This window comes from Telmatherina bonti (genome assembly GCF_933228915.1).
Source record: "Telmatherina bonti genome assembly, chromosome: 12".
Lineage (NCBI taxonomy): Eukaryota > Metazoa > Chordata > Actinopteri > Atheriniformes > Telmatherinidae > Telmatherina > Telmatherina bonti.
The window spans coordinates 27,771,036-27,843,124 of record NC_136610.1 but is presented as its reverse complement, the minus strand read 5'-3'; the positions used below and the strand labels follow the sequence as shown (position 1 = coordinate 27,843,124).

Here is a 72,089-nt window from a genome sequence, read left to right as displayed (position 1 = left end):
TTAGGGCTGTGAGGATAACCTTTTGTCCTGATTCGATTTGGAGTTTTTAGGTACCAATTAAATTCAAATTGTGGTTGTCACAATTCTTCAATATTGCTGATCTTTGTAGTCTAAAAAAAAATGTATAAAGCTTTTTTTTTTTTTGCTCGTCAATTTTCCTGATTTCACTGAGGAAAAAACAACACAGTAGCCGGACCATAATTCTGCTGCTATAACGCCCAAAAGACAAGTAAAAAGATCAATAAAAAACAATAAAAATGACAAAATTTTTTATCATGGAATATTTTCATTTATTTAAAAAAAAAAAAAAAAATGAACAAAATAAAAAATCTATTTTTTAAAATTTGATGAAAAAAAATCTTGATTTTTCAATTTGATTTTCCCACCACTAAAACTTATCATTGCTAGAGTTAATCTGGCTGGGATTACTTCTCACTTCGTATAATCCTTTTAGTTTTCTTTCTTTCGGGAAAATGTTCAAACAAAATAGCTTAGCTGTCACTGTCAATAACAGCAGCATCAAAGTCAGGGGGACAAACAACTATCAAGTTACGGGAGACACAGAAGGAAGGATACAGTCCTTTCCAGGAAAGAGGACTTTGTGAGAGATCATTTCAGCCATTATGCAGCCGACTGACCACAGGTCCACTGAAGCAGAATAGTGGCACAGTAAAAGCATTCATTCCCAACGTCAATAACCAACACAGGCAAACGTGAAACATAACAGGAGTATGATCAAAGATTTTCCACTGCTTGTTGAAGGCAACAATAAACTAGGGTAAGAGAAGCAGGCCTCTATGTCCATTCTAATACAAAGGATATAACAATAACACTGCTTCTAAATTCAGTAATGAAGATTTAAAAAGCTGTTACAATTCAGGGCCTGCACACTTCGCAGTCTACGTATGCTACGGAGTTTCCCGTGTGTCTGCACACGCCAAAGCTGCTTATCGTTGGTGAAATGAGACATACTCCAGTCTCCAGTTGCCAAGCAACTGCACTAATATCTATCCAATTGAAGCGTTCCCATTCTTCCACGAAACAAACAAAATTACTTTAAAAAAAAAAAAAAAAAAAAAATCAAAAGAATATGGGGCCAGAAACGTTCATTTTATTTCTTTTCATTTACCTGTGGATTGAAACTGAAAACTTGTTGAGGAGGCGGCCCAGACAAGCCCTCCTCAGGCTGATGGTACATCCTGTCAAGCTAACGTTAACTTCAATGAAAAATAAAGATGGTGTGACCCGTGCAATCAAATTAATTTGTTGTCATTAAGTAGGCCACAAGCTAATGCTACTGCTGTCCCAGCTTACCTGCCCATGGTAGCAAATGCAACTGAACTTCATTTAATTATTAAAACTTAATTTACCTCAAAGAAATGACCCAAACATTTGGTGGTAAAAACAGACTTCAGCACTCAAGTGCTGCTCGTTCCCTGGCACTTTTGTGTGAAATAAATTCTGGAAGAAAAGATGCTGTGACCGATCTACCGCTAGCTGACATAGCTACATGCCAAACAAAGTGTGGGTTTGAAGGGTCGACGGGGACAAATGGGACAGTGCTTGGTGGGCCACTATGACGTATTTAGCCAACAAATTTACACTTCAAAGTGCATTGAGCCTGAATTGGGACACAGCTAAAATTTTAACATTAACCCATAACTATTGTTATGTTATTCCAGGCTGATGGAGCAACAAAAAGAGTTCCAGGGAAGTTTCAGCATATAGCAGATTAATATATTATTAGATAGACAAAATACATTAGATAAGACAGGTAAGATAGGTAAGAGACAGACAGACAGATAGATAGACAGATAGACAGATAGACAGATAGACAGATAGATAGATAGATAGATAGATAGATAGATAGATAGATAGATAGATAGATAGATAGATAGATAGATAGATAGATAGATAGATAGACAGACAGACAGACAGACAGACAGATAGATAGATAGATAGATAGATAGATAGATAGATAGATAGATAGATAGATAGATAGATAGATAGATAGATAGATAGATAGATAGATAGATAGATAGATAAAATTATAAGGGAGTGTTTCAAGAAATGTAATTTACTGATTTAAACAATGGCTGTGAGGCTAGTTAGGATGTACTTACCATTCTCCTTATACTTCATACCCAGAATAACCTCAGGAGCGCGGTAGTACCGAGTTACCACATATGGGGTCATCATGAAGTTAGTACAGGCTGTCCTTGCCAGGCCAAAATCCAGGATCTTCAGAGTGCAATCTGATTTTACAACAATGTTGCTCGGCTTTAGATCCTAAAGGGGGATAGAAAATCTATCAATCTACAGAAAAATATGAAGATGCAAACATTACATATTAATGTATGGTTTATACAGCAATAATGAGTGGAAGAAAAACCATATATATTTTATTGTGATCTTTATAGTTTTACAAATGGCTTAAAATTCTCCACTTTCTGCCAAAGTGATTTAAGAATTAAGGGATTGACACATGATGGTGATGGTGGTGGCCACACACAAATGATGGCGAGATACAAAATTCATCGCCAACCAGGTGAAACTGAGCACACTGGATGTGACAAACAGCAATGACAGTGCCAGTGTCCCGTATTACGCACTTGGATCGTTTGTCAAAAAAAAAAGTGATTATTTGTGATATTGGAGAGAATTTTGGCCTTTTCACAGCAGTATGCGACAGATAAAGCGTGAACGATGAAGAGTCGGGAGATTTTGCTCGATCTGACAGAAATCCTGCTGTTAACTCTACTTTACAAAAGAGTGTAGAAAGAGTGTGCTGAGCCCATCAAACATAAAATTCTGACTCTTAAACCCCACAGCACAACCATTGTCTGTATTTACCCTGTGAATGATCCCAGCGGAGTGCAGGTGTCTTATGCCACAAAGGATCTGGTAAAGCAGGTAGGACATTCTTTCATGGTCCAGGTCCATGTGGATCACCTGACATAGGCTGGCATCCATCAACTCCATCACCAGATACCTGAGAGAGAGGAGGGATTAAGGAAGAGGATGAAATAGAGATTGTATCACAGTTGGCATTACTAGAAGAGTTAACAGGAAAACCACAAAGAAAACGAGGAAAAAAAAGACAGCAGATGAAAAAACAGAGATAAAAGCAGAAAATATCCAAGTAAGAAATAAACTTAAAACAGTAAAGGAAGTTGACATATAAGCAGGATGATTGAACTAAAATGGAAAAAAAACACGCGGAACAACATTTTGAAACTAACAAACACTGAAATGTTTTAAGTCCAAAGAAACCCAAAGCAAAGCAATTTGTAAAAGTTTCTAAACACTCCACTGCCACTCACAGATCCTGGAACTCCTCCAGAGACTTCTGAGGCGTGAAAACATTGATCAGACGGATGATCTGCAAGCAGAGAGACAAGACATTAGTCCACTCTGTTACTCTCCTATCTACATCCACTTCACTGAGGAGAGCAGTCCTACTGTGGGCACAGCACTACAGAGGATTTTGTTTGGATTTTGTCACTCTGAGCACGAAACTTTATGACCACAGCAGAGAGTTCAGTATCTCAATCTCTCAAGTTTGTGCATCAGCTTAAAATGAACATCTTCCTTGCAGTTTTCCATTCACTTAAAAATAGAAAATGTAAACATACAACCAAATAATGTTGCGGTCACTTATTTAGGAACAACTGATTTTTTACAATTTTTTGCTCATTTAGCACAAAAAGCACACAAGACAGGTAGGAAGAAGAGGCTTGTATGAAATCTGGGTCTTACATTTTTGTGATTGACACATTTGAGCAGCACCAGCTCCCTGTAGGCACGCTTTGCATGGGTCTGGTTCTGGAAGGGCCGACATAGCTTTTTCACAGCCACAGGTATATGAAGGACTGTGTCTAGAGCAGAGCTGGTTATGCATTGCATGTAGGAGGAAACAGAGACAAAGGTTAGCAAAGACGCCAAAAAAAGAATACTGAGGAATATAATTTATTTGTGTATTTTGATCTCTGATGTATTATATAAACATGTATATTATAAATCTCACTTTTACATCCCACTGAGTTTTTACAGCATCTCATAACACACAATGCTGCTTTAAAGTAGATGTTCTTGGCTCCACAGGGGCCAGGTGAGCTTATTGTGAGTAACTCAGATAGTTTTTAACATAGTTCTGAACAGGCAGGCAGGGATAAAAAGAAGACACACATTTGGCCTGAGGGTAAAAACCTGTGTAGGCGACTTTAGATATGATTAACAGGACATTGTGTGACATTTTCTGTAGTTTACTGGCTAAAATCACAGGTTTTCCCTCTGAGCCACTGCACAGTGATTGCAACGGCAGAGAAGAAGATAAGCAAAAGAGGCTCACTACCCAGGCAACTTGTAAAATCTTCAACTGTGATTTACAAAAATATAGGACCAGCACAGGAGATGTTTACACATCAGCAAAACACTGAAAAAGGACACTGAAAAGGCAGCATGACTGTAGCACCAAAACAATAGAACCAACGTTGGGCTAGCCTTCCCCAGGTGGAAGGAGCTCAAGAAGGAAAAAGAAGAAAATCTTACAAGAGATACTGAAGTTGCCAGCTTTCTCCTTAACAAGCAAGTCAACTACGCAAACTACATTAGCATAAAACTACATTTTTTCAGTTGGTTTGTTTAGATATTCTTGCTTGTTACCACAGAAAACATAAGAGTAAATCTTGCTATAATACACCAGCCTTGGTATGTTTACATGGTTTAAGCAGCTTTCATAGTTGCAGCAAACGGCGGCTTTTCATCACAGGAAATGCCAGCTTATTAAGCCTTCCCATCGGCTTTTAGTCTGGCTTTACTGTGACTGAAACCAGGCGTTTATCGCGACTATGAAAGCTAACAAAACCACATAAACACACAGTTCCACCAGAGGAGTATAACAGGATTTCCCTGTATGTTTAGTGTATGTGTACTTATTGGATAGCAGAGTTTGGTATTATGTTTTCAACAACTCATCTACATGCCATGAACTTGTTCATCAGTATTGTTGAGGCTTTTTGATACACAGTGGCTACCATTGTTGCAACAGGTGTTTGAAAAGGTGAGGCCCTTAAAAAAAAAAAAAGAGGTTGCAATATTTTCTAACCCCATAGTATATATTGCAATTTGAAAAAAATACCGTAATTTTTACACAAATTACCTAAATAGCACTTAAAGTTCTGCTGCACCCCTGTCATCTTGTTGACATTAACCTGCACTGATCTTCCCTCTTTTTGTGAATCTTACAAGTATGGTTTTTGTCTGTATTTGACAGGTATTCTTACTATCTTCTTTTGTACTAGGTACTGTGTAAATGTAAACTGTGTTTTACCATCAAGGTTTGTTTTTCAGGTTTACTTGAAATTGATGAGAACATGATACATTCATAGGCCTCTTTCATTGTAGGCAATATGACTATTTCACACATGTACATGTCACTGACGATGCTTAAGCGATATATTGTGCAGCTTTAACTTAAATACATGATTTAAATATTATCTGGAAGTAATTCTCACACAAAGTCCATTTAAAAGTTTGGATTACATTTGCTTTTGAGTGTAATTGGAATGAGACAGATTAATCAGATTATGCTCTTTGACATGCCCAGCAAGAATATGAATGGCATATTTTATTTGTAAACCATGTGCACATCATATCTGGAATTTTGTCTTGTTCAGATTAAGGTCCCATTGAGCATGAAAACAAATATTTAGTCATAAAAGCACAACTATAACTTCAGCAATGGCTCGACTTGAGTGTTTCAAAAGCCATTATGTTAAATGATTTAATTTACTTGTTAACGGTTCTGTCGTTATTCTGTCCTGTTATTCCCAGCTCATCGTCCTACAGGCACTCCCAATGGTTGTCTACTTTTGTTTTTTTGCAGAGAATTTAGGATGATTTCTGTTAAGCTTTTTATAAACTATAAATAAACTGTTTCAGCTGTATAATTGTTGCCATTGTTTTGTATCTTTTGTATCTTTGTCTCCTATTCCTTCTCTTCACACACACCTCCTTTTTTTCCTCTTGTCCGATCCAGCATAAAGATGTAACACCACAATAGCCAAAATAAAGAACAATAGTCAAGCATCAATAGTAGCTTTAAATACATAAAAATTTCCTTGGCCAGTCAATTTGCCCAACACAAAAGGCCAGACAGACCATTGCTCTGCTCTCTGTGATGCTGGACATGACAGATAAAGGAAAAAGAAAGCAGAGCTACAATTTATTATGTCAACAATGGCTCCATTTAGGTGTCCTATAAGCCATTATACTGTGATAACAAGCTCACATTCACAACCAAAACCAAAAAGCCTTCATTAATTCAGAAATGAAGTTTTTCTTCACATCTGTTTTCTTCCTGAAACTATATATCAAAATGTTAGCAATGACAAAAGGCCTTGTCGGCAGAATGTTTACTTTTATTATATGAAAGCTAAAATGCTTATTTAATTAGGATGATCTTGGGATATCTGCAACACTGCTGGCTGATTACACAATAAGACTCTTAAACAACAAGCCTCTCACCAGACAATGCCTTGGGCCCCCGAGCCTATGGCACGAAGCTGCTGGTAGCGCTTGAGAACAGTGAAGGTGGAGTCTCCCACCTGAACACTGTAGAATTGTCCATCCGCCTCACTCATCCTGCCGAACAGTCAGGACCACCAGCACAGTCTGTAGAGGATGAACAACACACACACATATACATACAGAGAAAGCAAACACAGATTAACACCCAAACAGCATGATGGAACTCATGCCAGGCGGTTCAGCTGGACCAAGTAAACAAGTTTTCACACAATAATAAGCCTCCATCACTAAGATAAAATGATTCCACTGTTAACGGATTACTCATTTCATTTTCAGATCAGTCTAAAGCCACACAATCCATCTCGGCTCCCTGCCAAGTTTGTTCATCTGACAACAGTGACACTGGGCTGGAGCTGACGTTGTAGCTGATTATGTGTTGCATGACTGTAAGTGCATCATAGAGAGCAGAGACTGACAGTGTAGAGTTCCCGGGGCACTTGCTGCCATCTCTTAACTCAAACTGACGCACTCACACTCATTAAACACAAACATAGCACACACAAGCATGTGGGCAGCATTTTAGTTTGTGCATGTTGGTTATTCTGTGCTTCACTGTACAGCAGTGAGCCCCACATGAAGACATGCATGTTAATAAAACACGTCATGTGTTGGCGTGGTGTGGTCATAACAAAAGTGGCAGCTTTAGCACCGAATCTTGAGGCAGGAAGTGGAGGCGAATGATTCTTGGCAGTCGTTCATGTGTGTGAGTGAGAGCAAGGAAACACAATCGTGTAGCTATGCAACGGCGAGTAGTCATGGTTGGTTGGCATTTCCACAGAAAACAGCCACAAGTTAGATGAAGTGAGGTTTTTTTTTATACTGTTCTGTATGATGGAGGGGAGGAAGGGGGGCTGGGGAGACTGGTTTTGATTGTCAGGGAGGTAAAGTGCTGAACAGAAAGAAGCAGCAGGGGAGAGGTTATGATTGCAAGGAGTCTGAATATATTTCATGCTGCTTGAACTGTAAAAACAACTCAGTCTCAGCTTTGACAGAGTAAAGAGCTATGCTGCTATGCAGAGGTGGAGCAACCCTCAGGTAACTAAATCACAAGTTGCTGAGCTGTAATCATAAAGAAACCAAAAAGAGTTTAGTTACTGTTTTGTTTTTGCAAAAACAAATTCAATTTTTGTTGATTTGTTTGAAATATCAAATCAAAATAGATATAGACTACTTAAAATGGATTCAACTTTGATTTATTACAATATATTAATAATAAATATCAGTCTTAATCAATTTGATTTACTTCTATCACTGCTTATAAATAATTATATTATAATCATTATAGTCTTTATTAATCAACACATATTGTATTTGATCATTAAAATCATTATGAAAACAAAAGAAACAATGTAAAGATAGTCAAATATTTATAACTTATATTTCCTAAATAATACAATTAAATATAAATTATCAATCTATTTAACATTGAAACGCTAATATAATAACTGGTTCATTTATGGGAGCTGAAACAAGGACTTGATTAACATTGGCAAAAATATGCAATAAGAATGTAATATTTCTGGATTCAAATCCATTAAGTACCTCTCAAAAGTGATACATAAAATGTTACTTAAAGTGTATCAAATGTGAAGAAAACATCTTTAGGCTGCAAATCATTTAATCACCTATATACAGACAGTACAAATACTTACATTTTACTTTTTTTTTTTTTTTTTTTTTTTTACAAAAAGGAGGTGTTGTACATGGCAGCATAAGGCAAATGTTGCTGCATCCTCTGTACATGCTTACAATTGTTCACCTTAAATGGGTCTTTTTCTCGCAACTGCAAGCTACCTATGTGTTGTACACATATATTTACTTATTACAATGTCTGTTTATATGAGAAAGTTCTTGAGAAAAAATGCTGAAAAACTTGTAAATGTGACCAAATTTTTATCAGTTAACTGTAAAATTAACAGAAAATAACTTTGACAGACAGATAATAGTTAACTGCTGCTCTGCTTTGCACTGTGTACTGATAAGAAACAGAAACGTTTTGCTCTTCTGTGTCTACAGTGGTCAAAATCCCACCCAAAAAAAGTGATTGATCAGACTGTGTTTTTTTTCATGGACCTTCCTCATCATTCTTTGTCGCTTGCATGGTATAGTTTCATCTTGCATTTGTGGATGACGAAACAAACTGCACACACTGACAGCCTGTTATGCACTTTGCTGAGATAACAGTCATATGCACTTGCTTAAAAATGAAATGAACTAATTTTTGCCACCTGTCTTTTCTTCTGTAATGCTTAAAAAACAAACCTTGGGATGAAAATAAAAAAAACACCTTCACATCTCTAGTCAACTGTGATCCTCTACTTCCTGGCTGTTTCTCCTTATTACAGGCATGTCCAGCTGGTGCTCTATTTGTACCCAAAGGGAGAGCTGCAAAAAAAAAAAACCTTCACTCCCTTCACTTCTTTTCTCACTATGCTTTTGGTTCTTTTGGCATCAGTTCATTTTTCTGCTCCTTTCTGATACCCTCCCAAATTCTGCCACTTAGAGCCTGACGGTTGAATACCGTGATTATGGTATGCAAGCACAGCTCTGCTTAATCATTAGTTAATTAATTCATTCATTATTGAAATAGCTGGAGAAACTGAATGGAAATACACAGATTTCCCTCTGTTCAATAAAATGTTCTGTTATGCTATTTATGCTGCAACATTCTCAGTTTGACATTTTTCTCAATTCTTTTTTTTTTTAACCCAAATGTCTGGTGCATTGATGCAGAAAATAAACCAAGCTCTCTATAAGCTGATATGGTAGTCGTATCTACAGGGTAAATGTAAAATATATACACCAACATTAAAACTCCTTGTAAGCTAAGCAAGTTGGATGGACATTAAAGCAGATACCCATTTTCATTTTGGCCTGCTGGCACAAAGGAATTCGTTCTTAAGCAGCAGCAGCAAGCATGATTTGATTAGTGTAGGTTCACGATGATGTCCCCAAGGAAAGCCTGGGTCTGTTGAAGGTACACTGCAAAACGGATGAGTCACAGCAGTAAACATTCACCTGCTATCACATTTCTAGCTCTCAACGATGACAACATCATGACTCAGCTGCTCCTGTGAGTAGGGACAAATACTAATATCTTATTGATTACTTAGGTGGGAAAATGTGAGTAGAATATTTTCTAGGTTTCAAAACTCAGGAAAACCATCAGGTGAGAAAAAAAAACGGCATAAAACATTGGAAAAGAAGGCCGTAGCTAAGAAGCCTATCTGTAGATGCTGTCTACTCTTTCTGAATTGTATTGATCCATTTTGATTTATATTCCACATTAGATAAACACTGAAAACTTAATGGATGGGCAAGCTGCTTTTTTTCTTATAAAAAAAAAAGGAAAGAGAACATTATCATATCTATGAATATAAACTTTTAGTATACTTGCTTTGTGAGTGTGATCACAACAAACTAGCTAAAATTTTTCAAGCAATATTTTTCCTTAAAAACCAAAAACAAAATATTTATCTTGTTAACATTCACACGCAGGGCTGACTATTTTCTCCCAGAGACACAATTCTGGGGTAATATTGGGTTAAAGGGCACTAAACACTGGGATTGAATTACTAATCCAGACCAGAGTCCAGACGAAACATGGAGAAGCAGCATTTAGCTGTTATGTTGCAAACATGTAGAGCAAATTACCAGTGGAGATAAATCGCTCACCAAAGGTAGACACTTTAAATCCAGGTTAAAAACTTTTCTTATCTCATGCATCTATGCTTGAAATCTGCACAGCATTTTTTAATTAATTTTGCTTTTAAATATTTAATATAATTTAGGATTTTATTGCGATTTTGCTATTTGTGTTGTCTTTTATCTTTTTAAACAATTTGTAATGCTTTTAATATTTCATGTAAAGCACTTTGAATGGTCTCGTACGTGAAAGGTGTTATACAAATAAACTTGCCTTGTGTTGCCTAATCAAAGAGAACAAAAATCACCCCTCTGTCCAGATGCTTTTAAGTGACAGTTTTAAAGAAAAAAATGCATGAAACATGCTTCTTTATAGCAGTCTCTTATATGATGGCACTGTACTGATAAAGAATGGCAAAACATGGTGAATTCACCACAGTTGTGATCCATCATCATAGAAGATTTATACAAGAAATGATGGAAGAAAACTAATTGTTTTCTTACTCTCTTATTACTTTCAATGCATTATGCAAAGACAGGCTTTTCATAGTTTTAATGCCAGTAGAACTGATTAGAAAAGTGACCTTCACACAATCATCATCATCCTCATCCCAAACCCATTATGGCTACTGCCCAGTTCAGCCAAGTGCCTTAAGGTCTAACATTGCTCTCATTTGGGAGCTGGATGCCAGTGAGTGAGCTGGCGATGATATCATGTTATCATGGCCATGTAGCAGGGTTACAAAGCACAGCAGAATGCCTAAAACTACACCTACACTGCTGCTGCTTAAGGTGTTGATTTACTGTAAAGGAGCAGCCTCTTTGTGGGGATAAAAGGATGAACAAGACATTTTTTTTATACAGAGGAAAGGCCAGTTAAACATCTGTCCCTCATGAAACCTTCCTAATGCACAGCATCCTTTCACAGAGCACTTGACTGCATATGTATGATGCCAGCAAACTGATGGGTTACACAACTCCTGTCTGTGCTTCATACTGTCAACAGGACAGATTAATACAGCGCACACATGGTGCCTGACTCGCCGACAAGCTTCTGACATACCACATAAACTTGATGACCTTTTAAAAAAATTGCACATGGATTGATCACAGCTGCACTTATGTTCCTGGTGAAGTACAGGTCTGAAAACCTGAGACACGCAACCACTAAAATATCATTCACGGGGTCTAAATGGACACTAGTACTGATGTCAACCTGTGTATCGTTCACAACGCGATGTTATAGCAGAGGTTTTTTATTAAGATTAATTTTGTGCAATATCCACAAGCAACGTGCCTGCTGTTAAAATACACGCAGAGGTATGAAGTCACTCTGGTATGACACACTGTGGCCGTAGCACTGCTGGCACTCGGTGCTTGCTTCCCCCTACCAGTCAGAAATAATGGGTTCACATCGCCAAATTACACCAAAATAACCACCAGCTGAATTCACCACACCTGTCATGGTATAAGGTTAGCGGGGCCTAAACTACCAGCTTGGCTTCAGTCTATCGGCAACAATGCGGTAGTCGGGCCGCCGGGACTGAACTGAAAGCTCTGACCGACCAAGGGACGTTGGAAAGCGGCAGCTGCAGCAGAGAACCTACCTTCTCCCTTCGCCGTTCCCAGGGAGCTCCCATGCATCCAAAACCCAGACCAAACTCTCTTCCCGTTTTTCAGGAACAGCTATGACTTGGAAAAGTTTATGAGAATGAACCTTCCCGACTGTCACGAATGACAGACCTTTCCTCTGGTTCCTAGCTAACGCCAGCGGCTGCACGAGCGAAGGAGGGAAGGCTGCGGAGGAGCCACAAGCCCACAACAAGCAGAGGCAGAGCACTCGGTGACGTCATCACGCATGGTTTACGTTGGCGGAAAGTTTTTTTTTTCTTTTTCTTTTCTTTTCTTTTTTTTTTTTTTTGTTTTTTTTTAATAAAAACTTTGTGAAATGATGAAATGAAAAATACTTTATTAATCCTCAAAGGGAAATTCAATATTGTAGTATATCATAATTTTTTTGAGGAGGTCTTGTTCCAGAGGCTGCTGGCTGCTGGCAGGAATGATCTTCTGTATCTTTCAGTGCTGAAGAAGCCTCTCACTGAACACACTTTGTTGTTTCTTCACTGTGTTGTGGAGAGGGTGTGAAGAATCCTCCATCATCTTCATCAGTTTGTGCAGCATTCTTCTTTGGACAATCAGCTCCAGCGGCTCCAGAGTTACTCCAAGCACAGAACCAGCTTTCTTGATCAGTTTGCTGATTCTCTTCAAGTCTCTGGTTCTGATGCTACTACCCCAGCAGATGGCTGCAAAGCTGACTGCACTCTCCACAACAGATTTATATAAGCAACATATGCAATTCTTAGTTTGTATTTGAGTGACTGATATATCATGGTATGTAAACATTCCAAGATAAATAAACTAATCCTATATTACAAACAATATTTTGTGTTAAACAGAGTTTAGTGCCAACTGTCTAAATTAAAGCCAAACTGTTTGTAGTAGTTTGAGCCTTGTTAGTTTAATTTTTGTCTTTATCTTTATGTATGCAATATCATTACTAATTTTAAAGTCACTATTTTGGGTAGTTTTGAAATGGTCATTTTCAAAATATATTCTTCCTTTCTTTCTTTTTTATTATGTGTACGCCTAGTAATCATATTCTGCAAACTAACTTTAGAGTTAACTCAAGTGATAACTGTCCAGTTCACAAGTACTACAATACAGTAAATAAACTTACAGATGTGGCTCAAATCCACCAATATGGTATATGAGCAGCATACTGTGGAATTGAAGTGGGTTTATTTCTAAAAGGGCTTATTTGTTTTCAGTTAAAGATGCCTTTCAGAATTTCAGTGAGCTCTACTTATATCACTTAAATCATTAAAAGGACTGAATATTATTTATTATATATTATCACAATAAATTATATAATAAATATTATTGATTGTAATAATATATTTATATCTTTAAAAAAATGTATGACTGTATTTACAGCAAAAACTGGGATTTTAGACACCGAAAAAAATAAACAAGCAAAAAAAAAACAAACAAACAAAAAAAACAAACTCTTTAAACTGTTACAGGTATAGCAACATTTAGAATCAAGATATTTAAAGTATGATTTTTGCCAAAACAAAATACCCAAAACAAAACAAAGCACACATTCAAATGAATCTTCCATTGATTTATTGATTTATGGTGCAATTTTATGTCCATAAAAAACAGAGTATAAAATACCATAATAAAGATATAAATCAATCTCTTTTTGCCCTATAAAAACAAAAAATAAATCAGTTAAATACATATTATTATTATTATTATTATTATTATTATTATTATCATATAATCTATACAAATAGTTGAAAAAAAGTATTAAAAATTACAATGCAGGATTTGTTGCTTGATATGATTACTCTTCAAATAAGTCAAATGCTTTTCTCCATGGCAGGAACGGTTTGGGGAAGAGAACTGCCTTTAGACAATGTATTTAAATTAAAATCAAAAAGCAAATACAAAAATAAGATTATGGTTTATAACCCCTTCGCGTACAGTAATTCCATAAATTTAAAAAGAAATATACAATATGAAATCATTATGTTTATTTTCTTAACTCTACTAAATAAGGTAATTTCCTCTTTCTCTCTAATGCAAGGAAACAGCATAAAACACCCCCCCAACACACACACACATACACACACACACACACACACACACACACACATTCATACACAAAACATATATGCTCTGAAAAAGAACAAGACAAATTAATAAAATAAAAATAAAAAAAAATCACTATGTGATTGTGTACATTCATAATGCACGTTTGGTGCCCATATTGCACAATTGTAAACACTTCATTGTACCATTTCAATGTCTTTCTGTTAAGCCTGTGACATGTTTGTCTCAAGTAATAATAATTTAAAAAAAAGGCACAGCAGATTAATGTAGCGACGAGAATGTTGTCTTAATAGGTTGTTCCACAAGGCCTTAATGGTACAATCCATTCTGCAGCAGTGGATTGGTCAGATTTCACATTTTCTACTTGCAAAATTTTTCATATACTTTCTCCTTGCATCTGTCACTTTCTTTCAGTCTCACTCATAGCCTCAGCTCATCCACACAAATTTAGCTCCATACTTCCCTTGTCACACACACATACACACACACACACACACACACACACACACACACACACACACACACACACACACTGAATGTTTGATTGCACAACTGTACTGTACATCTCATATAGCCACTTCTCTTGTCTTCTGGGCTTTCTGAGCTGTAATTATTCCACTGTTACCGATTTGGCCAAGTTTCTGGGACAATCAACCTGAAAAACAACAAAACAACAAAAAAGGAACACTTGAATATATCATAGATATGAATAATGACTGCAGCTTTACTGAACATTTTGCCAGTATGTTGAGATCATGTTGGGATGGATGGACGTAACAATGACGTATCATGATACGGATTTTGTCATCACTGTGAGGCTCATTAAGGGTTTTCATTGTACAGTAACAAAGGAATATCTTTTCTGACAGTGAAAAATGCATTAACAGGCTATGAAAAGATGGAAATGAGACATGGAAAAAGAAATGCACACACGAAGCCCAATATTACATATAAACACCCTTGATAAATCTACTGATTTACACCATTGACATATTACTTTTTTTAAATTTCCCCTACAACATTAAATTAAGGTGAATATTTGGAAGGGTTTTATTGTTTGATTTTATTTTAATCATCAACAGAGAGCCTTACAGTGGGATTTAAGAAAGCAGAAGAAATTCAAATTTGATTTTAAAGTTGACATCGCTTCTTGATATTTTTACATGAACTCATAGGGCATAATAATAATATTAATAGTAATGATATCAATAAAAACCTCAAGATGGATGTTTTTCACAAATACTGCAGGTGAAAAAAAAACTTCAGACACAGCTGCATGTGAAAACAAACCAGGGTCCTCCCACCTTTATAGGATCCACATGATGATTACATATTTTTTACTACATATCTTCTTCCTGAGGCTCTATGTAGAAGTCAAATTAGCAGACAGAATCCTCTTTCATTTTTGGTCAGTAAAATCTTTACTACTTACATCATATCCTCGTAGAACAGCCAAGTGGAAAGACAGTAGCTGCAGGGGGATGACACTGAGGACACCCTGCAGACAGTCCACAGTTTGCGGCAGCTCAATGGTCTGGTAGGCATTCTTGGTCACCTCAGAATCGTCCTGGCAACAGATGATGATGGGCCGACCCTGTACGAGACAAAAGCCAAGATGGGAAGCACATTTATATGAATGCTTGCATTTATAGAGATGCACTTTGAGTTTGTGCTTCATTGTCTGAACAGATGTTTCAGTGTATGTGTGTTCCAGGACCTACCGATCTGGCAGTGACTTGTTGCAGAGCATTCTGACACTTAATATAGCAGGCATCACGCATTATGACCATGATGACGGGCATGTGTTTGTCTATAAGTGCCAGAGGACCGTGCTTCAGCTCTCCTGCCAGGATGCCCTCTGAGTGCATGTATGTGATCTCTTTAATTTTCTGCATCAAAATAAGAGAAAAGTGGCTCAGAACACAGTGACAACCACAGCTTTTGAACTGTTTTTAATGATAAACAAGCAAAAATTAATTGCAGTTTGGAATCGTACTGTGATTTTTTTCAAAATGAAAAACTCACCAGCGCCCCCTCAAGGCAGGTTGCATAGTTGTAACCTCGGCCCATAACCAGAAGGGACCTTTGCTGATACAGTTCATTGGCAATGGCTTTAATCTTTTCATCCAGTGACAGCACCTTTTTTATCAGCTCTACACGGGCAGAAAAAGAATAAGTGATGTTTAAATAAACATATTTCAGTGATTGTATTAAGCATCTCAGCCAGTTATACAAAGCAGCTTCTTAACTATGTGTCTCACTTAGCGGTGTTGCACAGATTCAAGTAGAAGCTTCCCTAAATTCTGTAAAACTGCTACTTCATTAACTGCAGTGTACAAATTGTCAGGTGATTTCCTGATAGACGGTTTATTGCTTTACTTAAATAAGCTTTAAGAAACATCAGGTGAAAAGAAAACATGCAAAACAAAGTTTGCATGATTGCAAACTAACTGAACATTGAATGGAATTATATTATAGATGTTAAGGCATGATCTTTACGTTGCAGTCAAATTTTGACGTGCCGTTTTTTTTACACTATCTACACACCAGTACAGACTGAACTTCACCTCTGTTTTTCAAGTAAAAGTAAGAATGAAGCTCAGTGAACTGAATGAACCATCACACCATGGACTCATGGACATGAATTCCTCCCAGATGACTGACTGGGAAATCGCCTGCATAAAGCTGCAAAACAGCAGGAACAACTCAGCTCTGCAGAAAGTCGATCTAAATGCAAAACGTCAGACAAACCGCACATTGTGGGCCTTTCAAGTCTATCATGCACAATCAACTGCTCATTAAGTATATCATTTCCAACAGAAAGCACTCTTCCCTGGGTGTACTTATTTCTTTTTTTCTTAACTATAAACGTCATCATGTTGAGGTTAAGATCAAATTAGAGATGCCTTTTTCCTGAAGGTTTGGATATACCAGCTTAGTTTTGAAGTATGAGATCAAGGTGAAAAAACATTACAGTAAGTTTGTTTAAAGTAAATCATGAGGACTTAACTTGAGGGTGTTTTCATCCATTTTTTTAAAATAAAAATGAGGAAATGTTTTGAAGAACATTCTAACCACTTAACCATTTCAAATCGCAGTGGGCCATAAGTGGGATATTCTGTGATCCTGCATTATTGCAGGAATGCCAAGTGATTGAAGTCCTTTGTAAAACTGGCTAAAACAGTTCAGAATCTTTTTACACACTTAAAGATGCCAATTTCATCTTGACGACAGAGGTTCTTTGATTTTGTTGGAACACTGACCAGGTAGCACCTTGAGGCTGTTGATTATCTCCAGTCTTCTCTTCTGCAAGGAGAGTCTGTCCTCACTCATCATCAAGCCAAACATGATAAGGGCCACAAACTGACTTGTGTAAGCCTGTATCACACACACACAAGAGTTAATATAACACTCTCAAGTCACACTGAAACAGACAGTATCGAGGTACATTACACCATAAAATGATAAAATATTGATAAGGATTATATATATATATATATATATATATATATATATATATATATATATATATATATATATATATATATATATATATATATATATATATATATATGTATAATATCCATAAATATCCATTATAAAATAAAGACAAATATAGATAACTCAAAAAATGCTTTAATGCACTGAAACAGATTTATAATCATAAAAGTACAAAAGAAAAGGTTTTAAAAGTATTTCATTAAGTCATGAAAGTGATATGTAAACCGTACCTTGGTGCTAGCAACTCCTATCTCTGGCCCAGCATTGATGTGGACTCCACAGTCAGTTTCTCTGCATATGGAGCTTCCCACAGTGTTGGTTATACCAGCTGTCAGAGCGCCACGCTCTTTGCAGTAGCGCAGTGCCATCAGAGTGTCTGCCGTCTCACCTGACGGAGAAAACCAGGATGAAAACTTATGTTCATTATGAATAATTACAACATAACAAGGTCTCTTTGATGAAGTTTGTTGTGACCCTGTGAATAAATTCTTTTAAAGCCTGTTTCAAGGTTATTGTCTCAGCTACAAGAAAAAAAACAACAGACAAAAACATAAAAAAAAGAGTGATGACTATCAGCAGCAGGAGACACTGGAGATAATTGTGTCTTATTGTTACCTGACTGGCTGATGAAGAAGCAAACGTCGTCTCTGAAGACAGGTGTGTTGCGGTCCAGGAAGTCACTTGCCAGCTCCACCATGACAGGCAGCTCAGTCAGCTCCTCCAGGATCTGTCTGGTCTGAAGAGGCGGCAAATCAAAACAGCTTCTTTATTATCATCGCATACCGTTTATTTGCATGTAACTACTTATTACTGCACATCACATGAAACATCATCATTAATCCTGCACAAGCTGTGTGACTCACAGCGACTGCAGCGTGGAAACTGGTGCCACAACCGATCATGATTAGCCGTCGGCAACGTTTAATCTCCTTCAGGTGGTCTTTTAGCCCTCCGAGAACCACTTGGGAAAGACAGAAGACAGTTATATTTATAAAACTTTACATATACAGAACACTGCACAAGTTTTAAACAAATGCAGTCTTTAAAATTTGCACAAATCGCTGATCACCTGTGTTGGTGTCAAAACAAATCCGGCCTCTCATGGTATTGACTACTGACTCCGGCTGCTCAAAGATCTCCTTCTGCATGAAGGCATCAAAGTTTCCTGCAAAGGGAAGATGAAAAGATCTTTTTAGCTGCCTCACAGTCATCAGGATGCATCCTGATTGCTTTATCCCAAAAAGATGAGAGAAAATAGACACTTAAGGAGTGGAGCGAAGGACTTTTGGAAGTTGTTATTACTTATTCAGCCAGCAGGGGGCGAACAAGTATCAGTTTATTAGACCACTAAACTAAATCTCTGATCTGTTTTATTTTTCTGTTGTTGGAGTGAAACCACCTGTCTAAACATGACTAATGACGTGTCCATGTATCGGATATATATGTAAACTATTATTCCATCAATTATCTGACCTTTCATGATCTGCTGCATCTCCATCTGCAGGGTCTGAATGGCTCTCACTGGATCTTCACCAGCCTGCCGGTTTATCCTGTGGATTGAGAGCTTTCCTCCTCTTACAACTGCAATGTCATCATCCTCCAAGTACAGCACTTTGTTGGTGTGCTCGATGATGGCGCTGTGGGAACAGAAACCGCAAGAAAGAGACAAAAAGATGAAATATTGATCACACTGGATCACACAGACGAGAAGGAAAAAGGGGAGTTCAATAACATGGCTCTATTTAAATGACTGCTTCCTCACCTCGCATCAGATGCAAAGTAATACTCCACAGGCCTGTCATCCCCCACAGAGTTAATGGCATTAGGGGAGTCAGTTCGGTTGTAGCTGTTCTTCTCTTGGACTCCCTCCTTGAAGTGAGCTGCTGAGCCAAAGGTCAAGGGTCAGATGTGACACTCATACTTTATAGGGGCTAGAATAACCCCCTCTCATTTTCCAGATGTGAACACAAGTTTATCAAGTGAAAAATACAATAGAGTAAAATAAATAAATCTGTGTTTTATGTTTGCATCAGACATCTTTATTGTTGAAATATTCGGTCATAATTGTACTCATTGAAGATAAACATCCAGACGGTCATAGACAGATTTGCACAAACGTTATTAATGAAGCTGGGTGACTTAAGTTTTTCCTTGGTGTTACATTTTATTTTAAATCTTCATTTTATTTATTTTTTGTGGACTTTAGCAGCATATTTAAGGCATTAGGACAAATACTTAGCAGCTTTACAGCACAAGAAAATATAGTTAAGTAATGCTCTGAAAGCATTTTTCTCTTTGTTAGGAAAAGGCTGAAGGAAAGTAACATCAGAAAGTAAGACGAAGAAGTGCTAAAAGTGATTTATCTTGTGTGGTCTTAATAAGCAATTTTGCAAAGGGACAGTGTCAGCCTAAATTAGAGGGTGACCTATAATGTCGCTCATCAAATAAAACTGTTTCAGTATTTAAATAAGCATAGGAGAACGATACAGACTCATGTCATTAAGTTAATTGCTTTTCACTTTTTACAGTTCACTATAATTGAATTCACAAATCAAATATTTTACTGACATTGTCAGAGTTGTGATTGAGAAGAAGTTTCTTCATTTATGGGTTGTTAATATGAACAGAAGTTAAAGAGAATTTCCTTTGATCTAATAAATCCACGAAGCACCAAGATTTTCTATCTAACCTGAAAGCACCTTACCCTGCCTTGGACTTTGCACCAGTTTTACTCAAGACACAAACAGCCAAAGATTTTGCTGATAAGACAGTGGTGGAACATTACTGAAAACAGGAGAATCAAAGAAACAAACAACAAAACAAGCAGGTTGATGCTTCCTGCAGCCACAAATAAAACAAGAGAACTAAAATGCTGAATATTAGACAGAATTAAACAGAAACTACCCCTCACGATGTGTTTCTGTTTGTAGGAATTTAGTAAACTTTAATCAGACTCTTTGACAGCATCTGACTTTCCAAAAGATTTGTCAACTTTAAGATGACACAAATGCCCCAAGGCAACCTTTCAGGGAAGTAGGTTTCTAGGAAAGTCCTTCAAAAAAAAAAAAAAAAAAAAATTGAACTAACAGATAGCAGACATCCAAGACAGTTAACAGATAGCAGACATCCAAGACAGTTTGTGCAACTTCGACACGTGGCCAGGATAATCCTTCTGGCAGACAGGGTGGAGTTTTAGTCTATAGGTTGCATCTGATCAGAATACAGAACTATTAAATTACATTGTAAATCAGCAGGAAAATTCGCCTTTTCCAAAAAACACTTGTCATTTATGAAGTTTCATATAGCATGCTACACAACTCACAAGGAAGTGATGACTGGAAATGCTCAGATTTTTAAGCATTATGATGAACTACAGGCCACTTCCCTCTGCCAGTAGTATAATTATAGTGCTTCAGTTCATTCACACTTAACCAGGAATCTAAAATAACCACATCAAGACAAAACTATGAATCCTGATTGAGCACAAAAGCTCCAGTGTGGCCCAAAATGATTCAAACAGACCATTTAGTCCTGTACTAAATGGTCTGTACTGAATCCTATTAGTGGTGGTAGCTGCAGCCAAACAAATATTTACTATTTACATCTGCGTGAATTTGCAGAAACTGTAACTGAGTTGCATTCATGAGTCAAATGTTGAATCCAGATGCATTGTGGGTTTTGTTTATTACGTGTGTGTTCAAAAGCAACATTTAAGTGTATGATCAATGTGGCAATGCACAATGTGATGATTCAAGATCCTAGGAGCCGACCTCACTAAAAGATCCAGACATCTCATATGTAAGTCGCTTTGGATAAAATCGTCTGCTAAATGACTGTAGAATAGAATAGAATAGAATAGAATAGAACATCAATGCAGTATTTCATGATTTCCTATGAGGATGATCAGTCAGGATGTAGCAACTCTACGTTTCATTTATCTTTTAAACTTCTTGACAAAACAAACAGCTGCTGAAGCGTCCTCTCTTTCTTTACAAACTTCATTGATTGGTTAAGTTATAATAGTTGACTGATCACTTCTGATAATTTAATTTTATGACAAACATCTTGAAAACAGCAATTCAATCAGTAATTGTTTAACATAATTTTCGCGTCATGATTGTTGCCCAGGCAGTTTGGTCGAATGCCACTGAAGACATGTTAAAAAAAAAAAAGACAGACTGGTATCATCACTTATTATTCTTGATAAAACATGTTTGTATCTAAATGAACTCTTAGTCTTTTAAAAAAATCTCCCATTTAGTGCAGAAAATCACAATTACAAGCATGCAACTGTAGTGAACTTTAGCATTTATAAAGCAGGATCCAATACCATTAAACACTGTTCTGTATAGAGGAATGAAGGAATGGAATTTATTACCAAAGCATTTTAAACTCAGCCCTAACATAAGTCAATTAAAAACATCCATAAAACAGCATCTATCAATCTGTATGTAGTTAGACTTCCATGTATACGACATTATAGACAGCATTATAGTATGGTATAAGCAAATAGATATAGATATGTATGATATTAATGAATCTCTCTCTCTCTCAATATGTATATGTACACACACACACACACACACGTATATATATATATATATATATATATATATATATATATATATATATATATATATATATATATATATATGTATATATATATATATATATATATATATATATATATATATATATATATATATATATATAGATAGATAGATAGATAGATAGATAGATAGATAGATAGATAGATAGATGTATATACACATAGATATATATATAGATATATAGATATATCATCATATTGCAGTGTGCAAGTGTGCAGGCATAAGGTTTACTTCTTTTTCTATTTCTCGATTTTCTTTTCGTACATCCTGTTTTGTTAGACTCCGGACCGAGCAACCCAACACGTTGCAGGTTTTTTATGTTTTATTGTTGTGATGCACTTTGTGACCTTGTGTCTATTAAAAGCACTATATAAATAAAGTTTATGTTATGTTATGTTATGTTATGTTATGTTATGTTATGTTATGTTATGTTATGTTATGTTATGTTATGTTATGTTATCTTATCTTATCTTATCTTATCTTATCTTATCTTATCTTATCTTAACTTATCTTTGCTACAGCTAATGGGGATCTTAATAAACTAACTAATTGTTTAAACGAAAGGCTATTGTTGCAGGTGATTAACTATGATATCTGTATGCTGCTGTGTGTGTTTCTACATCATGGACTAATGCAGATATCTAAGATGTAGAACAGGAGGATAACTGCTAACCAGAAGAGAAATGGGGCTCACCGCTGTTGTACTGGACCGGGATGTGTTCAGCCAGCAGCTCATGCTCACTTCGCACACCGATGAGCAGCGGACTTCCTCTCCTACCGAGACAAAAATGAATCATGTGGACAGGAAGGGATGGAGAGGGGGATAAGGAAATACAGTGAGTTAGTGAGGGAGGGATTAGGCTTTCTACACACAAAACACTGTCAGATTCAGTTGCACATGCTGTTTTCTAACCTGAAATCCAATCCTACTATCTCATTCCAAATTAAACAGGTTTTTCCTCTCTTTACCTCCATCTACTTACCCCTTCATTACCATCATATGCTTCCTTGTTGTTGCTCTAAATCTCTTCTAAATGGGAAGATCTTGAAGATCTTACAAATCAACTGACCCCCCATTGGTCTCTATCACTTTTAGACTCTTTAAAGAGTTCTCCAACCTAATCACTGCATCCTTATTGGACACTGAATACATGTGGACTTTTTTCTGTGGAGGCTAAGTAGGTGCAACTGCATGCCACAGATAAATAAGGAAGTCCAAGGTGAATAATTTAAACATTAACACACTTGAATTGCTGCCAAAATACATGCAGCAAATGAAAACAAATCCTTTGTGAATCAATTTAGTCATGATTACACCCGCTGTTGGGAAACAACAGGCCTCTCCTGGCTTATCTTAATATGTCTGGATCCATTTTCTTTCTCTGCTTAGCTTTTCTCTGGGGCAATACTGACGCAAGGCCTCTGACTGCGTTAGAGGGCGGGGCTTTCACATACACACATGTGGTCGCTATCCAATACAGTTTGTACACTATTCACAGATAGAAGATTAGGGAGGAACGTATGTTTCAGCTCTGATATAAATCACAATCATTTAGATGCATATTGCTTGGTGCAAATTTTAAGAAGACATTTCAGTTTCGTCTTGTTGCTGTCATGTTTCCTGTTTTATTTTGTAGAGTTTTTCTCTCATGTATCCTGTTAGCTCCACTTCCTGTCCATCAGCACATCTGTTTTAATTGGCTAATTTGCTTCACCTCCAATTTGCTAATCCACCTCAGTGTATATATAGATATGCCTTCTGGTTTAAGTTATTTACTGCCAGACTGTTGTATTTTCCAGAGTAATCTCTTTTTTAGTTGGTCTGTGTGGTTTATATATTTAGCTAGTTTCCTGTCATTTTAACGTAAGTTATTTTTATTAAAACTTCCTGCATTCTTGCATCTGTCTGCCTCATCAGTCCTGCATATAGGTCCAAATCCTCTGCCTATTGTGATAGAAACATTGTTTGGCTTTGACAAATTATTCATTTTAAAAGCTTGAATAGTAATCCAAACAGGTTTATAAATACAAGCAGGATTATATGGAATTCTTTTTAAGCCTGAAATAGAAGAGTAGGTGAAAAAAGAGAAAATCTTGGTCATAAAATGAGGGGGGAAAAAAGCCATAAAGACAGTGTTAGATATAAAGAGTGGCCTGAGGCTGATTACAAAAAAGTGGGAGGTGGCTACAGTAATTATTTAATTCCAAACATTTTAACTTTGTTCTATGAAAATACTTAAGAGCCAAACCATAAAACTTCTTGAATTAGGACATGCTCTGTCCATTACACTTTCCACAGAAATTGCCAGCACTCAGCTGATAAGCAAGATTGCAAAGGTTTCTGATGTTGGCAGCAGGTGTGATGTGAAGCAGTCTTGATAAGGGCTCTGCTGCCAGGCAAGGTGTTTGCATAAACCATAAGTTACACTCCCCCCTAACTCCCTCTGCTTATCTCGCTGTCATTTCACTCTTATTAGTTCACTTGTGGTCCAGCAACCTGGCCCTTTATCGCCCTCATCGTTGGCAGGTATCTGAACTAGGAAACATAGAACATCAAATAAAAATGATGAGACGTAATTACCCGGACGCATTTCGCAGAGATTAAACAGGAAACTGGTCTCGGGGTTAATGAGTCACCGAGGAGACAGTGACGGCTCAGGAGCCAGAGGTCCAGAAGGGAACCTTAATGCAACCTCTGTTCTTAAAATGCAGATAGTGCTGACACACTCCACCAGATGGGAATGAACTCATTTCCACATGAACAACATATTTGCCCATTATTGAAAGCAAAGGATGTTCCTTTCATGCCATATTCAGAGTGTAAACTAAGATAAGCCACAAGGCATAAATCAAAGAGGCCTCTTAAAATCATGTTGGATAATGTTTTATAGTAACAGGAATGACTCATGGGCAGAAGGACAGGATGTAAAGTGAAACATAAGGGCAGTGTGTGTCAGTGCGTGCTTACTAACCTGGTAGACACGGCCTCTCCAGGGTAATGACGGCTTTTAAACACCAGGGCAAAGGCTCCCTCCTAACACAGGAGAAATGAAATTCTATCAGTCTCATGAAGAGACGAGAAGAAAGAAAAGTTGTCATGAGCTGTTAGAGCAGGGGAGGAGAAACTATTGTTCATGTAAGGATAGTTGGGTTTGATAAATAAACTCAAGGGGTAGACCGTGAGAGTGCTGGTAAGTAGTTGGGTACCAGCAGGAGGACTTCGGGGGGGGGGGGTTACCGGGAAGCAGAAAAAGATATCTATTGTATAACATAATCTATAGTTTGAAAGCTCTGGCTTTAAGGAAGCTTGTGGTGGTTACTGGAAGCAGAACTGCTGGGTGTGTGATTGCGGCGGGGAAAGGGGATAAGCGGGTACAGAACAGGAGGTGAGCAGAGGAAGTAATTGGTGTGAGGTTTGATTGTCTGGTTCCCATTACTCCCAACACAAATTGTTTGCTTTTGCCTCCTCCTTGCAGAATGTGAAGCATTACTCACATAATGGAAAAGAGAGTCTTGCTCAATCTCACCCCCTCCCCCCTCCCACCCCCCAAAAAAAAACAGATTTCTGTGAGTGATGTCACTTGTGATGCTGTTGGGGCTGTTACCATGGAGAGCAGAGTGCTATTTTTATTGGACAGGAAATTTAAACAGTTTCACACAGTGTTAAATGAGTAAATACTCATATAAGTGTGTATGACTGGTCAAAGACACACTTTATAACACACCGCGGAAGGCTGCTTCTAAAAAATTTCGTCATTTTGTCTGAAGAGAGAGTAAAACTACTGGTGTTAAAGATACGTGAATAAAAGAGTGTAGAAGTAAAAGGCAGCCTAATGTGTGCTGCTGTGAACAGGGCGAAATGAGCAACTCACCAGCTGTTGGATGACCCTCTCTACAAGCGTGGAGAAAGTGATGCTGTTGTTCTCTCGGTTGTCATAAACATATTTAATCAGCTTTGGGATCACCTCTGTGTCTGTCTCTGACTCAAACTCATATCCTTTGGTGATCTGAAGAAGATAGAAGAGATTATTTGTAAGAAGACACTAGAAAACCAAAAGGTTTTCTGGAATTTTTATATTCCTTTAGGCTCCAACCCTCCATTTTACAGAAGTTATGTGCCCCTTTTCTTTTAGCAGTTTTCATCCAGCCCTTCATCCATAATATTGGGACTATCTGAATGGAGGGCTACACGATCTCTACTAACTGATCTCCAAAAGACAAACGATACTTTACTTCTCTGAGGACAGGGGCAGGTGGCAACGTAAATGGAGGGGAAGGAGCCAAATAAACTCAGAACTCTTGCAATATTAGAAAAAAATAATTTCTAAAGACGAAATTTTCACTTTCACCACCTCTTAGTCAGCAAAGTTAGAAGTCTGACATGGAGTATAATTATTGATTCGATGGGACACAGCGTGTCTGGATTTAAGTTGAATCCAGTTTAATCAAAGTGGAACTCCTCTGTCGACAACAATAAAGCTTCCAGAATATGATTTCATGCAGTCCCGTTCACAAACACAACAAGTCATGTCTGCCTTTTTAACAAGCAGAAGAAAATACACCTGACTTGTCTGCCTTACTTATGTTAGCTTTTCTGTCATTTTACATAGCCATTGCCCCACACGGCAAATGGTCTACACTGGTTAGTGCTCATTTATCTTAATGCTTTATGTAAAAGATTAGTGCTGTATGACTCCACCTTTTTCACGCTGATGTTGGTGCACTGCAGATTGAAAGCAAAAATCCTCCATCTAAGTGTTGAAGGCAGATTTGATTAAATCCACAAGTTAATGAGCATTTAAACATTTCAGTTTAAATGTTTCTTTGTTTGCTCTTTTTTTTCTCTATTTATCAGCAAAAATACATTTATGTCTTCTCAGCAGCATCCTTCTAATTTTAGATCTATTGTTCTTGAAGTGGTTAAACTGGATTTACTTGAAAGAGGTTTATATGTATATGGTTTGCTTTATTTGCTTGTGCAGGAGACACAGCAAATTAAATACATATATTACACATCAGCCTGCATTGCTCATGTGTCTAAACGGTGCAAGTGTTGGCAATTATCCGCCCTGTTGCAGAGAAGTTAACAAAAAAGCTTTCTACTGTAAAAATGAATCCTGTGAAATCAAAATGACCTTTCATACATGAGGTGGGAACAATAGTGGCTGAACGCTACGCTTGAGCTGAAGCATTGTTTGTATTAGGAGGAATTTCAAGTGAAATGATGTGTTACCAGATACTCCTTCAGCTCTTTGTAGTTGGTTATGATGCCGTTGTGGATCACGACAAACTCTGAGGAAAAGGTTGTAAGGGTAAAAGGAATGTTAGAGACCAGCTGAAGATCATTTGCACTTATTTCATACTGGAGGACTCTATAATCTAAAAATAGAACTGAAATAAAGCTGCCACTCCTCACAATAATATTTCGCTTTGTGGAGAGGCAAGTTTAACAAGATCGCCACAGGTAATCTAACGTTGGACAGACAGTTTATTTGGTTTTACCCTGATGATAGGCTAATGATCAGTTGCTTAAAAGGTCACAGTCTTTCTGACTTTCTGTAGGAAGGTACTATTTTGTTTGAGCCAAAGTTTAATTTTAGACTTTTATGGTCACACACAGGCTCGTCCAAGGGCGAAACACATAACTGACACACCTTTGAACAATAATTCCAAAGAGATGGATGTGTTTTCTATTGGGCAACAGGGTGTGTAGAGGTGGAGAAGGTATAAACCCATGTCATTTGTTTCTTTACAATGCAATTATATATGCTACTTTTCATGGAGACTATTTCTTGCGATGAAAGGATTCAAAATCTAAAGGTCAGTGAGTCACAATGGGTTTTAAATGCAATGACAATTTGTTTGTGAGCATGCAAAACCCTATTCGCCCATCTTACCGTTGTTCTTGTCAGAGCGTTGAGGATGGCTGTTGACAGCGCTCGGCTCTCCGTGTGTGGCCCAGCGAGTGTGAGCCAGTCCGAAGTGTGTGCACAGCTCTGTGTCGAGGGCCAACGAGTCTTTCTCTGAACAAACAAAACACAACAACAAACATTTTATTATACTGTGGAGAATTCAGAGTTTGCTGGAGTATGAAGAAGCAAATGCAGCCCAAAACATCCAACAATCTGAACATAATGCATTTCAGTTTCTAATTTTCTTTGTAAAGGAAGTATTCTGCATGAGTGGCAGTGAATGAGCGAGAACCAGACAGAGGCTGTTGTCCTGTTTGAAATAAATGAATCAAATACAAGAAATCAAAATCAAATGTTGCACGCGTGGGTTCTCCCTGGGTACTCTGGTTTCCTCCCACTGTCCAAAGACATGCATCTTAAGTTAATCTGCTACTTTAAAATAGTCTCTAGGAATGAGTTATTTGTCTCTCTGTGATGGCCCTGCGACTGGATGGCGACCTGTCCAAGATGTACTCTGCCTCTCACCCAAAGATTGCTGGGATGGCCTCAGGCTTCCCCTCAAACCTTTCATGAAATAAGGGCTTAAGAAAATGAATGAATGAAAAATCAATCATGCTTAAACTCACTGTATAGCTCCTCATCTAGAGCCTTGACTTTGCCTTTCTTCTTGATCAAACATATAGAGTTGTTGTTCTCAGTGGCTGTCTTGTTGGGGCCGTCCACGGCAACACCTGCAGAGAGACAGAGGGGACAGCTGACTTTAGACTCAATACAATAAGTTTCTGTAGTTTAGATAATCATTTTTGGATTGTCACTGTATATGTGTATGTATGTGTGTGTGTGTGTGTGTGTGTGTGTGTGTTGGGGGGGGGGTATGTGTGTGCAGTCTGTCCACAGTCACTTTGCAGGAAACATGGTTCTTTATAGGAGTAATAAGGAAGGTCTCATAACATAAAAGGTCAGGTTAGGTTTAAGTTCATGTTAGGGTTGGGCATTGGCAAGCTGTAATTAGGGGTGATGTTGGAGCAAACCCTACATTAATGCAAGTCGGTGGATATCCTGTTCTGCCCTGATAATTTTCTGTGTAAAGCATTTCATCCGGGTCCAACAGGATGAACAAACAGAGTATGCATGAGTGTGTGTGTGTGTGTGTACAGGTGTGACTTTGTGGACCATATCAAACATCCAGGTTTATAGAAGACTCTGAGTTAGAAGTCTTCATTTATTCAAGGATAAGCTTGTTCTCTTTTTCTTGCTGTATCTACAATCAGTACATGTAGGAAATCCAATGCCGGGCCTTTTTCTCACACTGAAAATAAACCAGAATTATCCTTTGCAATGCATCACTTATCTGATCTCCCTTATTCATTCTATGGTTTATGATTAAAGGTGTATCTACATGATTGCCATCTCCGCAGGTATCACCTGTTACACCAGTTTTATTCTGTTCAGATCACGTTTTGTCTTCAACTTGAATGCTTCCACGTGATTTAAAGGAAATAGTTCACGCAGTCAAGACTGTTGTCATTGTATTGTAATAGCAAATCTACAAGAAAGCACAACGCTTTCTTTCCATCAGTACTGCTATCCATCATGTTAAAAGAAAGATAAAGGTTTAAACACAAATAAGAAAACCTTTTCAGCCAGCATTCCCTGTTTTGTTTACTTTTGGTTTACATACTGTAACATACTGCATGGATTTCTAGTTTTGATAGCATGTCTTGCAGGTGTTGACAGGAAGTACTACAAGTTTTTGTGCAACTTGTCTGTGTGCATGTGTGTGTGTGTATGTGTGAGTTGTTGGCGTGTGCTGATGTGAAGCTGAGTGTCCTACCTGCTGAATCGTACCCTCTGTACTCCAGCCTCTGCAGTCCCTTCACCAGCGTCTCAAATATCTCCTTTCTTGTGCGAGGCACTTGATAATTCAGGTAAGCAAAGATTCCTTTTAAAGGAGATACAGAAACATGAATCTTTCGAGAGTCCACACAACTGCGAATCCTACAACAGTATATTTTATTTGATTTTGCTTGGTACTCTTGGTAATCTATCAAGCACTAGTTTGATAGGGATAAAAGAGCAATTAAGCGAGCAGTCATTAATTTAATGTTAATATTCAGAGTTTTGTTAGCTGAAGTTGTGTCCTTACAACCATCTGAATGAATTTAATCCTTTTCAGCTTTCTTAATGATATACATCCACTCATTTCATCCACACAGATAAACATCATGGGACATTCAGTAGCACCAGTCAGACAGTGCATTCTTATTTTGCTTGACAACAGTCTGTGCAGATTTATATATTCAGGATAAGACCTCTTATCAACACAATGATAATCTCATAAACGTTAAGAATAAGCATAATATCGTCTGAAGCACTGGAAACATGACTGCGTGTGGTTTGTGTGTGTGTGTGTGTGTGTGTGTGTGTGTGTGTGTGTGTGTGTGTGTGTGTGTGTGTTTGGGTGTGTGGGAGGAATGTTCCGGGCAGCTCTGCTCCCGCAGGCACACAGCTGGCCATTGACGGACGCACAGTGCGTGCAGTGTTGGAGCGGCCAGGTAGACAAGGTGCGATAAAAAACCCTCAAATACCCGCCCTTCTCTTGCTTCTCCTGCCAGAGATCATGTGACTGTTAAAGATTTACTTTCGGCCATAAAATGTCCCATAGACAGAAAGTGCGACAAGGAAGGCTGTCAAGGTGCTCGAGATGAACGTGGATTGTGTCTCAACTTCACGGTGCGCAGCTGTGGAGGGTGTCTTTCACTTTATGGAAATAAGATAACTACTCACTTAATCTCATTTACATTTGGGTAGGCTAACTGGTGAATGTGACTGAAGTGTCCTGAAGTTCACACCCGTAAAGACACTGACACGTAGCAGTTGTGCGCAAAGCGCCGCAGGAATGCACGGCAGACATCAACCCACCAGATGCGCTCCTGGCACAAAATAAACTAGCACAGCAATAACGAAGAAACTGCTTTGGATGTGATCAGTTGAGGCACTTTGTTGCTTTCTCGCTCAAATAAGTGGTTACTGTGTGTCTCGACCAATTTCCAATCTAACAGGCTACGTACAGTTATCTCTAACTACTTCATATTCATGTAACTGACTAGAAATACATCTTACCGCACATTCTGCAGGCGCTGCTGGACGTGGTTCTGTAAGAATACGACTTGTAGTTTTCCGGTTGAAGTGATGCTTCTGTCTCTCCGCTAAATCTGGATGAAGTGCACGCTCCTGCATACTCCCACTTTTCATTTAAAAGGTGTTTCCTGGACAGCAGCTGCCCCACCTCCTCTAACGCCTTCTCCCTGTCCTGTCAGCACCATCCTGCAGACTCTCAGGTGTCTTCTCATCTGAATGCTGAATGAATGATGAATGAATGATTTATATATATATATATATATATATGTATATATATATATATATATATATATATATATATATATATATATATATATATATATATATATATATATATATATATATATATATATGTATATATATATATATATTCCCATTGGTCGAAGAGACATCAAATAAATTTCAGAATAAACGTTGAAACAAATGAAAAATTGTCACATAATTTGACATAAGAATAGAAGAAGAGTAGAAGAAGGAAGTAAGATTCATCGTGTTTAAAGTGAAACTTTACAGCAGAAAGGGCCAAGCTTCACTTTCAGGGTTTTTAGATTCCTGAACAGTAAATGGTGGTTCTTAGAATTGTGACTAATCAGATTTAGTTCCAACCCTACAGGTTTATTAGACTTTTCTCTGTGATTCACTCGGTCATCTGTGACTTGAAATCCAATTCACTTAGGTTACCTCAGGAAACCTACTGTATAGTGATGTCAAAGTTTGAGATTTTACTGACCAAGGTGGCAAAACTTCTGGCAAATATTCACCAGGCTTGATTGCTTCTAGAAGATATGTGGAGAATATTGTGCAATCCTGCAGCTCATGTAACTAAGGCGCTACCTATTCATTTGAAAGCTACGTTTTGGGATGGAGAGGCAGTTTTGATCTAATCCTGATGCTGGCTGATACACAACATGACAATTGTTTGTAGCGTGCTAGCTATATTTGTAAATAAACATACATCTCTTACACATTTCCACTCCAGTATGACATGATGGCGGTAGTACGGTGGAGGAATGAAAAAATAATGCAGATGTTTTTTCTTAATGCTGAATATTTTCCAAAACCATCAGCTACCCTTTATATAGCTTGCTGAAAACCTTTGTTATAATGTAATATAAACAACCAGATGAAACACTAAAAATTTTCAGAATTTTCCTGAGATTGCAAAATCCTCATTTGACTATAAGGAAAAACCAACATTATCCAGTAATTATTCCAATATCCAGTGGATCACATCATAACATAAAGTTAATTCCTTACTAACCAAACAGCTGTCTATCTTTGGGATCATTCACTTAGTATAAGTTCTGAACTCACCTGATAATTCCTGCAACCTTTAACTTTTCTCAGTGCAAAGGTCCTGCCAGGGCTTTGAACTGATGCCAAAGCAATAATCAGAACGACAATTAATCACACAAGCTAAATGTCTCTGACAGATTTATATGTACCTGCACTTGACAAATAATGAGGAGTATTAAATTCTTGTATAAACTGTTAATTTATTTATTCTTATCTAAATTTCCTCTCTATTGTGGTTATCACAAGGTGAGAGGGACATTCAGACGCTGCTTATCTCAGTTTCTGCCTGTATCATAGCTGCATGGTAACCAAAAAGCTGTAGTTAAGTAGAAACTGCTCTGAGAGACTGTGGGAATGCTACAAAAATCTACCAACATTTTACTGATGTCCCCTCATGAACCATTCACATCTCTGTGGTGGACTTTGTCTTTTTTATAACAAGTGTCCAGGTGTACTGTAGATGTGCGTGAGTGAGATCCAGCAACAAGGGCCAAAGAACCAAATTCCTTACCTGGCTTAAGGGATTAAGTAGTATGATGCTGTTATCCAATGAGATCTAACCCAAAGATCAAAGGTTCTTTAATGACTATGTTGATATAAAAAGATGGGAAAACAGCTTATCAAGAAATACCACGGAGTTTCGACAGATCAATCTATCCCCACTTTATCTTCTGAACCCTTAACCTTTCTCTTCTCTTGTGTAGTTTATTGTTTAAGATTAGTTTATGATTTGAGCAAGTTGTATCAGGCAATTTAGTGGTAGTGACGTCATCGAACGTATTCATCTAACTACACCATGATAAATCTTTTACTGAAACAGACAGCAATGTAGGTGAACCAGGATGTTGCTCCAGAGAGAAATTTGAAAGTTTTGGTGGTAGCTATGGGTGGGTATGTCTGCATAATGACAAAGACTGACCATAGTAGCCACATGATGTGATGTGAAGTTATGTGAATGGAGACATATTCATCTTGGAGCTGGGTTCCTACAGGAAACGCTGCAGCCTAGGATGAGATGATTCAGATTATAAAATATTCTGCACTTTGGTCAGTGACACAACACATGTATAAAATCTTTATAACAGCAAATCCAAGAAATGAATCACCTCACACACTTGCATGTGTAACTTTTAAAGGCACAATCACACAAACAGGACTGCTCACGCACACACACACACACACACACACACACACTCACAAACACAGCATCTTTAATGTTTATTCTTCTTTATGTGTTGGACGTTAGCAGCGCTCTGGGTGTGCACAGTTTTTAAATGAACATTCAGCCTGGGTGCATTGATTGGATGTGGCTTCGGTGAACCGAGAACCTCCAGCTGACTGTTAAGACATTGTTGTATGGGATTCTCCTCTCACACATCTGCTTTGTGTTAGGGTCTTGAGGCCACCGCAGGAGGGCCCAGCAGTATTTCTTAGTGGGGGATGGCAGGAGAAAGCAGACTGAACAGCATAGAGACCAACAGCCTGTTGACCCGAAGCTGCACACTGGAGTTGTCAGGTAACATTTGCTCTTATGGTGGGTTTTGTTATGGCGTTTCAAACAAATACATTAAAGTTGAAGATCAAAATGAAGCAAAATTGCCAAGTATACAAGGAATACCCCACCTGACCTCACCCCCACTCTGTGCTTATAACATGCACCCTGAAGACAAACAGTGCAGTGGCCCCATATGTTTTAAGACGGACCAACCTCAGAGGAAATGATCTATTTTAGGTAAGTAAATGGTTGTTATAAATGGCAGTTAAAATGCATTAACGTTATCTAAACTAGAGACAAACAAGTGTCCAACAGTTTCAGATGAGCAGAAAAGGGACCAAGATGGTAGCCGGGTTCTATCAATATTTTTACAATGTATTTTTATTCACTCTCACACATCTTGACTGAGCAGACACTGAACATCCTTTGGCCAAAAATATACTAATTCTGTATACATGGCTGCCTTGAATATTGAAGGTTTGTTTGAAATTTCATTTGAGCACATCCTCAAATATGGATAAGGTGTTGACAAGCTGCAATATGTGGGTAACCATACGGGCTGAGTGTGTAATGACCAATTAGACCAACAGTGAAGTCAACATGCTGGAAGGTTTTAGAGCAAACCACACTCAGCTTGGTTTATGGGCCTGGTGTACTGTCTACAGTATCATGTCTATTGTTGTGATCTCACAGTCAACCAGACGCCAACCTCTCTCAATCTATCATTTTGTTTGTACCTTACAAATCCAGCAATTTTAATAAATGTCATCCAATGTATAGAAATCCTCTGGTAACAAGAACAGCACACAGGCAAGTTGGTAAATTTGGCATCAGAATGACATGCCTTTGGTAAATGCACATGCATTGCACAGAAAACTAGAAAACCACGCATGTGCTAATCGATTCAAGATCTTAAACAACTCAGAAACTGCTCTCAGCACATATCAGACCCGACTGTGAAGCCACAGCAATTAGTTTTTGTGTTTTATATTGGATACCAATTGCAGATTACACAAGTACATACTATTGTGTGTCTACAGCTTAAGAGAAATTTACCTGAAAACCCAGATAAAGCACATGCGTGGGGACTTACAAGTGGGGTCAAAAGGCTGTTTAAACAGGTGTAGCTTCGAATTATTAGCATTCTTCACCCAAACTAAGAGAAACTGAACAAATGTTTAACTTTGAAACAGCTATTACTTATTTACATTTTACTTATATTACTTATTTACAATGTAAGACTTTTCTGTCAGCATAACCCCTCATAAGTATGTTTTGATAAAGTAGACAATACCGACAGATAAGGCTAGAATTACAGACTTCCAGTAGACTATTCTGACATGATATGTGAGATCATCAGACCCACTGGTTTCTCACATATGCAAAGTTAGAAAGCAAGTCACTGTGGGAAACTTGGTGTTTGGCGTCTTGCTACTGAAAATGCCAACCTTGTGATTAGAGGGCAGCCTTTATTACCTATGTGACTCATGTAATCAGAAATGTTGAATTTCAAGTACAACCAAAAAACTTTGCGCTATATGAGAAATACAAAAGAAAAAAAGCAGTGATATTTACATTTACTTGGAATTGAATTGCAGATAGTTCCACCCTGAAGTATTGCTATTTTATTCATGAATTTCAATTTGCTTTCAGGCCTGCAATACATAAAAAAGAAAAAGTTAAAACAGTAAAGTGTGGGAGAATGAAGTTAAGGATACAAGTGATTAAATGTTTGAAGTGTAATTTGGTCCCATACTTCCTGAAAACACATCTTTTACAGCTACACTAAGTTGTATTTCTGCTTGCTCTGATGGGGCTAGGACTGCAGACAGGCCAGTCCAGTATCCACTCCCTCCTCTTCCTCATCTGTGTCTTTGTAATTTCAGCAGAGTATGGTTTTGCACCATCTTGTTTAAAAAAAAGCATCATAGTTGCTAGAAAAAAAAAATTCTTTTTGAAAGCAGAATTTGCTGCCTTCAAATCTCAGTAAACTTTTTTCTGTATTGAAGCAGCTCTTGCAGAAGTAAGAATGAGCTTTGCCAAGAGAGCTGAAAAAAGCTGAGTCTGTGTTTGACTCCTGCAGTTGTCCACTTGTCCTCGTTGTTCTAGTAGCTATTAGCAACTGAGGAATACAGGCTCTTGATACCACGACTTCTGAGGCATATAAGCTCAGGTGTGTCTGACTTTCACCTGCTATTTTCTGTCTTTCACTTACTCAAATTACCACAATCTGTTTTGATAGCAGAATGATTCGCCGCAGTCTAAAGAAAGAAATCTCTTGCTACTGAAAATGCCAGCCTTGTGATTAGAGGACACCTTTGTTTACCAGGTGGAAATCTTCTGTCTATCTTTGCGATTCAAAGACTCAACCTTTTGTGGATGCTGAGTTTGTACCTTGAAGGCAACGTGTTTCCCCATCTAGTTACTTGTTGTAAATTGTAGTCCTGACCATTTTTGGAATCATGAAACACAATCAAGCTGCCTAAATAGGTTTAAAAGTTATCGTCAGTGGATTAAAAGTCAAAGTCACTGGAGAGATCGCTTGCATGATTCCATTTACTAAATTTCTTTATATTTACATGTCCCAAACTGTACCGGCCTTTTCTGATTTTGGGTTGTGGAACAGTTCAGACATATCATCTCTACTCATCGTCATTTTCTGCTGGGGCTCTTATCGGACACAGACGTCACATCTTATCGATTTCTGTTGTTCAGAAGTTTCTTGTTATGTAACACAATCTGTATCCGTTGCCATAAGACTGTAACCCTGTCTCCAGGTTGTGGGCACACACACACACACATACACACATCCCACTCTATGCTGTCCTCACAGCCTCATTGGGTCATCTGTGAATCAGCCCCCGATGTGGATCTGGGATTTTGTAGTCACATTTTACAGTATATGACGTAGAAAGAACGTCAAAGGAGACCCCTGTAATTCCCTCATTGGATTTAGTTATTTGAATATGTTGTAATCCTGGTAAAGAACACACAAGTTTCCACTAGTATTAGCTATGCTAGTTTATATACATATTTATCTACATGTGTATATATAGTTATACACTGTATCACCAGATAACTATAAAAAAAAGGGGCAGTATTAGTAATAAAGCCTCTGATAGATACGATTATCTTATCACACTTCAGAAGTTCCATTTGACTGTATTAATAACAAGGCAAGACCCCGCCCTCCCCCCCAAACCCCACCAATCTGCAACTTACTCTGAATAAAACAATTGCAACACATGGTTTGTTCCCGAAAATGATTCTTTTGTAGGTCAGACACCACTGGCTCATATCTGCTGACCGCCATGTCCCTCTAATTAAATGTGTGCACTGTAAAAGGGATTCCCATCATACTCCTGCTGACCTTGACATGAGGTGATTTACTATTCCTACAAGTACCTGATAAAAGTTCATTCAGTCTTTCTCAAACCTGACCTTTATACATATTTTGTTGCTGACAGCTTTTTCCCAGACGTGGTATAATCAGCACACTGAACCTGGACCTGCAGAGGAAGCTGACGTGGTTTATGATTAATTGGGCCTGGTTTCCTGCTCGCTTCTCCAAATTAGAGTGGTTTGGTTAGACTGCCAGGTCAAAGTTGTGTCATTGTCAAAGCTGTGAAGAAAACAAAAGTTTTTGTTTTCAGGTCACCAGGGAAGAATCTGGCAGGACCACTCCTTCAACACGTAGATTAGTGAGTTATGTCAGATTGCTGAGGCTGTGCCGAGTGTTTGTTTTGGTGTTTTGTGCTGTCACCCCGGCAGGGTGGTGCTTGTTGTTGCACATCTGTGAGCAAGCTAAAATGATTAGTGCGGGATCAGAGGGGAGCCGAAGAGAGAGGGGTTGGGGGTTTGTGTTGAGGGCAGCAGGGGGATTGGGATCAGGGAGGGGGATTCACGGTCACGTCATGTCAGATCCAGAGAGAGAGCCATCTGTCTTACGTCATGACTGCTGGAGCACTCCACCCTTTGCTCTCCCTTCCAGACTTCCCCACCCACCGTCTGTCTTGCTTTTTCCCCGCTGCTGCGTGTTTTCAGTTTAATGTTACTGAGAAAGCCATTGTGACCCATCTGCTTGTGTGCCATGCTGAAAGCCACAAGATCCAATGTCGTCATTTATGTCTTTAGATTTCCCAAAATATTTCCTTATTATCACTTCCCTTTCCTTCCCCTCATGTCCTGTGTTCCTTCTAGCTCGTGTCCATCTGTCCATCACTTAAACTGGCACCAAGGCTCTCTCTTGTGTTCATACTTGCCTTTTCTATTTGATGTTCAGCTTTGCTCCTGTTGCACCACCTGAAAACCAAAAGTAGATACTCAACAGCCTGTAGTTAAACAAAGGAGTGCTCCCTTCAAGATAATCAGTATTAGCTCAAGTTAAGAGGTTGATAATGTTATTAGAGTAAAAAATCCAAAGTAAGACTCTTAACTCACCTGTACTTTTGATCATAAGTCAACTCATAATTCAAAAGTGTTTAATTTTCTCTCGTGCTTGTGGAAGTGGTGAAACCAGGGGCAGTAGGCACACCCTAGGATAAATCAGCTGTTGACTCTCCAACACATACAACATGCAGGGCATCAGATGTGACTGTTGGAACCTTAAACAAGGCTGTAATTCAAGCTGAGCTCACAAGAGAAAGAACTTTGGTCTCTGCTGCTGCTCCCTGCTGGTTCATTGTCTGATGGCCTAGATTTTTGCTTTGATAGGAAGAAACTAGGTTGACCAGAACAAAATATTCAGCTGTCACATGGAGCAGTTGATTGATACATTAAAATCAATCTGTCTGTCAGCAGGGGAAGACTAATCAAACTAAGGTATGTGTGCACAAAAATCACCTGATGAACAACTCACCACAGAAGAATGATCCTCCTTATTAACTTCATTATCATTGGCCACACTTTTCTGTTCAGAGAAGCATGAACGCAGCTTTCTCGCCTGTAGTTAAGTCAAACCAAACCTGCAGGTTTCATTAACCTTTGGCACCACCTTCTGGATAAAGGATGTTATTACATGTTTGAATTTTCATGCAGCTGTTGAAAGTCTCGAGCCTTTTGGTTTTACTTCTACAAGCTATCAAATGTGTAATGACAAAGTAGACAAATTGATCATTTGATTTATATTTTATAATAAATAAAACTGAAAAGGATCTTATGATCTAATTCTGGGGTACTTTTCACTCCTCCTTTATCACTACTTCCTGTTTTTTTCTATTTTTAATGTAAATCAGTAATCATTTTAAGTGGGTTATTAGTTCAATTTGTACTTTTACACAAAAAAAGAAAAAAAAAGTTGGATTATTACATGGTAAAACCATTAGAATTTAATAAAATGGATTTAAAATATATTTCCTAAACCTGTGAATGTTTTTAGAAAGAATAAACAAGATGTCCAGTTTTTCTTGTTATGAGATTTATTAACCTGTCTGTGGGAGAGTCCCTCCCTTGTGCAATTACTTAATGGAATTCAACATTTTCCAGCAAAACAGCATTTTTTTATACACAATCTCCCCAAATCAAAGGTATCTGTTGAATGCTCTCTCAGTTTGTAGCTTATTTAACCAGCATTGCAATCTTATGCAAGAAAGTACAAGTAAATGTGCTACACACCATTCAGAATAAACAAAGCAGATTTAAAGCAGGGCAATATAAAAATTACAGAATTAAAATAATTTAAAAAAAAATCACTGCAGGTCAGCAATCATACTGTCAAGTTACGGTAAGTTACTCTTTCACGCAATAAAAAACAAACTTAAGCTAAACTTGGAAGCCAATTGCAAACATGCCGCAAGTTTAGGCACAATGTCAGTCATTCACCACTCTATACTCTGCATGCTGACAGAGAGAAGCACTACACAATGATACATCTGTGATTATTTAAACTAATAATTAATTATATTAAAAAAAAAAAAAAAAAAAGCATCATACACATGAGGCATCTGAACATTATCCATTGAAATAGGTGGTCAGTTTTTGTATGAGGCAATGCATAAGTGATCAACTTTTGCAAAATGACTGACAAGATATTTCAACTTTGATTTAATGTCATTGCGGACAATGGAACAAGAATAGCAAGGCAACATATACCAATGCACTCATTATCATGTGATGCAACAGTAACACAAAACATCTTAAAAGGTGACAAATAAAATAACTTCATTTGTTTTTTGTTTTTTTTTGTTTCTTTTTCTTTTGTTTTTTTCATTTATTTGGACCAATGAGCTGGAAGAGACTGAAAAGGAACTCAGAGGAATCAATCTGACCATGTCTGCTGAGAGGGGTAACAATGCAGTGAGGTCTTTGGGGCTCAAAAGCAAATACTGTAGGTGGTCCTGCTTCCTCTCAGCCTCAGCAAAATTAACAGGCAGCTGCGGGAAAATGAAGAAGGCAGGAAATCAAATGAGCAACCAGATGGGGAAAGAATGAACGCTGAGGATGTACCACAGAGGAGGAACTGGACAGCTGGCGTGGCTTCAGAAGCCTGAAGGTGTTAAAACATTCATGTCCCGAGGTTTAAGTTTGTGTGGCCGTGTGGAAGCCCGCTTGGCTTCAGTGCCTGAGATGTCAATCTTGGGAGGCATGAAATTTGCAGGATCCTCTACCTTCAGGTTGATCTGGGTGTTGGTGCCATCCATGGTGGAAGACTTCTGCAGGCCAAAGTAGGACTGCAGTGAGAAACCTGCAGGAGAGAAGTGTGGTTCAGATCATTAACAACCTGAATGCTTCATGTCACAAGGAGATGTCATAGAAGTGCTTTTATAATTCAAAGAAATGTGCTCTTCTGTAGTCCAGTGGTTTCCTGCCTTGCTGTGCAACATTACAAAACCTGCGTCACAACCCGGTGAAGCTTTGGTTTCAGCTTCTAAAAGCAAGCTTTTAAATCACAATCTACCATAATGTTTGTCTAATAATAGTCATGATAACATGGAGAGGACAGCTAGCATGTCCCTTACATGCTACCTGTCCTGAGTTCGACCGCAGCTTTGTTTACAACTCCATGGTCTAAATTTACCACAAATTTCTGATGTAGGTTTGCTGCTGTTTTTCCTGTAGTAGTATCAACATAATTTCAATATTTAGTTACATAAACCTAAACATAACTGAGGTTATTTAGTGGGTTCAATCTTCTGCTAAAAACATAAAGAAGTCAACAATAAAACCAGACTTCTTGTTTACGGTTTTCCATCTCAGACGCACAACTGCAATGCTTCTCTCACCTGTGCTGGTGTCAGAGCCCGGATCAGTAGGCGATTTATGTACTCCAGACCGAGTTCCAAAGAAGCTCCACCTTTCCAATCCTCCACCTCCTCCCCCTGCTCCTCCTCCCTCAGTTCCTCCCATTTCAATGTTGGGGCCAAGTTTGTTAGGCTCTGGAGGTGCCAGAAAAGGTGCTGTACTCAGCTGGAACCAGTTCCTGTGTAAGATATTATTATACAAAGAAAGGGCAACATCTGTGACACAACTATTACTGGTTATTTTTGGAAATTATGCAGGAGTTTTACGAGCTCCACAGCGACTCATTTAAATGCAAAACTGCGAATTCGTCATTGCTAAGAGACTAAATAAGCCAAACACTGTAGAAGCACAACACTCACCTGCGATTAACAGCTGGTGATGAAAGGGGACTGACACAGGGGGTGACAGAAGGGGTGACCGATGGCGTGCCACTTGGGGTGGATTGTGCTGATGTTGTAAGCCTGTCCTCCTTGAAGTCCCCGCTTGGCATTCTCAACTTCTGCTCCAGCAAAAACAAACAACCCAAAAAACATGATAAACAAAGAATGTCCTGACTGGTCAGAAATCAGCTGGTAAAATGAGAAGGAACTGAAGATTAAAAAAAAGAAGAAAGTTTAAGAGTCTGTCACTGATATGTGAATGAGTGAGAGGCAGCATGTTGATCTTATTTACAAAGCGAACATCCCTTTGTACACAATGCAAAAGGTCAGCAGCCTTTAACTGCCTGTGAAGATCAAAAATAATAACAGTGCATCACAGATCATCTGTGCCTACCATCTGTTACTGTCATGTGGGTGGGAAAAATGCAACACTGAGAGGCAGGGAATAAGTCATTTCACAATAGACTACATTACAATTCAAGAAATTAATAAGATGGTATAAACAATCAGACTATTTTATGAAATTCCCTGAGATTATTTTTCTTTCTTAAACACCAGTAAAACACCAAGTCAAACAAGCATTTGTGCTGAAGTATTTTTTTAAGCAAAAATGTTTTAAAAAAAAACACAGTTTCTGATACTAATATTCAACCATACTTGCCTCAACATTTTGGCTTATTTGAGTAATGAGCTCTGGAATAAAATTGACAAAGTTCAGTTTCCATTTAACACAGATAAATTCCCATCCATTTCCTGGACATTCTTCCAAATTCATATCAAAACTATGTAAAACCTCCTGATTTTGACTCATGGCAGAAGCCATTGTGAAAATCTGAGCATCTGCATGGCCTTTTATTCCTGAAGTATTAAGTAGGTTAGTAACCTGTCAGATTTCATCATCATGCCAACCCTGCTGGACCTCTGCAAAGCAGGACTCAATAACACCAGAGCTGCTGAAGCCAAAGTTCAGTCGGACAACAACATTGCATTAAGTTTCCACCGTTCCTGTCAGAAATATACTACAAGAACAACATTTTGCTGAACTTAGGTATGAAAAGATAGAAAGGGCTATTCTCTTATGCATTAAGTCGTTTATTATGAGACTTGCAAACTCTTTTCTGGTTCTTTAGATACTTTTACAACTGAACTGGAAACCACCAAGGCTCATTGAATACAGTCATCTTCTTCATGAAAAGTGCACACAACTATAAAGATTGCCCATCATTTTAAAAAGAAGTCTAAAATGTCCACTTATCTTCCTTAATCAGACCAGCTTTTTAAAATGAGAATTGTGGAAGAAGGGCCTAATTTCTGCAGGTAACCACTATAGGTAATAGTTTTTTTCCCCCAAATAAATAAAAACAATCTATAATAAAAATTAGTCATTATATTGTTTTTATTTTACTTGTCTTCTTAGGCATTATAGCAGCAGAATGGTGGTCTGGCAACTGTGTTTTTTCTACTTGAAATGAAGAAAAAACAACACAGTAGCCTAGCCTACCCAGTAACTAGTTTAAAAAAAAAACTTCTGTACTTTGTTTGCTTTTAGTCTACAAAAATCAGCAATATCGAAAAATCATAAGAATCGCAATTTAAATTGAAATGACAGACAAAAAAATCGTAATTGAATCAGGACGAAAGCATGTTGTCACAGCCCTAGTAACCACTAACCAAATATAGTGATGAGTGTGGATACTGTATCACTAAAAGATAATAAATACAGCATATGTAACAGGTGGTAAAATGTCCAAGCCAAAGCCATATTTTACTACAAGTACAAAACACTCAAACTCATCTTATTCAAAATAATCTGATTAGATAACTTGGATTTCATGTAGATGTTTACATTTTGAAAATATCAAAAGACCCAATGCATGCAGATAAGACAACACAGGACCACCAGAAAAAAGCTGTTTTTAGTTTTTTTTTTATTTGGGGACACTGAACCAGAATGCACCTAAACCCACCTGGGCATGTCTGAAGGGACCTGATAGCAGCTGTGTGCTGACACTCTCTTTGCAGCGTGTTTGAACTTGAACAAACAAAGGATGGTCCAACTTATGCAAATATTTCTAAGAGAACGTCAGGCTGTTTTCAGGCACAAACTAGGTGAATAATCCCAATATGTTGCAAATATTAGCTTTTGTTGGGCAAGTTTACATCAATGATGATTCGCAACGCAAACAAATAAGATAATTTTTGACATATTACATGACTCAAATTAATATTTTGTTGAACAATCCTTTAATGTTTCTGCTACAGTCAGATGTTTTTTGTTCCTCTCAGTCAGACTTCTGCACCTGTTGACAGGTATTTTGTCCCATTGTTCAACAGAAAAGTGCTCTAATTTGTCCAGGGCCAATTAGTTTTTTCCCCCCCTTTCTTCAACTCAATTAAATGGAAAAAAAAGTGTCTTATTTTGCTAAATTATATTTTTGCAAATTTTTTTGTTATTGTTCCTTTTAAGTCTCCAGTTAGGTGACTGTTGTAAATTCAGTCTTTTCTTTAATGAAAGGGTATGAATATATATGAGCACAACTGTACGTGGATCTCTCATTATGTTGGGTTTTTTTTTTTTTTTTGTAAAGAAATATAAATACGTCTTGAGTATATTTTGACAACTAGTGAATAAAAATATTTACAACTACATTAGGGCATCATAAAGAAAAATTTGACCAGACAGTTCAGGGATTAGTGGAAGGAAAAGTAACCCCACTTTCCAGGTTTCCGTTTATTGTTCACTCTGGGTCACCTGACAATAACTAGCACAAACTGGGTCTGGGGTTAGATAAGAACTGACGCTCTGAAATGATCAAAACAACTATCCAACCCCCTGGTAGTCACGTCATATATAAGTCACTAATCGACAATCATTTATAGTTTCCATTCGTGGTCGATAAAATCTCCATTAAACGTTAAAAATGGGCGAGCCGGTGCTATGCTAACCGTGTCTACACATAAACACATTAGCGACTACATACTGTGACAACCCGTTGAGCTGTACCCAACGCTGACAGCCAAACAGTAAATATACGTTTGTTTGGCAAGCGTTACCACATCTTCATTAAAAATAGTACAATAGTCTGCTATCTGCCATTCTCAACGATGGAGTTGGTTTTTGTCTAGGTAGCAACAAAACAACCATGCTAGCTATGCTAATGTCGCTATGCTAACGGCCTTCATTCGGCCAGGACCTCATAATGTCGACAACAGCAAACAAAAAAAAAAGCTGGTTCTGAACAAACCTTTTTATGATAAGTCTTCGTTGACGCCTCAGTTCAACAAATTCCTTCATTTTGTCCATAATTGACTATTTCTGTGACGATTATTTTTCAAAGACAAAACGTCGGCGACGTGCTCCGCAGCGGGCCCTAACTAGTCAGGAGCTCGCTTATTGGTCCGTTTCATAATACAAAGGGCTAGGTTCATGTTGCTTAGCAACAGTGCTGCTAGAATAACAGCGCAATGCTTATTACGTAATTTGTTTACCGAAATGTCACTCCATGTTTTGTCTGTTATCACTGCAAATGGTGATAATTTCTGTGTTTTGTTTTGTTTTTTTTTTAAATTTTTTTCTTTTTCACAACGAGAGAACAGATGTGTCAACAGAACAGGCAGAATCTTAAGAGTTCAGTAATACATAATGGTACTGGAATAAAATCTGTTGACATCTGAGAAAACGTGAGCATAGTGAAGAAACAAAGTGGGTATGAAAACTGGACAAATTTATATGGTTAATCAAACACAACCTTTGGCCAAACAAGCAGTTATAGGTGCTTTGTGAATGCTCATTGTTGTACTCTGTAGCTTTCTAAAAAGTAAGCAAAATCTCAGATGAAAGGTAGCCACAAATATATCTGGATGACATTTAACAATATATGTAATTTTTCAGTTTGGGCAAATTATATTCTCTTGACGCTGTAGCACTAAAAGACCCAGATCAGTGTAAACCAGTAAATGCATTACTATTTTAAAAGTTATGAGCATGTAATAATTTCAAATTAAAACTTGTCGGTGTATTAATAAACTAAAGTTTACAATTTATGGATGATATTCAGCCTTTCTACCTCACATTTTATTATGGGATTCAATCTTGACCATAGTTCATAAACTAAGTTTACAGCTGATAAGCTCTTTTATGTAGATGCAGTAAAGGTTAGAGCAAATGCCTGACCTTTTTATTTAGGCATAAACATTGTGTTGTCACATAGGGTAGGTAAGGAAATGTAGAGAAGTCAGACTTTTTGCAGATTTCATGCCACACATTATTTTTTTTTTTTTGTATGCGCAGCACCTCCTGATACATCACACTTGTTCATACTCACTGGTAGAGTGCCATCAGCAAGCCGGTGAGAGCGAGTCTCTTCAGCAGAGAGGCCCTTGTGAGGTGAATAAACATCATCTGTCAATCCTGCCTGGTGCTCAAACTTCTGGAGGTTTTCCTGAGTTTGCCCTAAGTGTAAATGTTGCATAATATGAAAAGAAAAGATTTAGAAAATTAGGAGTACAAAACTTAAAGTCAAAACTGGAATCTCGGGATCTTTGGGCTTTTCGGCTTGAGTCCATTGGAAAGTCAATGCAATGGCTCAGGATCACTTCCAGAAATCACTGTTTGAATACAGTTCTCAGTGCAATCCACAAATTCAGGTTAAAGCTCTACCATGCAAAAAAACGGAAGCCATATGTGAGCATCATTCAGAAAAGCTGCTGTCCTCTCTGGACCAAAGTTAATTAAAAATCCTCTAAAGCAAAGTGGAAAAGTTTACTGTGATTAGATGAATTCAAATTTAAAATTTTCTGTGGAAACTGTGGACACAGAGTCCTGTAGACTAAGAGGAGAGGGACCATCCAGTCTATAAGCAGATGGGTCAAATGTCTACATTTCTGATGGTATGGGGCTGATTTGTGCCTGTGGTGTGAGCAGCTGGCACATCTGCTGAAAAATATTATAGAGGTTTTAGAGCAAAATCTGCTCCCACCCAGAAGCCTCTTTCAGGGAAACCCTTGCATATTTCAGCAAGATATACTGTTTCAACATATGATGTGTTATTTATGTTCATGTGAGAATAAAATATGAGGTTATGAGTTCTGCAGATCTTTGCATTCTGTTCTTACTTACAGGTTACACAGCATCCCAATTTTATTTGAGATTGTGGTTGTAACTGGCTTGTAGGAAAATATTTTTTTCTAATTATTTTTGTTTTTTTACTTACTTGTCATTAGTGAGCTCATTAAAGATGTGGCTTTAGTTTTCACAACAGGAACTGGAGGAATTGTTGGAGGCCCTCCTGTTTCAAGAGGCAGTATCTTCCCACCGTTCTCACGTTCCTAGTCACACAAGTTTACAGTATTAGGATTAACTTACAAAGTAGTTACACATTAGTCAAATGAGCAAATCCATGGCACCTAAGTGTGCACATAATCCTAAATAATCAGATTCACGCAAGCCAGAAAGAAAAAAGAAATCCCCTATTTAGTTCAGGGGACCACTACAAAATGATGTGACTTAGAAAGTGAAACCAAAACGGAAAGCACCTCTGCAGTGTTCCTGAATCTGTTCTTTGGAATGACTGGGTCTTTCCATAAGATATTAACATTCATGTCTGTAGGAGGTGAATGCATTGGCACCTCCATGTGCTCATCGTAGCTGATATTGTGTCGAGTTATTCCCATCGGAGACGAAAAGGCAGCACAAAAGCCAAAGGGCATGCCAGACTCAAGTGCTGCAAGACAAGAATAGAGAACGCGGGTTACAGCTGTGCTTTCATTTGCATTAGAAACCATTTCTGATGAAGATTGGAATTCTCATCTTTTTGTTCATGAGCCTCATATAAATGAAAGCATTACCTGGAAGTTCGTCCCTTCCTGAAGCCATTTTGTGGCAATATCCAAGCGTCTGACCAATGGAAACAGAAGGGTTCACTCTGTACTCACGTTGATCTGCATCACATGACATTATAAGGTTAAAGGGTCATTAGGCTGAAGGGCAGCGCAGCAACACATTTACTAAAGGTGAAAGAATTCACCAATATATACCAAATGATTATCAACAATCCAATAGCATTGATCAAATACTGGTCCAGCAATCATTTAGAGGCAATTAAAAAACCACGTAGAACTGTTTCTGTTTATTTATTTCGAACAAACTAAATGCCGTATTGTCCATGAGTGATGTGAGTGGTATGAATGGAAATGACTGTTAAATCGGTGTAATACTGTCTCATATCAATTGCTGACTTATAAATTGAATTGGATTAAAATGTTATGATGGCAGAATTTGTGACTAATCATGAATCCACTGATGTGATAATATTGATGGAACTTGTGATTTACACATCTAACATTTATATAATTTCACAGCAGACTTTGACTGAAAGCTCTTCAAAGAAACAAGCCAAAATCAAAGCCTATACTCATCAGACTTGCTTGTACAGTGCAAGGTGCACCGTGTCCTGTTCCTGACAGGCTTCAAAACAGAACTGGAGTCTGGTTACTGTACAGCACCGCCATTATGGAGTTTACATCAGAGTCCCTCTCACATATCAGTCTCTCACCTGCCCATTACAGAACAACACAGCCAAGCTTGAATTCAAACAGCCTCTTTTTTTCACATGTGGAAACGAAGCTGTCAGAGTTAATTTGGCATGGATCCTGCTTTAGTTGCTTCCCTACTAAATAATACAGCAAGAAAGGCAAGTCTTGTCTTATTTATAGTTCATCTATTTTCTATATCAGTCTTATCTGGGCTCGTTTCCCATTTAAATCAGTTGCTTATTTACACAAAGCAGAATAATATGCTTCATTTTCTCCAGATTATTTGAGCAGAAATCTGATTTTCCCCCACATTTGTGTTGCAGAATTTCTGTTTGGGATTCTGCAGCTTCCTGACAGCTGATTGTTGTTTGTCAGAACCATGACTTGCAAAAAGCAAACCCACATCGAGGGTGTGTGTTAGGATTATAGCTTCCTAAGTATTTAGAAAATAAGCATGAAAGTAATGGTAACAATCAAAACCATTTGTGACAATGTATTTTTTTCAGGCGTTGCTAAATGAGCGCCTGGTTTTTAATCTGCACATCTAAACCTATTTCTACTTCTTTCTCGACAGATCTGCATCTGAACGCAGCTTGCGATTTCAAGGTTTAGTCAGTTGCTGTGGTGTTTACATGAAGCTTGACATGCATGCAGGAACACTCACCTCAAACGTCAATATTTCCTTTCCTCTCCTGTTAAAACGAGTCCACATATGCAAGACAATTCTCTCTTACTGGCGCGACAATCTGCCAAACGATTTGTGCGAAGGGCTGCTGCATGTTTGTTGGCCGGTTAGTTCGTCCATGACTTTTGGACATGCAAACAGATCGACGCCAGTGAACGCAGCATTCCGGGCGTCCAGTCAGCAGCGGAAGTGACTGAAACTTGAAACCATGGAAACTGTTTTTGGGAAAAGTCGTAAAACACAACACACAGTTAGTGGAAATGTCCGTTGCTATACAAAATGTTCTATTTAGCCATATGCATGAGTCAGCAGCAGGGATACAGACGTCAGGTCTGTCCTGAGTAGGCTGTGTTTGGGAGTGGTGGAAAGACTAGAGGTCAGGACTGGTATGCAGGAAATAGTGTCTCTATACAATGAGTTTGTATGCAGGGCAGGAATGTGAACTAGAGCTCCCACTAAGCTGGGGTATTTGCACTTTTCTTCAGTGGTTCCATGTTTAGCTGTTCTGCACTAGGCTAGAACTTTGGAGGGTTGACTCATATTGACCCACTCAGAGTCCATCTATCTGGCCTATAAAACACCTGCCAGCTGTACCAGCTATCAGTGCCAAAAGCAGCCCAAATCAGACCCATATATGTGTACTGCTGTGTGACTTGTCTTGAAGCTGTATATAAAGTTACTTTTCATCAGATTTGGCTTGATCAAATAGGTTGATTTAAAAAAAAAACAAAAAAAAACAAAAAAAACTACCCTGACATTAAAGGTCCCATGTACAAAATTCACTTTCTAAATGTTTTCCTACAGTCATTGGTTGTGTATGAGGCCACAAAATGAGAAAATTCTGTCACCTTCCTCACTTGCTCCACTTTTTACCAAATGTGCGCACTAGTGGGTGAGTCTGAGATCTTTACCTTTGTGACCTCATTCCCTCGTAAGGGAAGTAATACACGTTGAAAACACTAGGTGCGTTTCCATTACACTTAGAATTGCGCAAAAACTAAATAATGCAATAATAATAATAAAAAAAAACAAAAAAAACAAAAAACAAAAACAAACGCTAATGGAAACACCCACATTTCGAAAAAAAAAAAAGTCTCAAATATCGCTAAAAAGATTTTATGCACTCATGAGGTGGTTTTTCAGACATTCTGATATTGAAACATTTTGCAAAAGTGTAACGGAAACACTTTTGTCGCATTTATATGTCCCCGGACGTGACGTGGGGGGACCAGTTCATTTCCAGTAAAGATGACACAGTGTGGTACAAAAAACAGCAAACTTCAGAGTTTAAGAAAAAAAAAACGAGCGAGAAAACTTCGAAAAGTCTCAGCAAATTCTCTGCAGCAAGTAGGAAACCCCACAATGACGCTACGTGGCTACCTTGCATAAGCCACAATTTTCATAAAATCTCAAGAGGGAACGAGACTTGAGGCTAAAGAGCGAAACACTGTTCAATGGAAACACCTGAAAATCACAATTGTTGTTTGTCGAAACGCACTTTTATTTTGCAAAAAAATGTAATGGAAACACAGCTAATGGTATTAATATGAAATTGTTGAAAAAATGTAACTTTAAAAAGGCAGAACCCAATTTAGAATGGTAGATACTTTTCCATTATATGCTTATTTAACTTAGAAGCTTTATTGTGTTTATGAAATAAAGTTTATATTTGCTTGCTTTTGGAGAATAACTATAAACTCTAAATCATAACAATTGGGCATTTGAGCATCACTGGAATATTTAGGGTGCTTAACAATTTTTTAATTAAAGAGTGTTTGAAGGTTGAGAATTGATTTTAAACTTTGGCTGAGTGAATGTGACTGGTAATGCAAAGGTGCAGGTTCATGTCCAGGGACAGTTTGGGTTTTAGACGGAGGAATCTAGGAATTGAACCATTGAAACTCTAAGTAATTCAAAGTCACATCTGTCTCAACATGAGATTATTTGAGTATGTTTTGCAGGCAAACTATCCAATGACATGTAACTAAAATCAAAATTTTTGTAACAATTTACTTTTTGTATAAAATGAAATACGCATAAATTAGAATTAATCAATACATCATCCGTTAAGTGGGAATTAGTCACAATAATTCTCATGTGAGTTCATGGTGGGCAAAGATGATTTATGATACATCTATATTAAATGATGCATTAGGTCATCATAAGACATGCAAGAAATATAGGATTTGTATCCCTAAAAAGTGTCACCTATAAATGTTCTGCAGGACAACAATGTATGTTACTTTGAAAAAACAATTTTTCTCAGAGCTGCCTTCATTTCTTTTCTTTTTTTATTATAAAAATCTCAAACAACACAATATAAAAAAATAAAAATAAAAAAATAACATAAATACATCCACAAACAACCAAAAATACAGAAAATATTGAAAACATTAATTTACCTACAAAACAGTAATGGAAAAATTTAACTATAACAGATTAAATATATAGAAAATAGGAAGGGCACACTAGAATAAATACAAAATAAATTACTTGGTCTCACAAGTTTCAACCTGTTCACATCTACGTTGAGGGCTCAGAGGTCAAACAAGCTTCTTCTTTACTAAACTGGTGCAATGGAAAATCAGAAGTGGGCGGAGGTTCTGCGTTGAGTGGAACTGGAAGCAGTAAAACCAGTGGAAGTGGTGGCTGCAATCTTTTTATTCTTTCTTGAAATGATCATTTTCGCAGGCTTCAGATCAGGATTCAGGCAGTAGCGAAGGCCGTTCTTGTTGATGACACTGTTGTATCAAATGATGAAGATTTGTTCAGTAAAAATACTTCAGAAAAACATAAATACAAATACAATTGCTGGTAGGGATAGTTAAAGGCTGATTTGTCTAGTAAAGTTATAACACTGATTTCTTCAGGAACCTAGTGTTGAATGATGCAGTTTTCATTGTCATAACTTACACAATCTCTACTTTGTTGCAGAAGACGGTTGCCTGGTAGATCTGGATATCCTGTATTTCAGACTTCATGCCCATTCTGTTCCTGACACGCTGACACAGACACTGCCGTCCTGCTTCATTGACTAGAAAAGGGAAACGAGAGGAAAAAAAATGACTCATCATGTGACTGAACAAATAGTTATATATTACTGTAAAAAATATCACATATTTATTATCTGATTAGAAAAAAAAACAAAACAAGAAACTTACCTTGGGCTTTAGAAAGGCAGACAACAACAATCAGGACGAGAAAAGCCTTGACGATGGCGGACATGGTGGATTTTCTGCTATGGTGGGGATGATGCTGCCAATGAAAAATGAAGGTAAAGCTGGCAATGCAGTGAGAGTAGCAGCAAGTTTGTTGCCAGGACCTCTGTGAGGAGTCGAGGCCAATGGCCATCTTAAATACTCCCTCTGAAGCCGCTTACCTCATCATTCTGTAGTCGGGAATTTTTCAGATTGAAAAGTGAAACTCAAAACCCACGTGAGTGAAAAGAAAAACGAAAATAGCGCCGACCAAGTTCCTTTCATCCCTTTTATTATAAGTTCAAATGTGTTCACCCACTTCAGCCCATGGTATGAGGGAACACAGAAATCTGACCACCCAGCCACTAGAAAGAACTTTCTGAAAATTGAAATCATGGAGAATCTTTCAGGAAATGTGCTGCAACACAAAATCTAAAATACAACTAATGGAAATCTTAATAGTAATGACAAGGCCAACTTTGGCCAGACGTGACTAGTGGATACAGTTGTCATTTTTTGGCCCAGGCTTGTGCTAAGTAAACTGTGTTTAATGCAGGAAATGATGTCATAATACCACAAATTACTTGTAGTGTGTGGCTGTAATGTAAACCAAATCATTCGTTCAGGTGGTGTATTTCAACCTTCCATGTTTAGCTGTTCACTGCATTGTATTATTGGAGGGTTAGCAATTCTCTTTCCCCAGATAATAAACAACATTCAACTTGAATTCTTTTATTATCTTGGCTTAGACTGCTGATGTTCGCTTACTTAGCGACCCGATCTCATCCATCAGCCATGAGAAAAATCTGCCTCTTCTATATTCAAAATATCTTTTTTACAGCTCATTAAAACAGCTTCAGTTGACCAAAGGGCTTCACAATAATAACAGATACAACTAAAACACAAATAAATCACAATAAGAAGCCAAGTAAACACCAACTTGCTTGCATGTGGAGGCAAAGGAGAAGTTTTCAGTCTGGGCCTTAATTGTCCTAAAGACTGATTGGACCTTATAGGAGACATGGATTTTGGGGAGCACTGTTTTTGTGTGCGCGTGTGTGGTCGTATGCAGTTGTTAGTGTGGGTGTGTGTGGGCGCGGTCAGGTGTGAGTGCGTGTGGGTGGCGCAAAGCTTTTTAAAAGTTTCTACACCTTCACGTGGGGAAATGTTTGGGAGAGGCAGCAGCAGCCGTAATTTTTTGTTGCCCGTTTTTTGTCAGTTTAACCTTTTTTTTTTTTTTTCTTCAATATCCTTCTGGTTTATTTTACGTCCATCCATCTTCAGTATCCACGCTGTCTGCATGCCAACTGAAGTAAATATCTTTAATGCATCCCGGATCAAGGGTCTCTGTTGGCCTAAGGACGAAACGCGTCAGGAATATTATGGGACCCAGCCGCTCTCAGCAGCTTAGGAAGCAGCAATAGACCTTACAGACAGACGGAGGCTGTTCTACAGTCACAGCCCTGCCACAGACAAGGTTCTGTCACCTCAGATTTTTGGCCTGGCTTTACCTACAGCCATCAGGAACTGGTCAGCTGACCTCTGGGCTCTGGGGAGAGTGTAGGGGTGCAACAATTCTCTCACGTAAGATGGGCCCATAGAATGCAAACACTTAAAAGTATCAATAAAAGCTTAAATGTAACGTTAATGTAGATAGGAAGGCAGGGGAGTTGTGGGAATGTCTGTTTGCTTCAGACAGACATGAAACAGGAAGATGAATTGAGTTGAATAAAACCTTTTTTTTTTTTCTTTTAAATTTGAGAGGCACAACTCTGTCAATAAAACGGCAGAACTCAATTTATTATTGAAAATACTTTAACAATAGAAGCTAATTTTAATGTTTTTATGAAACAATGTGTGTATTTCCTTGTTTCTGGAGAATAACTTAACTTTAAACCTGTACCGTTTGACATTTGAGCAACATGGGAACATTTAAGGTGCTTGTCAATAATAAATATGTGGTTTGGTTGGTTGAAAGTTGAGGTTTGGTTTTGAACCTGAGTTTCTAAACATTTGAGACAGACTCCTGTTATAAAGAAGAGGGAACGCTGAATTATGGTAAACATGACCATTTTGTAACTGTTTGGAGATATTTAACTGCAATCAAATAAAGTGGAATTAATATTTTTTGTCTCCCTTTTAACATTTATTATGATTTTTGTGGTCTGTTTGGAATAAAATAATAGTTTAGGAAGTCTGTAAATGGCTGCAATCTCTTTTAATGTACATTTCATTTATATTATGAAAGGTGTAACTGTGTGCCTAAAGTTGTGTTTAGAAACTGGAACAATGTTAAGTACAAAGAGACGTGGTGTATATGTGGAAGGAGGTGTAGAGGAACAACAGCCTATAAGAGAGCTGAGCCACTCCTGTCAGATCAGAGTGGAACCATATAGTGTTGGCTGTTTATTGACCTTGTATTATTATTCACCATGCAGCGTTGCTGTCAGTCTGTTTAGTCTGGAATAAAACTGGCTTTAAAATCTTGGTATTTAAAACATGGCTCAACAAGAATGCACAACACCACCGGATATATAAAGTAACACGTTATTGTGTAGATGTGTTGTAGTAACAGCTTTGTTCCACATGGTGGTGCTGTTGTTACTAGACAAAAAATGTGTCAGAGACATGTTGACTTTTTAAAAAAATTTATTATAAAAGATCTGAGACAACAGGATATACAGAACAGGTGGAGCATACATGAGTGCATTCACAAAACATCTAAAGTAACTAAAAAAACAGCTTAAAGGAAACATGAATTTACCTACAAAACAACATAGCAATATGAAAAAGATTAAACCACGAAAGATTAGCTATACAGTAAACAGTAGGTGCACGTTGGAATAAATACAACATAAATAGCTTAGTTTCACAAGTTTAAACTCGTTCACTCATACAATTGTCGAAGGCTCAGAAGTCAAACAAGGTTCTTCTTCAACATCTGGTCAAGAAAAGAATCAGAAACGGGCTGAGGTTCTGCCTTAACTGGAGGTAGATGCAGTCTGACCAGTGGAGGTGGATGCAGTCTGACCAGTGGAGGTGGATGCAGTCTGACCAGTGGAGGTGGATGCAGTCAGACCAGTGGAGGTGGATGCAGTCAGACCAGTGGAAGTGGTGGTTCCGTCCTTTTTATTCTTTCTAGATATTGCAAAAAAGAAAACCAGGTTACCATTTAGACTGATGTTCTGCTGTTATCTGTGGGGCGATTACCCAACATGATCATTAAGATAATGCTGACATTCCTGTAATACTTACAAGATGTGGGTCACGATCATTTTCACAACCTTCAGATCAGGGTTCAGGCAGTAGCGAAAGCCGTCGTTGTTGATGACACTGTTGTATCAAATAATGAAGATTAGTTCAGTAAAAACACATCAGAGAAACATAAAGAAATACATGAACAAGTCATGTAGGCTACATATACAGTTACTGGAAGGTGACAATGAGGGACTGATTTGTGTTGTAAAGTTATTACACTGAATACTGCAGGATTCTAGTGTTGAATGATGCAATTTTCATTTTCATAACTTACACAATCTCTACTTTGTTACAAAAGACGTTTGCCTGGTAGATCTGGATATCCTTTATTTCGGACCTCATGCCCATTCTGTCCCGGACACGCTGACACAGGCACTGGTCTCCTGCTTCAGTGGCTAGAAAAGGGAAACAAGAACAAAAATGTCATCTAAATGCACAAAGTGTAGGTAGTTTTTGTAAAATGACCAAAATTGTATTGATTTAAAAATAGGATGAAAAACTTACCTTGGGCGTCAGCGATGCAGGCCACGATGGCAAGAAGCAGAAACCCCTTGATTATGATGGTCATGCTTTCGGCTTCAAATTGATATGATTCTGCTGCTGACAAAGTGAGGTGAAGCTGACAGTGCAGCAAGATGGTTCTGCAAGAGTTAAAGCAAGTTTGTTGACAGGAGCTCTGTGAGGAGTAGAAGTCGATGGTCCTCTTAAATACTCTCTCTTAAACTGTGTACCTCATCTTTCCAGAGACAGAGGGGAAATTCTAGTGGAAAGTGAAACTTAAGGGGTGGAAGCAGAAAACCAAAGAAAAAAACCAACCCATGCTTTATTCCTTTTTACAGTATCTCACATTATTAATAATTTTTAAAGACTTAAATATTTTCTGTGTTTATTTTCAGGTTATATATTAAAAAATGTTTTACCAACCAATTTTTGTCATAGAATTTGAATTTATATTTACTAAAATATAAGATGACTTCATAATCTCAGATGTGGTCACATTTTGAAAAGATTGATTTAATAAGCATGCACTAGAATAAATGTTGATGAAATCAGTAAAACATTTTAATGCTGTTATATGAAACTTCATTGTGCCATTGGTTTCATTTTCCTTTTTATTTACCTTTTCTTTTGCTTATGAAGGCATATGAATGATTTAAAATGCATGACTTCCTGTTTAGTCATTTTCAACTAATTATGTATTGTCATTAATGATAGACACTGCATCATTAAAACTATATGGTGGAGAATAACATATGAAAATGGGGAAAAAAAGAGTGAAATGGTAAATCTTTTAAAATGAGTTTAGTTTAATTGTAGATATCAGATCCTTGTTGAAGGCACACACATACAAACAAACGAAATAAAGACATATTCTGTTTATGTAACATGTCAGTGGACTGAAAGTCTTGTATTCCTGATATACTTCTGATTTTTGATAAAATAAAGAAAAGAAAGAAAAAAGAAAGTCTAAATAGGAAATAAAGCATTGTATTAGTGGCGTGCGGACACTTTGGCACCTCAGAGTGTGGGCTGATGATCTTTTGCAGCAGAGGTTTCCTAGTATATTTAGTATGCACCGGTGGTTAACACCTATAGTATTTGCAGCGTCAAAACGCATGAGCTCTCGGAATAAAGGAAATTTTAAATTTTTTCCGCTTGTTGCGTGTTCTTTTCTCATGACATTTCATGTGTGAATAAATCTGTTATATCAGTCTCATGTGACAACATGAAAGTTTATGATCTTTATTTACTTAGCCTTTTGTTAGCAGCAGCTGTAAGATAGTAAAATGAAAAAAGTAAAATATGAATTAATCTGCTGTCAGCATCATGGTTCTAAAGAAAATGTTTGGTTTCAGTAAAACATGTTTTAAATCTGGTTTCAGTTTTGAATCCTCTTTCATGGTTGTGAGCAAAGTGAAATGCTTTGTTTCCTTCTCTATTTTTACACTTTGCAGTTTTCTTTCTACAGGTCACTGCAGACCACAAACCTGCAATGAAACAAAAACCAAGTTTACATCAAGGAAGGAAACCTTAGCTAAACTCACTTTCTTGTAAAGTGTTAAACTATTTGTAATTGGCACAATTAACTAAGCTACAAAGAATGAATTAATTTATTAATAAAACTAAGATGTTTGTCGAGTAAAATCCAACAAAAAATGTCTTCGATTTTGGACCATCAGATGCCGTCAGCACTAATTCTACAGTACATGTCTGTGAAACTGAGAAAACTGAATTAAGATGTCCCCTCCTTTAGTATTTTTATGATTGTTGTTGAGAGTATTGCCTTTCACATCAATCCACAGGCTTTCAGTTAAGTTTTGATCTGCCAACAGTGACAATCCTGGTATAATACCTTACCTTCACACTCAGGTGATCTGTCGTGTGACTTTGTACCAACTGGCAGTGATCCTTCTCTCAATGAGAATAATCATATGATAAAACTGTCCCCCCAGCAACACAACAGAGCATTTATGGCATTTGGTAATATTTGCTGAGGTTTTGAGATAGAAATCTTTTTGCAAAGGATGTGGGTGAAGTCTCACAGATAGCGATCTCAAAATCCAACCGCTAAATTAAAAACCATTGACAGATATAATACTGACTTTAAAATTATGTTACTTTGTTAAATTTTGGGGAGAATTGACTCTTTAAGATAACAACTGTGCATTGTTAACCCTTTAAAGCCCAAATTAGGAACAACTGAGGAAACAAGTCCATTTATTTAAAATGGACATTTATTTATTTAAAAGATTCCATTTGACCCTTTCACAAAAAGTGAACAAATACACATATATATACTTTTTGGTATTTTTACCATTTATTACCATGTAATAGATCAAAATTATTGTAATGTATTCCTCTGCTTTTTGGTATCCATCAGGGTGCAGGAAACCAGTATCCAATAGTCAGTGGTGTAATGGTCCCTCATGAACTGTAAATACTCTCAATTTTTTTGCCATTTTTTTAAGAAGTGGGCATGAGCATCAAACTGCTAGACATATAAACATCTTTACTACATCTATGAGCCGGCTAAAGTTAATGAAGCTGCTGGCTAAATACACCAATGTTGCATCAGTAACAAAACCTGAACTGTTGATATACATCCATGGTGAAGGTTGTAACTGTAAAAGCGGCCTCACAGGGTCTTTAGAAGTGGTTATACTCAATGCTAACTGAAAACTAAGTAGGTATACTACGTCCTCCTGCATATAACCTGCCCTACACCACTGCCTATGGTGTACGACAGGGGTTTGAGTAAAGTTTCAACCATAAAGTGATGCAAAATGTCTCAGAAACTGTATGTAGCACATATATTTGGCTTTATAGAGTTAAAATGGTTTTGCAAATGTCTATAAAGCATGAAACCCTTCAAATTAACCTAAATAAATAAATAGGCAAAACATAAAATACATTCATACAATCTTATTTTGAAATTCGTATTTACATAACATCAAATGTGAAATATATAAAAGTCTAAATAATAAAATATGAGATTCCAGCCATTCTAAATAAAGAAACAGGGGCTTTCCCTTAAAAACAGTGAGGCGAGAGGGATTTTCATCTATTGCTGCATACACAGCACACACAGATTGACACATAGCGCTTCGGTGGTCAGCAAGTGTGATTTCTTTGAAACCAGTTCTAGAAAAGAGCTGATATTTTTTCACATGAAGCCCTTTTATAAAGGATTTATAAACAGATTTTTATAAAGTAGGATCTACTGACATCCTGTTAAGTGTGAATATTTTATATTTTTCTTTTGTTAATATTTAATAGTGTTTGCATGTTAGTGGAAGAATGCTTCAACTCACAACAGGAAAATACAGCGAGGTCCCCTTAAAATTCGAGCATGGTGAGGCTCTAACATGGTGGTTTCAGTTCGGTAGTTCATGGAGGTTTGTAGAAACGTTATTTTTAATTAATTTTAATTAATTAAATTAATTTTAATTAAGTCTAGGCTGAATGTGGGTTTAGGTATGCGTGAGGGGATTACCAGCTATACATCGCTTTAATATGTTTTATCTTTATGAGGCACTGCATTATTTTTTTTTCTTTTTTTTCACCCACCACAGATACCACGCAGCGTGACCCCGTGTTGGAATGAGCTGACAGGAACAAGCAACGTCAGAAGTGTGTTTTCCTCTGCAGACTCTCTCCATCCTGGTTGCACTTCTCATTTCCCTTATAACAAAATTGGACTGATTTAAAGAAAAGGAATAATGAAACTGAAAATAAATAAAAGTGGAAGAAAAAGTGTTTATGAAGTGAACAGAGTGAAAAAACCCTAAATGCCAGATCTTAAAATGTCGCTGTTTATGCATACAGATCAAGCAGAAATCAAACAGACCCTGCTCTGAATAAGGCTTTGAATCCTGAGTTATCTATTAGTCATGTCATTTGTGCAAATACAGCAGTGTTTTGTGTTGCTTGGATGAAGGTCAAAAGGGTAAAAAAAAAAAGCTCCATTTGACATTTCAAGAACTGTTTCTTTTGTGTGGTCCCCGAATGTGACTAAAAGCTTCCACAGAACGAATAAGAAGCTTCCTGAGTTTCTCATTCATTCAGTTCTCACAATCAGCAAAAATGTAAAGCAATATATCATAGTATAAGTTTTTCTGTCAAAAGCTAAATCTATTTTATAGTTTTTAAACCCTAAATTTTACATTCCATCTAGTTTTGACAAGATAGCAGGCCTTTCCTGTGGGTGGGTGGGTGGGTGGGGAGGGGGTGTTGAAGTCGGTGTGAAAAAAGCTGTCAGTCGACCACACAAGTCTCGAGATCTTAAATTTGCTAACAAAACTCAGTTACTAATTTAAACTTACTGAAATTCCACAGAAAGTACTTTCATTTGCTGAAACAATGTTATTACCACAAGCGTTACCACATATTCAACAGATCAGGCAACACAAGGTGTCGGGTAACAATAAAATGTGCTGTTTTTTTTCAGAGCAACGGTGTGACTGTGTTTATGCTGAATGATGGAACGGAAATGTGCTTAAGAGGTGAAGATAGTTAAAGATACTCAAGATTGATGAAAATTGTTTATACCCGTTTGTTGAGGCTTCAGCTGAAGGAAGTATGAAGCTGAGGTTAAAGTTTTTAAACCTCACATTGGTGTATAAATGTGAAACTTGTTTAATTCAGTTCAGTTCAACTTGTATAGGGCCACTTCACAACAACTTCATCTCAGGGCACTTTATAGACACATCAGTGTGAGCCAGTTCAAAATAAATTGCCTAGTTAAGGAAAACAAACTGATTGCATCAAATCTTGACTTTGATCCAATCCCTCACCTTGAGCGTACATGAGGGGAAAGTGAATAAATGATTGTAAAACAGAGTTGAATTTAAAGCTGAAATACAGTCCATCATCTGGCTGAACAGAATAGGAGGGTCAAAGGTCAAAGGTCAGCTATTATGATGAATAGATTCCTTGAGTTTGACTTAAACAAAGTTTAAATCTGCTGTTAAAGCCTGAAAGTTTTTGGGAATTTTATATATACATGTGTGTTTTCAGTATGTTTCATTATAATCAACGTTAACTTTATAATTAATTTATTTTTCTGTGGGATTCAGCTACAGCTCTAAATAAACTATGTATGAACTCAGATTTGAACCATTTTGGGTGAATGTTTTAGGAAATTGTCACAATTTACTATGTTTTCTGTCTCAGCAGGTCTCCTTGACCCGGAGTAGCAGTTCCTGTTGTCTGTTGTCCTTCTGTCCTCTTCCCCCCACACAGCAGAGGCAGATGGCTGCCTGTCCTTGAGCCGGGTTCTGCCAGAGGTTTCCTTCATGTTAAAAGGGAGTTTTTTCCTTCCCACTGTTGCCAGTGGGCTTGCTCAAGATGGGAGATTGAGCTGGACCCTCCAACTCAATCTGTTGGTTTCCTTATATAGGCTATTATGAATTGGCCTTCATTATGTTTCATTTTTTCTGTCTGTAAAGCATCTTGAGATGGCATTGCCGTGATTGGACGCTATATAAATAAAGTTGAATTGAATTGAATTGGATGAAAGGTAAATGGTCTTTGTGTAGCTGCCGCTGTGATGAAGACCCAACATTTGTTGGAATTTTCTTTATAGCAGGGGTAGGCAACTCCAGTCCTTGAAAGCCGCAGTCCTGCAAATGTTAGGAATTTCTCTGCTGCAACACACCTGGCACACATCAGGCACACAACCAGAATAATTAGATAAACCCACTGATGACTTGTACAGAGCTTTACATCAAACTTTGCACAAGTCGTATTAAATCAGGGAATCTCCGAACATTTGCAGGACCGTGGAACTCGAGGACCGAAGTTTCCAACCCCTGCTTTATAGTTTGTCAGCTAAATGAAACACGTTCCAGAGTACCAGATAAGGCCTCCTTAAAGGATCCAGGATGAGGCTGTAAATTAAGTTGCACTAATTTGACGACTGAAAGACTGCGTTTCTTGTCGACTGAATATTCTCGGAGCTTCTCCCCCTCCCTCCAGGAGAACGGTGAAAAAGTTAGTCTAAACCTTTTGTTTGTCAGACGGTGAGCTCAGTCTCGTCATTGTGGGCATCCCCTCACAGCTGCAGCTGTTTGATAAAATCCTGATAAACAAAGATGTCTCACTCCGGTGATTTTTTAAAGTCAGATTTTTACTGCAAACACAAGTAACCGCGAAGGTCAAAGTGTGTGTATGTGAACGCTACATTCTGTTTATCAGTATGAATCAAATCAAATTTTATTTATAAAACACTTTTCATCCAAAAAGTAACACAAGGTTCTCAACATTGCACACACAGCTGGAAATGCTAGTTATGTTATAACAACAGACACACACTATGGAAAAGACAGAGATGAGGTGTATTAAAAACAACTCTGTTGTCCTGAGACAAATTGCTCAAAGCTATGAAAAGTTATCATATACCACTGGAACCAGAATAATTAGATAAACCCACTGATGTTACTGTACCGCAAAATGTACTCTAACAAAGACAGGGTAAATACACAATATTGCAGCAATGTTTAATACCAGCATTATGAGCAAAGAGCTGAGGGGTGATCATCTCACTACAAGATGTAGAGATCAAAATGACACTGTAGTACACTTTGGTGTATAACTTCTATTTGAAAACTAAAAGGTATGAGAATCAAATTAGGTTGCTTCCTTTTATGGTCACAGAATAAAAGCACTGGATTTACAATTTAAATTAACAGAAAAGGCTGAGAGGGTGTTCCTGTGATTTGGTGTCCCATAATTTAAATTCAGTAAGTTACTGCTCTTAGCCAATCACATAGGCAGAAAAACTGATTATAATTTAAAAGAAGATACATAATTTATATCTTAAAACTTAAAAGGGTGAGGGTGAATTTATTTTTTTTCTTCTCATGTTGACAAATTAACACTAGGCAGAAAAAACACCTGTCTGTTCAATCAGCCTGTGGGCACCCCTCCAAACTGCTCTTCTCTGAGAGCAAAAGAGTCACAGAAAGCCATGGCTGTAATGGTTTTTACTGTAATGTGAACAGAATTTAAACAGTGCCGAGTACAATGAACATGAGCATAATAGCATTCTAGGATTGTTTTTTAATGGATCTTAATGAGAGCAACAAGAGACTTTGTGTTGTTTGGAACAATATATCTCAAAATCTGTAAGTCACAGATGCTTGGTAGTAACATTAGCTGAAATCTAGACCATTTCCTATTTTGGTTTTAGTGTATTTTTAGCATAACAATAACAGCTGAAGGAATGAGGACTGAAAGTGAGAGTGGGGATGACATTATTCACTCTAGATGGGTGAAAGGCAGAAGTATCCCAAAGGTCTGCCTTGAGTATAAGCGGATGTAGGCGCACAAGTGGAAGTGGATGCAGTCTGACCAGAAGTGGATGCAGTCGGACCAGTTGAAGATGCAGTCACACCAGTGGAAGTGGACACAGTGGATGCAGTGGGACCAGTGGAAGTTGATGCAGTCATACCAGTGGAAGTGGACGCAGTGGATGCAGTCGGACCAGTGGAAGTGGACGCAGTGGATGCAGTGGGACCAGTGGAAGTTGATGCAGTGGGACCAGTGGAAGTGGACGCAGTGGATGCAGTGGGACCAGTGGAAGTGGACGCAGTGGATGCAGTGGGACCAGTGGAAGTGGACGCAGTGGATGCAGTCGGACCAGTGGAAGTGGACGCAGTGGATGCAGTCGGACCAGTGGAAGTGGACGCAGTGGATGCAGTCGGACCAGTGGAAGTGGACGCAGTGGATGCAGTCGGACCAGTGGAAGTGGACGCAGTGGATGCAGTCGGACCAGTGGAAGTGGACGCAGTGGATGCAGTCGGACCAGTGGAAGTGGACGCAGTGGATGCAGTCGGACCAGTGGAAGTGGACGCAGTGGATGCAGTCGGATCAGTGGAAGTGTAGGTTCCGTCCTTTTTATTCTTTCTGGACGGTGCAAAATAACAAAAAACAAATTAAAAAAACAAGAGAGAAAGCTAACAGGGTAAAATTGAAACTGACGTTCTGCTGTTTTTTATGAGGTGATTACTTCTAACATGATCATTAAGAAGATGCTGACATTCCTGTAATACTTACAAGATGTGGGTCACGATCATTTTCACAGCCTTCAGATCAGGGTTCAGGCAGTAGCGAAAGCCGTTGTTGTTGATGACACTGTTGTATCAAATAATGAAGATTAGTTCAGTAAAAACACATCAGAGAAACAAGAAATACATGAACAAGTCATGTAGGCTACATATACAGTTACTGGAAGGGATAATGAGGGACTGATTTGTGTTGTAAAGTTATTACACTGAATACTGCAGGATTCTAGTGTTGAATGATGCAATTTTCATTTTCATAACTTACACAATCTCTACTTTGTTACAAAAGACGGTTGCCTGGTAGATCTGGATATCCTTTATTTCGGACCTCATGCCCATTCTGTCCCGGACACGCTGACACAGACACTGCTGTCCTGCTTCACTGACTAGAAAAGGAAAACAAGAACAAAAATGTCATCTAAATGCACAAACTGTAGGTAGTTTTTGTAAAACGACCAAAATTGTATTGATTTAAAAATAGGATGAAAAACTTACCTTTGGCGTCAGTGATGCAGGCCACGATGGCCAGAAGCAGAAACCCCTTGATTATGATGGTCATGCTTTCGGCTTCAAATTGATATGATGCTGCTGCTGACAAAGTGAGGTGAAGCTGACAGTGCAGCAAGATGGTTCTGCAAGAGTTAAAGCAAGTTTGTTGACAGGAGCTCTGTGAGGAGTAGAAGTCGATGGTCCCCTTAAACACTCTCTCTTAAACTGTGTACCTCAAAGGGGAAATTCTAGTGGAACGTAAAAACTTAAGGGGTGGAAACAAACAAACAAACAAAAAAAGAAAGGGTAACACTTTACAATACGGGTCACAAAATTTGCTTCGTTACTCAGGAACTACTGAGGAACGAATAAGGGACTAATGATTCAATAATGATTAACGAAGTTTCGTATTCCCGTCACATTGAATTGATTAGCTATTGATTAGTGGATGATTACATAATGATCAGTTAATCATAAAAAGACAAAAACCCGATCAGGGACTAATGATTCATTAATGATTACCTAAGCTTTGTATTCTCGTCTCATCTGAGTGAGTAGATATTACTGATAATGATATCAGACTAGTTTTTCTTTAGCTTTAAAAGTACTATAAAACATAATCAGAGACACTGTTGTATCAAAATAAATTTCTCTAAGAATACGACAGAAAAATCACATTTTAGGTTCAAACAAAGAGAGGAACAAAAGAAAGTTTATGGTCGACTGGAATGACGGTAAAGCTTAGAAATTAGCAATTAGGTATTCTTTTATATGTGCAAACCGCTAGGTTTTCCTGCACAGTCAACATTGTAAGGTCATTAAGGCCCTTTATTTTGAAGTCATAATCCTGACTTCCGTTTGTGCTATGAGTTACACCCACGCATTTTACACACGCATTGCAGTCTCCGAAAGTAAACTCTGACGTCGATCATAGTTACCGATGCAAGCACGTGTCAGTGGATAGAGGTGAGTACATGTCTACGTGTTTGGCCGGTGTAGCGGTGCATGTGGGGTGGTATGGAGCCCGGCCAAACACACACACACACACACGTACACACCCTAGATATGGTCACCTACCCGACCCTGGAAGGTGGGACAATAAAGATAAAACCATTACGGTAGTCGAGGGGGGTAGTGTGTGTGTGTGTGTGTGTGTGTGTGTGTGTGTGTGTGTGTGTGTGTGTGTGTGTGTGGGGAGTGTTACAATATTACTTTTTTAAACCAGGTAGTGTATAGTTTCTACACGTTCATAGTTTGTTTGCCTTTTTTTTTATTATTATTATTTTTTTAAAACGCATAAACTAAAAGAAAAAGAAATAATATTTTAGGTGTGCTTTACGTCAGTCTAGGGGTGCTTCCAGCACCCCCAAAAATGGGCTAAGAACTGCATGCCTATGAACTGCATTGAAAGCTTTTACTGATTTCCTCAACATTTTAATCATATGCATATAGCATTATATATGTATATATGTGACCAGAACTGAGATTTTGAGATTATATGTCTAATCATATATAAATCCCAATTCTATTCAAGAAAATTGGTTGGAAAAATAAATCTTTACATATAACCTGAAAAGATTAACAGAAAATACATAAATCTTTAATAATTATTAATACCTACTGTATATTTAAAATAAGGAATGTTCTTTTTAAGTTTCACTTTCCACTAGAATTTCCCCTCTGTCTCTGGAAAGATGAGGTACACAGTTTAAGAGAGAGTGTTTAAGAGGACCATCGACTTCTACTCCTCACAGAGCTCCTGTCAACAAACTTGCTTTAACTCTTGCAGAACCATCTTGCTGCACTGTCAGCTTCACCTCACTTTGTCAGCAGCAGCATCATATCAATTTGAAGCCGAAAGCATGACCATCATAATCAAGGGGTTTCTGCTTCTGGCCATCGTGGCCTGCATCGCTGACGCCCTCGGTAAGTTTTTCATCCTATTTTTAAATCAATACAATTTTGGTCATTTTACAAAAACTACCTACACTTTGTGCATTTAGATGACATTTTTGTTCTTGTTTTCCTTTTCTAGTCAGTGAAGCAGGACTGCAGTGTCTGTGTCAGCGTGTCCGGGACAGAATGGGCATGAGGTCCGAAATAAAGGATATCCAGATCTACCAGGCAACCGTCTTTTGTAACAAAGTAGAGATTGTGTAAGTTATGAAAATGAAAATTGCATCATTCAACACTAGAATCCTGCAGTATTCAGTGTAATAACTTTACAACACAAATCAGTCCCTCATTATCCCTTCCAGTAACTGTATATGTAGCCTACATGACTTGTTCATGTATTTCTTTATGTTTCTCTGATATGTTTTTACTGAACTAATCTTCATTATTTGATACAACAGTGTCATCAACAACGACGGCTTTCGCTACTGCCTGAACCCTGATCTGAAGGCTGTGAAAATGATCGTGACCCACATCTTGTAAGTCAGAGGTGTCCAGCTCCGGTCCTCGAGGGCCAGAATCCTGCAGGTTTTCTATGTATCCATGCTCAGACACACCTGATACAAATTAATTAGTAGTAGAGCTTAATCAGTTGTGCAGTTATTGGCTGTTTGATCCATTTAGTGGAAGCTAGATGTGTTGGAACAGGAATACATGGGAAACCTGCAGGACAGCGGCCTTCGAGGACCGACTTTGGACACCCATGTTGTAAGTATTACAGGAATGTCAGCATCTTCTTAATGATCATGTTAGAAGTAATCACCTCATAAAAAACAGCAGAACGTCAGTTTAAATTTTACCCTGTTGGTTTTCTCTCTTGTTTTTTGTTATTTTGCACTGTCTAGAAAGAATAAAAAGATCACAGCCTACACTTCACATCCACTTCAACTCAAGGCAGAACTTTGGGTCACTTCTGCCTTTCATCCATATAGTGTGAATAATGTCATAGTGTTTCTGTCCTTCTCATTCCTTCAGCTGTTATTGTTCTACTAGAAATACACTAAAATCAAACTAGGAAGTGGTCTAGCTTCACTGTAAAAACTTGACTTTCTTTTTTAAATTAATTTTAATCAGTTTCAAATATTTTTTTCAAATAAACAAACACATTGACCCTGATTTAGCTCCATACATGTGTGTGAGGGGTGTTTGGTGGAGGGGTAGATGATTTTGAAGGGTGGACTAAATGTTTGTGAGTGAACCTGTATGTGTCAAGATGTATGCTTATGTGTATCTGCAGGTGTGTGTGTAGATATGCGTGTATACCAGGATGATGGTGAGTGGGTGTGTATGAATTGGTGTGTAGACGAGGAGGGACTGCAACATGTCCTTGGGTAGAGGCGTCTTCTGTGGGTGTGAGGGCGGTGGGCCTTTAGTCTGGGGTGTTCTTCTGTGGCCCTCCCCTTCCCTGTCTTCCCGTCCCCCCCTTGGCATGTGGTTGGTTGGTGCCCTCTGAGGCCTCTTTGGTTGGAGTCGCTGAGGGCTGTGGTTGTTGGGGCGGCCCCTTGGGGGTCCCGGTAAGATGGGGGGTGCCTATTGCCGCTGGCGGCTCTCCTTCTGGAGGGAAGCTGACTTACCCCTGGACCTAAATCCCCCGGACCTCTCTCATCCTCCGCTGTCACACACAGCATCACACACAGGCAGGGTTGGTGCCTGGGGAGCACGGCTGGTGCACTGGAGTATGGCTTGCAAGAAAAGGAAGCTAAATTGTACAAGCTCACGTGCAAGTGGAAGCATTAGAATGGTAAGTATTCACTTTGTCTTTCCCAAAATATATTGCAAATCACTTAATTTGCAATACTTTTAAAAGCTTAAATTAAATTTGTTTGTTATAAACTTTAAAATGCCATATATTGAAATTGAATAAAACCTAAATACTATATAGTGCTGCTTACTATTTGGAAATAAACTTGCTTACTGTAGTTAAATTTAAGTTCTTGATAATAACAGTAATGTGGAGCACAATTATTAACACTGACTGTATGTTGTATTTTAGCTTTTGAAAGTTCCATCAAATATGTAGAATTCTATCCCACACGATAGCTTGGTAATGTGATCATAAGTTCATAAGATATTAAAAGGAACGGTAACTATAGGTTTTTATCAATTCTGTGTATATGTACAGGGTAATGAACTCAAATCTATCACATCTTAAAGCATCTGTTTTACCTTCTCTTGGCTTTCAGTTAAATCTAGAATAGAGTTTAAAATTCTTCAACTTGCACATTAAGCTTCACTGTATCTTAAAAATCTCATAACATAGACTGCAGGTGTAGTTGATAGAAAGTTAAAGTCGAATGGAAGGCAATGCTGTTAGTTATCAAGCGCTATGCTTGTGGAACCAGCTCCAATAGTTTGCATTCAGGAACACCCAGGACACCATCTCTACCTTAAGGATTAGATTTAAAGCTTTACTTATCATAAGCTTATAGTTAGGCCAATAGACTGTACTAAAAAGATGGACGAAGCCTCTGTGACATCACCCATAGGTTTCTGAAAAGCTGAATTGAAGCACAGTGGGCGGTTCCTACCATTGCCATCTTGGCAGGGGCATGTGTGTCGTCTCGTCCGGAAAATACAAATATGGACAAAGAGGTGGAGCTGAGAGGGGGGAGCTGTGAGCGTCATGGTGGATGATTGACATCGGGCGAACTCCGAGCTGTCTGTAGCTAAGAGCTTACCAAGCTAACCTGGAGATAACAGAAGCTAACCAGCGAACGGAGGTAAGCGGGCTAAAGCTAAGTCACGCTGTTAACTGGCTAAAAACCGTGGTTGTTCTACGTTCTTCTTGCTTAAAGAGGGAGATCGGGTACCTGTCAATCAAAAGGACATACCCCTAAATATGCTGAATTTCAAGATTAAATTACTTTTAAACGGGCGAGTTAGAAAAAAATTCACTCTCCCCCACAGTTGTTATGAAGGTAAACCTGACCTATTAAACCGAAAATGGATTGATGAAACCAGGCTGTAAACATGTTTATTTCTGCTGTGAAGTTGGTCTTTTTAACATGGGAGTCTATGGAAATTTGCTCTTTTTTTCCAGCCAGCCCCTAGTAGATTAAGGGGAAACTGCAGTTTTATGCACTTTCGCATAGGCTTCACATTTAACCGCTGGTCTATGGTTAGGGCTGGCTTTGAAAACCCTTAGTCATCTGTTTTAGTTGTGCTGCCATAGGCTTAGACTGCTGGGGGATGTGACACAATGCACCAAATGCTTCCCTCCATTTTGCTCGACTGATTCACCCAGGTACACAGTATGAGATTATTACTATTAAGTCTATTACCCTAGAAAAATAGGGAGAAATTTCTATTCTTTTCTTAATCTGAAGTTTTTGTTTGACTGTATAACAAAATGTAGGAAAATAAATGATAAAATATTTTTGTATATTGAGCATTTATTACCATGTCATGTGTGAAAAACTATTGTAGTGCAAAAGGTATCCACCATGGGGCAAAAGACAAGTATGATATTGTGCACAACAATTTAATTAAAACTAAAAATGAAATGTAATGTTTGAACATTCAGTTTTTGCTTTTGTTAAGTGATTGACTTATGACAATCAGTGTAGCAGCTTTAAACATTTTTCTGCAAGTAGGCAACTGTTTGTTCTTAAGAACTCCGTGTTGAAAAAGATTTAAGAGCAAGTACGGCTGCAAATGACTAGTTTCTGATACTTACATCATTCATGAATTTATTAAAGGTAAATTAGAAGTACTCAGAGTACTCATGGCTTGGCCATGGTCTGTGTAAAGTTACAAGCCATTGTAACTTCATTTAGCTAGTGATTGTGGGTATAGATTTTGACCTGGAAGCTGTTATGGCAAAATTATCACTGTCTCCACATAGTCAGGAATCCGTTTTAAAAATTCCTGGATCCAAGACGTGATATGGATCACCCTCAAAAATCTATTAATGTGTACCTTTTTCCGTTGCTGAGATTTCCATAAAATTTTTATCATAATGAATAAAGCTGAAATAATGAGAAGGGCAGAAAAGCTAGAATGGGGATAACATCACACACTCTATCCGGGTCAAAAGCAGAAGTTGCCTGAGGTTCTGCCTTAACTGGAGGTTGCAGTCAGACCAGTGGAGGTGGTGGCTGTGATCTTTTTATTCTTTCTAGACATTGCAAAAGAAAAAAAAAGAGAAAGCAAATAGGTTACCATTTAGACTGACGTTCTGCTTTTATCGATGAGGTGATTACCCAACATGATCATTGAGAAGATGTTGACATTCCTGTAATACTTACAAGATGTGGGTCACCATCATTTTCACAGCCTTCAGATCAGGGTTCAGGCAGTAGCGAAAGCCGTTGTTGTTGATGACACTGTTGTATCAAATGATGAAGATTAGTTTAGTAAAAACACATCAGAGAAACATAAAGATATACATTATATAGAAGACATGTATTCTGGGGAGCACCATGCGTGTGTGTGTGGGCGTATACAGGTGTTAGTGTGTGCGTGTGTGGGCGCGGTTAAGTGTAAGTGCATGTGGGTGGCGCAAAGTTTTAAAAGGTACACTTTCACTTGGGGAAATGTTTGGGAGAGGCAGCTGGGTAGCCGTAATTTTTGTTGACCACATTTCGCGTTTCGCTTTATTCCTTTGTATTTTGCTTTAGCCTTTTGTGTGTTTTCTTCAATATTATTCTGGTTTGTTTTCTGTAAAGTCATCACAGCACGTTCTCTGTATATATAAAGCAACGCCGATCCTATGAAAAATAAACCATCTTAAACGCAACTGGATCCAGCTTCTCTTTGGAAGGACGAAGCGCGTCACCAGTATTACAGGACCCAACACCTCTCAGCGGCTTTAGGAAAAGGAAGCCGCAACACATTAACAAGTCATAAACTTACTGGAAGGGATAATGAGGGACTGATTTGTGTTGTAAAGTTATTACACTGATTTATTTAGGAATCTAGTGTTGTCTAATCAAACACTGGATTTCTCAATGAAATTTTTACATTTTTTAAATTTTTATTTTCATAACTTACACAATCTCTACTTTGTTACAAAAGACGGTTGCCTGGTAGATCTGGATATCCTTTATTTCGGACTTCATGCCCATTCTGTTCCAGACACGCTGACACAGACACTGCTGTCCTGCTTCATGGACCAGAAAAGGGAAACGAGAACAAAAATGTCATCTAAATGCACAAACTGTAGGTAGTTTTTGTAAAATGACCAAAATTGTATTGATTTAAAAATAGGATGAAAAACTTACCGTGGGCGTCAGCGATGCAGGCCACGATGGCCAGAAGCAGAAACCCCTTGATTATGATGGTCATGCTTTCGGCTTCAAATTGATATGATGCTGCTGCTGACAAAGTGAGGTGAAGCTGACAGTGCAGCAAGATGGTTCTGCAAGAGTTAAAGCAAGTTTGTTGGCAGGAGCTCTGTGAGGAGTAGAAGTCGATGGTCCTCTTAAATACTCTCTCTTACGCTGTGTACCTCATCTTTCCAGAGACAAAGAAGGAATTTAAGTGGGAAGTGAAACTTAAGGGAAGGAAGCAAAAATAAAAAACTATGCTTTATTCCTTTTTACAGTGTCTCATATTTTTAATAATTTTTAAAGTTTGAAATATTTTTTATTACACTTTTTAGGTACTATATTAAAAAAGGTTTTTATGACCAATTTTCTTCATAGAACTGGAATTTATATATTAGATATATAATGACCTCATCATCTCAGATCTAGTCACGTCATGGAAAGATTAATTTAATAAGTATTCATAAGAATAAATCGGGAAATGGTAAATCTTTTAAATTGAGTTTAGTTTATTTGTAGATATCATCACATCCCTTTTGAAAATATACACCAACAAACCGAAAAAAATCTTCTGTTTATTCAACATGTCAGTGGACTGAAAGTCTTGTATTTCTGATATATTTCTGATTTTTGATTAAAGAAAGCATTGCAAAA

General features: G+C 37.9%; 3 protein-coding genes across 3 annotated transcripts in view; all 3 read right to left on the bottom strand.

Moving 5' to 3' along the window:
- mapk9 (mitogen-activated protein kinase 9) overlaps positions 1 to 12,040 on the bottom strand; it is a 17,262-nt gene extending 5,222 nt beyond the window's left edge. Inside the window, exons 1-6 of the mRNA XM_079249907.1 lie at positions 11,844 to 12,040; positions 6,529 to 6,675; positions 3,760 to 3,889; positions 3,324 to 3,382; positions 2,854 to 2,992; positions 2,124 to 2,289 (exon numbers count right to left, since the gene is read on the bottom strand). Of these exons, the coding sequence (XP_079106033.1) occupies positions 2,124 to 2,289; positions 2,854 to 2,992; positions 3,324 to 3,382; positions 3,760 to 3,889; positions 6,529 to 6,644 (610 nt within the window). The 5' untranslated portion in view covers positions 6,645 to 6,675; positions 11,844 to 12,040. The remainder of the gene's footprint in view (positions 1 to 2,123; positions 2,290 to 2,853; positions 2,993 to 3,323; positions 3,383 to 3,759; positions 3,890 to 6,528; positions 6,676 to 11,843) is intronic.
- A 2,005-nt stretch (positions 12,041 to 14,045) lies between these two features.
- Positions 14,046 to 48,863, bottom strand: LOC306763608 (glutamine--fructose-6-phosphate aminotransferase [isomerizing] 2-like). Its single transcript, XM_079250464.1, has 25 exons — positions 48,687 to 48,863; positions 47,336 to 47,428; positions 47,117 to 47,211; positions 46,702 to 46,816; positions 45,814 to 45,941; positions 41,468 to 41,607; positions 41,090 to 41,286; positions 29,772 to 29,879; positions 28,564 to 28,668; positions 27,923 to 28,048; positions 27,259 to 27,317; positions 25,898 to 26,032; positions 24,998 to 25,059; positions 22,720 to 22,799; positions 19,178 to 19,295; positions 18,889 to 19,052; positions 18,485 to 18,580; positions 18,279 to 18,376; positions 18,031 to 18,151; positions 17,646 to 17,803; positions 17,178 to 17,292; positions 15,940 to 16,067; positions 15,636 to 15,803; positions 15,347 to 15,508; positions 14,046 to 14,569 (listed from the first exon to the last, which is right to left on the bottom strand). Exons 2-25 carry the CDS (start codon positions 47,361 to 47,363, stop codon positions 14,525 to 14,527), a joined length of 2,751 nt encoding a protein of 916 aa, XP_079106590.1. The 5' UTR covers positions 47,364 to 47,428; positions 48,687 to 48,863; the 3' UTR covers positions 14,046 to 14,524.
- Positions 48,864 to 54,807: 5,944 nt separating this feature from the next.
- LOC306763598 (uncharacterized protein) lies at positions 54,808 to 55,798 on the bottom strand. The gene is made up of 4 exons (XM_079250445.1): positions 55,667 to 55,798; positions 55,437 to 55,557; positions 55,160 to 55,237; positions 54,808 to 55,042 (listed from the first exon to the last, which is right to left on the bottom strand). Exons 1-4 carry the CDS (start codon positions 55,728 to 55,730, stop codon positions 54,886 to 54,888), a joined length of 420 nt encoding a protein of 139 aa, XP_079106571.1. The 5' UTR covers positions 55,731 to 55,798; the 3' UTR covers positions 54,808 to 54,885.
- Positions 55,799 to 72,089: the final 16,291 nt, after the last annotated feature.

Excerpts from the sequence above, each read along its gene's own strand:
- LOC306763608 (XM_079250464.1), bottom strand. The coding sequence starts at position 47,363 with ATGGCTTCAGGAAGGGACGAACTTCCAG. Across the intron at positions 47,212-47,335 it reads AGGAAGGGACGAACTTCCAG|CACTTGAGTCTGGCATGCCC; the intron begins GTAATGCTTTCA and ends CTTGTCTTGCAG. Across the intron at positions 26,033-27,258 it reads AAGAGCTGAAGGAGTATCTG|ATCACCAAAGGATATGAGTT; the intron begins GTAACACATCAT and ends TATCTTCTTCAG.
- LOC306763598 (XM_079250445.1), bottom strand. The coding sequence starts at position 55,730 with ATGACCATCATAATCAAGGGGTTTCTGCTTCTTGCCATCGTGGCCTGC. Across the intron at positions 55,558-55,666 it reads CTGCATCGCTGACGCCCAAG|CCACTGAAGCAGGAGACCAG; the intron begins GTAAGTTTTTCA and ends TCCCTTTTCTAG. Across the intron at positions 55,238-55,436 it reads TGTAACAAAGTAGAGATTGT|TGTCATCAACAACGACGGCT; the intron begins GTAAGTTATGAA and ends TTGATACAACAG.